Source organism: Nelumbo nucifera, chromosome 1, assembly GCF_055504915.1.
Source record: "Nelumbo nucifera cultivar China Antique chromosome 1, China Antique-T2T, whole genome shotgun sequence".
In the NCBI taxonomy this organism is placed as follows: domain Eukaryota; kingdom Viridiplantae; phylum Streptophyta; class Magnoliopsida; order Proteales; family Nelumbonaceae; genus Nelumbo; species Nelumbo nucifera.
In genome coordinates, this window is record NC_142649.1 from 195,471,687 (window position 1) to 195,543,775 (window position 72,089).

Genomic DNA, 72,089 nt, shown 5'->3' on the forward strand with positions numbered 1-72,089 from the left:
ACAATTCGGTTCTAACCTTTCAGGTTGAGGACAACATCTGCAAGTTCGCGAAGAAGGGTTTGACTCCTTCTCAGATCGGTGTCATTCTTCGTGATTCCCACGGTATTGCTCAAGTCAAGAGCGTAACTGGGAACAAGATCCTGCGTATCCTAAAAGCTCACGGTGAGTCTTACACCCCTCCCCCCATTTGATTCCAGCTTAGAGGCTATGATTCTGGGATTATCATAAACTGATGGTTTAATCATTTTTTGGGAAATGACTAGGGCTTGCCCCTGAAATCCCTGAGGATCTGTACCACCTCATCAAGAAGGCCGTTGCCATCCGGAAGCATCTTGAGAGGAACAGGAAGGATAAGGATTCCAAGTTTAGGTTGATTCTGGTCGAGAGCAGGATCCACCGTCTTGCTCGCTACTACAAGAGGACAAAGAAGCTTCCACCCGTTTGGAAATAGTAAGTTTCTTATATATAACCATCAAGTAGCTGTTCCATTTTTTCTTATCCGTGAATTTCTACTTGGTTGTTGATTCTTTTTCCTTAGTCTGTTTGATAGGTCTAGTGTTCATCTAGCAAGGGTTCCTCCGAATTTTTAACATGTTGTCAAATTGTTTATCTGATGAGCTTCCTTATGCTGCTCTGTAAATGATGTGGGTGTGGTTAATGCACAAATAGGATATCAACAATTGAAGCTTTTTTAAATTTTTATACAAAGAAAATGAGTTTAAAAGTGGAAAGTGGAGATTGCAGATCAATTATCTTTTTGGAGGTTCTTATTTTTTGAGTTCTTACTTCATGGGTTATTGGGAAGGCGTGGGAAGGATGCCCTTCCTAATGGGAACATGTTAATTTTCTGATAATCCCACATTCGAATTGTGTTTTTTCTGTCTTCAATAGAGATTTTACTACTTAATCTTGCCGTATGTAATTGGAGTGATGAGTGCAAATTTGCAGGCTTTAATGTTAGAAAAAAAAATTACAGGCTTTAATGTTTCAATGTACTCTTACGAGCATTTCAATCTTTCAACCTCATATATCTATTACATGTAAACCCGTTTAGGTTTGTATGCAAAAGTGTGTTTGAGTTGTATGCCCGTTTAGGTTTGTATGCAAAGGTGTAAATACTATTTGGGTTGTATGCCTGTGTATGGAACAATGCTGCAAGAATTAGAGAATTATCTTTCTGCCTGTAGGCAAACATGTTTCTGGTGTGACCATCAAAAAACTACTGATGTAAAAATATAGTAATAGAAGAAAAGCATAACAAAGTGGACGTATTACTATAGTTTTGTATTAAATTAATCATTCATATAGAATTCGTAATTATAGAATCTGTTTTTGGCTATACTACTATCAAGTAGATGAGAGATGCAACAAGACATCATGGATTTACAATGTATATTGCATCCCTCGTGGTGATGCTAAATTGTATAAAGAACCAGAATAATGATGTAAGGGCTAAGATGGACTTGAGTCTTTACACTAAAAGATGAAAAAGTATGGACCTGGGAACACGTCTAAAGAAAACATTTACTACCATTAGAACAGTTTATAACTACTCCATATGTTTTTGAGTCTAGCGTCTTGTACATGTGGAAAATGATCTAAAGTTTCACTTTTGTTACTTGATGACATTCTATAAGAATAAATTGTACATTTGGTGTTTGTTCATGTAAATAAGAAGAAAAAGAAAATTGTGAATTAAAAGCTTTCCTCAAAACACCAACCTGAATTGTAATAATGTTTGTTTGTTTCTTTCTTTCATGGTGAAATTTTGGATCCCTGTTTATTTGTCCAGCATTATAATTTTCATGGCTCATGTTAATTCCTACCATCTACAGCTTGTAGTTTCTGTTTCATTGTGATCCGAGATGAGAAACTGATGGCATGCTATTTTTAATGCAGCGAATCAACCACTGCAAGCACTCTTGTGGCGTAGTGGATATTTTTTTTGTGCTGATGGGAATTCTATGGACGCCGTAGACTGCAATCACTTTAATTTAGAAAGTTGATGTGCTGTTGAAACCGAAAGGGTAGTTAGATTAGAAAGTTAGTTGTGGCAACTTCTTTAGGATAAGAAGAAAGATTTTGATTTTTATGAACTAGCTGCTGCTATATGCATTCGTTATTTTTGATCTGCTTTGATAAGGTTCTTTCGAATTTTGAAGTTATTTATTACCCAACGAAGGTTTAAAATTTTGAAGTTATTGTGAAGGGTAATGCTAGGGGAGATTATAAATTATTGTTGCTGTAGTAAGTAACGCATGACACTTGGGAAGGTGGAAGAATCAATGTAAATTCATATATTCGAAGTCCCCTTAGCGTGCCCTGAATGGCGGGCTTTAACAGAATGCAACCCTGACCGACGGTCCTTCAATTGCACACTCTTCGTCTGCCATGTTTGCTGAAGTAGGGGCACACGATGTAACAACTAGGCTAATGAAACGTAGCTTGGGGTGGTAGTTCGATACTATCAATGGATTGGAGAAGTTGCGGATCTGTGCTTTCTATCAACCCTGACTGACGGTCCTTCAATTGCACTCTTCGTCTGCCATGTTTGCTGAAGTAGGGGCACGCGATGTAACAACTTGGCTAATGAAACGTAGCTTGGGGTTGTATCTCGATACTATCAATGGATTGGAGAGGAAGTTGCGGATCTGTGCTTTCTAGTTTAAATTTTTAGGGTAAAATGCAAAAATCTCCCCGGAAGTTTTCCACCATCTGAACAAACCTCTCCTTTAGTTTCACTTTAACAAAAGAGTCCCTTAGATTTTTAAAGAATTTGACACCCTTCTGTCACTGATCCATATGGAAAACGTTAAACCAGTGCAACTTTTTTGAAATGTCTATTTGACCCTTTTATAAGTTGGTTTATATACTTTTATTGAAATACCCCCGTTTGAAAATTGACCAAAAAACTCAGTTCCAAAAAAGAGTAATCCTAAAAAGTTTGTCATTTTATTGGGAAAATCTATGATGCAAAAAAAATATATATATGATATTGGAAGAGTTTTGACCTATCAAAACCCACCCATGAATTTTGATAAATAATACCTTATTTGTATGTTTGTGATTTCAATTTATTGGTCAGTTGTTTTTTCCGATATCATATCTTTTTCATATCATAGTCAAACCGGTAAGGTAAAGAAGCAACATTCGAGGCTTAGAAAAATGGGGTTTCTTTGAACTCCATTGACCTCTCTGACAACTTTCTTCAAGGTGGGTTTTCAAATTTCTTCACAAACATTTCAAGTTTACAAAATATTAAGCTAACAAACAACCAATTGAGGTTGAACATTTCAGAGATTGTATTACTAGATGCACTTTCCTTTATTGATCTCCACTCAAATCAACTCTATGGGCCACTATCAACGCTTTTAGACACTAACAAAATCATATTTCTAGAGCTTGTTGACATCTCAAACAATCAAATCATAGGTGAGATTCCAAAGTTTAATGAAGGTTCGAGATTGAAACTGCTGAACTTGGCACACAACAGAATTTCAGGTCAAATCCCGTATTCAATCTCAAACCTGATTGAACTAGAAAGGTTTGATGTTTCAAGGAACTAGATTAAGGGCACCATCCCTGCAAGCTTAGGCCAATTACCAAAGTTGCAATGGATCAACTTGTTAATCAATGTTCTCAGTGGCAAGATCCCAAATAGCTTTCTAGGCCTACAGAGTCTCAGGCATGCAAGTTTCAGGGCAAACAAACTTTGTGGAGAGATGCCACAAGGGAGGCCATTCAACATATTCCCTGTGGTTGCTTATTCCCACAACCAATGCTTATGTGACAAGCCCATGCCACCTTCCAAGATAAACAACCTACAGGAGTAGGGTCAGTGAAATGTTGACCCAATTGCCAATGGGCATTTTTCATGCCATATCAATATTGTTAGATCAGGTTAAGAGAGGGTTCTATTTCATAATAACTGAAATCCTTTATCTTTTTGACTGAATACAGTATTACACTTATTGTTTGCTTGTTTTTCAAGGGAAGCAATCTGTTGGATTTGATAGTGAATTTAGTTAGCTATGTACTCAATACTATTCAAACTATTCAAGAATAAGAATTACATCATTCCTTGTATTAGTAGTTGGTCGTTCCATTAGAATTGCGAAGACACCAAAGAGCCCATTTATAGGCATGTTCAACTGAATCATACATACATACATACATACATACATACATACATATATATATATATGTGTGTGTGTGTGTATATATATATATGTATGTATATGTGTATATATATATATGTATATATACATACATATATATATATATATATGTATATAGATACACAGATGATAGTCAACCCATACATTAAGGTTACTCAAAATGGCCTCTATGAATATATCTTCCTTATAATCTACTCTTCTACTTCAGCTTCCGCTTCCCTCTCTGAGATTCCTTGTTCCTGGTATAGTAAACATGCATTTACAATAATGTTATTAATATTATGACATCAAAATGAGAAAAATCTGAAGCAAATATTTCAGTGTGTTAATATGGAAAATAAAATAAGTGTGAAAGTACCCAAATTCATATTGATCTTAGAATCAAGGCTACAACTGTGCATATCGATAGGCACTATGGGGACATCCTTATTACATTCTTCACTGCAAATCAACAGAAACCCAACTCCCATCATTAACCAGTAAAAATTAAGAAGCTACCTCAAGTCCAGTACTTGAGTAGTGCTAGTAACAATTTAGAGACATTAGAAACCAAGGTTCAAAGTATCGGGCATATCGTATTGTATCTTTTGTGGTCCGAAACGCCTATTTACAAGTATTTCGGGACCCCACTCTTTTTTAATAAAAATATGTTAAAATATCTACCTAAAAACCAAATTTTGAAAAAAAAAACTAAAAAAAACAATTTCCACTTGTATCTAAGTACCGATACGCCTCTGTTGATACACAGAGGCATATCGATACTTTGAACCATGTTAGAAACAGATCCGCATGGAATCAAAATACTACACAGACTTCCTCCAGAAATCAAGTAACAACATATGAAGATGCATAGAAACAAATCTCAAGGCTTAACAAATAGACATTCTAAAAGCCCAATAATCTCAGACAAACAGAACAACTAAATAATAGATGAACTATTAATTGAAAAGATGAACCTTAGCATTTAGTGGAAGTGCTTCCATCCTTGGCATGTTTTAGAGTACTTTTCTCCACTTTGACCCTCTTTCTTGATAGCGAGTTAGAGAGAGAGAGATTCAATGGTGAAAGAGTCAACAACTGCCTCTTCTTGAGTCGATGGAGTTTGAAGGGACATTAAAAGAGGAGGAAGAAAATGACAATGATTATTCTTTCCTTGAACCGATAGAGTTTGGATGAAAGATTAAAGAACTGCATTCCTCGTACAATTGAGTTCAGGGGTTAGAAAATGATAAAATATAAATAGGTCAAACGGAGTTTTTTGGTCGATTTTCAAATGGGGGTATTTCAGTAAAAGTATATAAACTAACTTATAAAAAGGGTAAAATGGACATTTTGAAAAAATTGATGCACCGGTTTAACATTTTCTATTTGGGTCGATGACAGAAGGGAGGTTTTTGACAATTTTTTTAAAAGTTTAGGGGAGGTTTTTGTTAAAGTGAAACTAAAAGGGAGGTTTTTATGATTGTTAGAAACTTTAGGGATGGTTTTTGTATTTTACCCTAGATTTTAACAAGTATTAGTGTAATAATGGAACTGAGTGGATGGTGTTCAGTTCACATCCCTACCACCGCTAATACAAGGGTTCGAATTTGATCAAGGTTCAAAGTATCGACACAGGCCAACATGTCGGTATCGGTACTTTCTTTTAGGTTGTATTTTTATTTTTTTGAAGTTGGATCAGAGGGGTCGGTTTAAGGCCTGGATACCCTCTGAACCAATGTCTGACCCAATACAACCCCTGGAGGGGCGTATCGAGAAGCCATCGGCATGATACATATCGGCCGGTACGTATCAATACTTTGAACCTTGAATCTGATACAAATAAGACATTGCACTAGGCCAAAAATCCCAATCACAAATGAACACATCAAAGATCTGTAATGGTTACCCAATGCACAAATTCATGTTCTTGATTTGGTTTCATACCCCTATTTGCTATATAGCTTTTTTGTAGGAGATTTTGAGTTGGTTTATAATTGAATTGGTATCACTCTCCCTCTTGAGTAAGGGTTTATTTTTGGGCTCAGTATAGTTGCAGTGCAAATAGGTTGAGAGTATGTTCTGATACACTTTTGCTTTAAGTTTGACTTTGTCTTTATTTATTTGTGAGAAAGAAATAAAGTAGGAAGTAAAATGATGTTGTTCTCACTCATATACAAAGAGGCAAGAGGAGGGTGTAAGTTTTGTATATGTAATCAGAAAAGAGTGCAAATCTTAACCACAATTTACAAACAAACGAATGCAAGAGTGAACCAGGTCCAGGTGCAAAATTTGTATCCGGGTCAAATAATCAGATTTGCATTGCAAATAAAAAGGGTATTAAATACAAGAAACCTATTTTTTAAGCAAATAACAAAAAAAATTCAAAAGTCCTAAAAATTGTTAATGTGAAATAAAACAACCCTTGAAGAATAAACACTAGTTGATTGTTGATTGTGGATTAATAGGTAGAGCTGGTAGATCAACCCAAAGTCCCAAACCAACTGCCGATGAAGTAGATCAAGAAGAATGTCTTTATCATTATTCTCTTCCACCAAATTGTGGACTTGACGTTTGAATCCTCTGCCCATATACTTCTCTTCCTAAGGAATCCATGCTTGACAAGGTAAATTTCCTTGGTACATCTCTGTTTTGCCTTTAATAAACATGAAATCCTTGAATAACAACAAATTAACATCCATCCTCTATATCCTCATCGTTCATCTTCACCCACTTCGCCTCAAAAAAAGCTAAGGCGGTTTGCTTTTGGTACAGTCACAGATTGATAGATGTTGGCTATTTGACTCTAGGGGTGTTCTTTTTTTAGATTTTGAGAGAGGGAAAGTTGGTCAATGGGATTTTGGTTCTTATTGATCAAGAATCCCATATTCTTTTTTCAGATTTATGTAAGGCAGTGGGGGCTAAGGAAAGATTATTTTCCTAGATATCTCCTAAGTGAATAAATAACTTTCTCACCTAAGGGAAAGTTGCCAACATTTGAATGAAACAAAAATGCCCCTTTTAATAATGGATTTTTTAGATAAAATGATCATTGACTTATTTACATGAGAAATAAAAAAATATGGGTAAATACACTTACCCGGATAAATGTTTCCTAGAAAAAATATACCCAAATAACTGCATTTACCCGGATAAGTAATTTATCGAAAAGCGAACAAGGCCGACTTACCGAAAACTGCCGAAGCAGTAATGTATTGATATTCGGATGCTTCTGGGTTAAGGAAGTCGTCTTTCGCTCCTTGAAGTTGAATCTTTTTGGGGTTTATTAATGTTTTGCAATTTTGCAATTATTATTTGGACTCTTCATTTGTCCTGTTTCCTTATTCTGAAGAATTTCATCGAGCTTCTGCATTTTGGGTTCGTAGTTTTGATCATGGAGGCACTAGCTTTTTGCCGTAATTCACACACTTGAAAAGAATATCGGAGATTCCATTTCCGATGATGTCATTTATCTTAGCCTCTTGGTGATCCCCCATCAATAGTTGGGCATCATTCATCGATGGCAGCCTGGGCGATAGGTCACTCATCAAAGGCACAACTCATTGCTTCATCCGACAATGATCAAAATTGTTAGTCCCACATTTGTGGTCCATACCGTTGCTGCGAACGCCATTCACTACAAGAAAAATGATCTAAGCCTGCGGTTTAGACCCGGCGGTCTTAATGACCACCACTATAGTGATATCTGAAGAACTGCTTACATTGGTTTTTCGGGAACAGGCGCGACGGTCTAAAATAAGAGATGCGACGGTTTTAAATTTAAACCAGATTTAAAATTTTCCTGCGCCTCTTCGTCTTCTCTTTTCTCATTTTCCTCTTCTCGCCCTCTTTGTATCTCCCTCCTCTCTAACTTCGCATCCCCAGAACTCTCTCTCTCTCTCGCTCTCATTTTTTTCATTCTCTCTTTTTCTATTTCTTTTTATTCTAAACCTGAAGCATGCGGGAGATTGGATGTGCGCTCCAGCCATGAACTCTCCATTCGATCAAACTACTTACAATCCCTAACCTCATAATCTCTCACTCTCCAGAGCCAAATCCCCTATCAAATCCATTCATCCATCGCATTGCATTTTTTGGATCGATGATTCCTCAGGTATGCCTGCGACCGAACTGCAGTTTGTCTCTCATTTCCTTCCCTAGGATCTCAACGCCACTTATATTTTTATCTTGCTCAAAAACTTGAATTTTTAATCCATTTCACAATGTTTTTGTTTGGTTTGTTTTGTTTAGGGATATACTTGTTTTGAAATCCTTGATTCGTCTAATTCCTAAATCCCCTTCACTTTGAGGTTGACTCGTCCTAATTTAAAACATATAATTTTTTTCTTCTTGCCGCCCATGCCAGAGGAATTCCCTTCTTAATTTTCTTTTCTATTTGGATTTCTGGACATTATCTCTTAAAGCTTTCATGTGCTTAGTTTTAGTTGATATTATGTTTACACAAATGTGTTCTTATGACGCTTACTGCAATAAATATGGTAGTATCATTTTAAGCATTGTTTTATGTTTTCCAATGCCATTCTTTTATTGTTTTGGCTCTTTTATGTTATTATGACAGGTTTACTGCAGTAAATCTGATTGTAAGTACTGATTGCAAATAAAAGAACCATATAAAAAGGACCATGAGGCAGAATGTGGTAAGTTTGAGGAAACAATACCAGAAAAGAGCCAAAGCAATATAGTGAGTAGCCTAGCTGAGAAAGCCATATCAGTTGCTGCTCCTGTGGTACCTACCAAAAGTGACGGTGAAGTGGATCAGGAAAGGTCAGCATCATGGCACTAGCACTTTTTTCTTTGAATTGTCTGTAATAATAATCTTTCTTCAAAATTTTAGAGCACCTCCCAATTTTCTACATGTGAACAGACTGGTAGCAATGCTGACAGAGGGACAGAAGGGTGGAATCTTGAAGCTGCTTAGTAAAATTGCTTTGCTTTTAGTTTGATGAGAGAAACATTACAATTCCAATGAAAACACAAGAATACAATCACCAAATTTATCCAAGATGGAACCTCTCATAATAAGAAGCAGACCATTCTATTGTTCCCTTGTCTTGTTCTTTCATGGATGAAAATAGAAAAATACAGAGCACTGATAAAAAAAATAGAAAAATACAGAGCTTGGATCTGAGGAAAGCAACAAGTGTGAACACGCTGAGAGCACAACATCCAGCCGCATATCGTAACATTCCCATACTTGTGTGTTAAGTTCATGGAGAGATGTCCCAATTGGATGTTGTGCTCTCAGCGTGTTCGCATTTTTCTTTCACCAGATCTGTCTTTAAAATGCAACCATCAAGCATACCTGATGGTGCGCAATCCGACCGGTCCTAGCTGTCAACGACCTTGCCTCTGACTGGAGCAATAGGGGGGCCTGAAACGGAGAAGAAAGTGGGGAATCTCCGGGGAGGAGCCCGGTGAGATGAGATCACTCCGAAGCTCAAGTTAGTATTCTCTCAAAGGCAAGATAAAACTAGATGGCGCAGAGTTCACATACCTTGTTCTTGGGGGGTAGAGAGCCTTTTATAACCACTTCGCGCACTCACTCCTAGGCTTCTACCAGTTCGGGTGTCATCACCTCTGTTGGGACAGAACTGCCATTGCTCTTTGTCGGAGCCGTCTCTGTAACTGGAGATGGCGGTGGCAGGTGGCCGTTGGAGTGCGACTGTCAAGCGCCAGATCCCAAGTCAGTCAGGTGCGCCGCCCCTGGATACGGACTCCTTCGGTGTCCGGTACGGTGTGGTTTGTTTAGTTCGGTGTCCTGGAGGCGAAGTGCTGGAGTGGTGTGCGAGGTTAAGTCTTGAGTTCGGATAGAGGTGTGGCTCGAACTGCCATGGGGCAGGCCAGTTCGAGTTGTTGCCCTTTGTGTTCGTAAGGCTCGGGGCCTAAGGGAGGGCTCAGGCCCCTTACGGGGAGTTCGGGCCCTTTGCAGGGAGTTCGGACCGCTGGTTCCTCCTGTCGGAGCTCGCGCCTTGGCGAGCTGTTGTCTTTGCCACGTGTTGAGTGGTTACGAGGTTGGGCCAAATCTTCCTTCATCAATACCCAAGATGGAAGCTCTCATAGTAAGAGGCATGCCATTCTATTGTTCCCTTATCTAATTCTTTCACTCCATATTAAGCCGTAGTTGGTTTTTAGTATTTTTTTTAATCTGATTTTCCTGAAGGCTCCAGAATATCCTTTGGTAATTATGTAGAAGAAGCCTTCATATGGGTATAGGGCCTATAGGCCCGCACTCTCTAATAAAAGATGGTGCACAATGTGCATCTGTTTCTATTCTAACTTACCCAACGAAGTTCCTACCATTTTGATTACACAATGTGCCCTCACTCTCTGGTAATTATGTAGAAGAAGCCTTCATATGGGTATAGGGCCTATAGGCCCTCACTCTCTGATAAAAGATGGTGCACAATGTGCATCTGTTTCTATTGTAACTTACCCAACGAAGTTCCTACCATTACCCAACCAGTTCCATCCCCATGTTCATTTTCCTTCGAATTTATTTGATCTTTTAGTTATGTATGGTAATAATGGAAGCATTGCGTACTTGTGAGAAATAGACAATGTAAACAGTGTAATGGCTTCACAAAAACAGATAAAATCATGGAAAAATCAGAACTGCTAGCATGAATAGTAGTTTAAAAATCAAAAGAACATATTGGATCTTCAAGAGTTTGGATTTGTAATTGTATCACATCTTAGAAGAGTTTGGACTTGAGTGGAAATTTAATAATCTTTGATTTTTTTTTTTGGTTTTATGGATATTTTCCATTACTTCTTTTAGTTATCTTTATCCATTTTTTGATAGGCAAGTTTTAGTTTATGGGTATTTTCCATTACTTATATTTAAAAAAATGCAAGTTCTAGTTTCTATATGGATTCTATAGGATTCATTTGTTTTTTTCTTTGGATTTGTATTTGATAGTGGGATAATGGCATAGGATGGTACTATTATAGTGTATGTGGTGGGTAAATAAACAAACCAAATCTTATATAGAGGGAAATAGGAGAATATAAGGATTTCAGATTTGAAATATAGAACTATTAAGAAATGTTTAGAATAAATGGTTTACAGATAAAAAGGACTAAGAATATATGTACTTCGATTATAGCAACAATCAGGGTGGAAAAGCAAATATAAGATAAAATCAATTGCCGAGAGATGCCTTAAGCAATTATTTATGCTGCCTTGGTTTGATAATCTTATAGTGAGGGAGAAATTGAAGAGAATGTTGCTTACATAATCAGAGCATGGTGGATGAAGTAGAGAGGTGCTTCTGGAATCTTGTCCCTTTGACAAACCAATAAAATTGAAAAATATTTTATAGGAAATAGACAAGTTCCTTATTTTGAACCTTGATACCTGCTTGTGTTCTAATATATCCCCCCCCCCAAACAAATTTCCTACTTTGGTTTGCAGAATTCTTTGGTTTATCTGCATGGTGCTTGTTCTGTCACCAGTGGTTATTCCTCTCTTTCCAACACTAGTGCAAGACTGGGCAGCACAAAATTCTTCTGGAATTGCTAAATATGCTTGCATCTTAGGCCTTTAAACTGCTATTATGATCCTTATTTACAAAGACGTTCAATTAGCTCATGACTAGGTATATCTATTAAACCATTATTTTCCTTTTGAACACAATTTATATATTGAATAGGGTTATGGTGGGTTTTCAAAGTAATTGAATAAGATTTTACATTGAAACCTGTTCTTTATTTAATTTTCATTGTAAAAAGAAAATTTGGGTGAAGTGTAATTTGTAACATTCTATTGCAGAAACTTATCTGTGAGAAAAACTTGGTGATAGATAAGAGTATTCAAACAAGATATGTCCAAGCAATCAAATCTGCCCAGCACTTTATATATATTGAAAATCAATATGTTCTTGGATCATCATATGGATGGCCATCTTACAAAATGCAGTTTCGTAGAAACTTCTTCTATATGGATTACACAGTTCATGTACTTTGACGTATCATCACTTACACGAAAGGCTCTCTTCCACTGAACTTATATTGTAATGGTGCATCTTATGCCCCAATCCATGCTAACAATCTTTGTTTTTTTTTCTTATTAAATTCTATAGCTTGATTGGTTCAGCAAATATTGTAATGCAGTCCAATCAAAAGGACTAAAGGTTTATGCTCCAAATATAATCTTATGATTCTTTTTGCATGAGCTACAAGTATGCCCACTCAAGCAGACCCAATTCTTTGAGAGAGAATGGTGTTGGACATGCTTGCATGTGTTGGGCACCAAAAAGGATCCTTTCTCAAAGATATTTCTCAATTTTCTTGGATTTTGTATTTTCATTTTAAGGTTGCTTATGTTGCAAACTAGTAAGTTTATAAAATAAATAATACCTAGGTATGAGTACAGGAGAGTTTGTTCAGATCTGTAGAACAAATTGAAGCTATTCAAAGCATGTAGATAATGCACACAAAGCCATCTCTTCATGAATTAACCTTGGTAGGGACATCACTTTAATCATATGTTTATTTATTGTTTGGTATTGGGTACCCCAAGAGGATATTCTTGACTTAATAGCCAAATGGAAATTGGATCTTCTAGCAACAGGTGTAGTTTCACTCTGGGTTCTCTCACCTTGTATTCACCTGGCTTAATCTTTAGAGCTGCATTTCTGTGGTAGAAGGATGTATGATGGTTGTTGCATCACTGGTTCCCAACTACTTGATGGGTGCCATAGTTGGGATTGGAATTATTGTAAGGAAACTACTTCCAGAAACACCTGTATATTCTCTTATGTTATCACCTTCACAAGCATTATCGTTTTCGTATGTAGGTAGTTATAATGCTGAGCTTTGGATTCTTCTGTATCCTACCTGATCTTCCCATACCATTCTGGCAATACCCAAACCATTATGAGCTCTTGCATCAATCACTTTAACTCATAGCATCATTTTCAAATACTGATGACATAACTTATCAAATATGGTAATATATTATGTAGGGCCAATTCAAGACCGGTCTAATTGGGCTCAAGTTTGATCCTATGGAATAAGGTGATCCAAAGCTCATAGGAGTTCAATTTCTCAAGACGATTTATGGGATTTCACTGAATCATTTCAAATTGTGGGACTTGGCTGCTACAGTAGTCCTCATATCCTACAGGCTTATCTTCTTCATCATACTCAAGTTCAAGGAGAGAGTATTACCATAGCTCCACTCATTTTATGCCAAGAGAACACTTGCACTCCTTAAGAGGAGGCCTTCATTCACAATGAAGCCGCCTATGGTCAAGAAGCAGCGCCAACCTTCTCTCCCATTATCTTACCAAGAGGATCTCAACTCTCCACTCCCCTAAAGTAGTAATTCTTGCACATAACAAAGTTCTATGGCTGCTGATAAGTGTGGAATGCATGACTGAATTGTTTTAGGGTTTTTGAAATCTCAATTAGTGTCAAAGTTAGAGTTTATGAGTTCTGAATTTGGGTTCAGGGAAAAGGGATCAATTGCTGTAAATCAATTGAGGCCCAAGGGATCTTCAGAAAAGGGATCAATTGTTTGTCAGGTTGTCTAGGAATTTAGTGGATTAATTACATAGATGATTGAGAAAATTGAACAAGTCATACTGTGAACTCAAAGATAACTTGCAAAATCAGATTGAGTATGCATTTCACTTGTTAAATTTGGAAAGCTATAAAAATTTCATTGACATAACTATGTATGTCAATGGTAGTGGTTTTGAATTTGGACTTTGGAATGAGTTGCATTAGGTGACTTGTGTTGTGGAGTCGATAACAGCTCTATATCTAGTCGTTGGGTCTTTTACTTTTTCCATTTCATTTTATATTTTATCCCTTTTTGTGACATTATTAGCTTGATGTATATAAAATAAATGAAGGTATGTTTACATACATGCATGCAGGTGCAAGGATCTGTGCAGGATAACAGAACTAGAAACAAGGTGGCAATGTTGGTTGGAAAATGGGATGAGCAATGTATTATGTGTTGGGAGATCCTACTATAAAGCCAAAGGGGTATGATCCCGTGTCAGAAGCTATGTTGTTATGGAAATGAGACAAGTCAGTCACTCAAACATGATACAACTTGACACCTGACCTACTGGAGAAGTTGCCTCCAACTGATTCAAGATTCAGGCTAGATCAGAAGCTTTTGGAGAATGGGGAATATGAACTAGCAAATGTAGAGAAGCTTAGACTTGAACAGCTACAGAGACAGGTAACTTGTACATCTTCTTCAGACAATTGAGAGCACAACATTGGTGGTGGAAAATCATGATACTCTCTTTTGGCATGAGTGACCTTGAGAATAATTTAATGGTAAAAAGAATAACAAAACCTTAAAATTCTGCTTAAGCTGTGTATGTAAAAATTGGACAATCAAAACCTTAAAGAAGTGTAGTTGAACATATTGATGTGACCACATGTAACAAGAAATCGAGGAATCATCAAAATGTTGGTGTAATTAAACATTGAAGATGCTTTCTCTTTCTTTAGAGGAATGCTGGAATAGGTAATAGTTCAAATGAAAGGGTGTGTTAATAGTGTCTTCTTGTTATTTTACTTGACATGTGTAGCTTCATGTCATTAGTTAGATAGCCAAGAAAATATTAGTTTTTAAATATTGCACTTAAATTAGTTTATTTTTCTTTTCTTTTTGTGTTACTTTTCTTTACAGGTTGTAGAGGAAGAAGGTTGCTTTGTAAGAAGGCCCTTATGGATGCTCAAATACCAAACCATGTTTTACAGTTCATGCTCAAATTCCAATTATAAGTGATGCAGTGCTAATATGCAGTGCTATAGAATATTTTGAACTACTATTGATATTCCAATTAATTGCTTAGAATTCAGCCCATGTAGATTTTAGTTACTATTCCTATCTTTATAGTTAAGTTCTTGTACTATTTATATGTCAACTGGATATTGTATTTGAACAATGTCTTTTGGATATTTTAATATATAATCTTTGAATTAATAGATTTCATTTTAAATTGATTTTTATCAAATGGTTTTTCTATATTAAATAGGTACGAAAATGCTAAATCAATAAAAAATTCAAATACCACAAAAATATTGTGGGTATATGCATTTTTTTGAAAAAAAATAGGTATATACCGACGGTCATGTCCACCAGCTTAGCTATCAACATGACCAAAAAATGTTAGAATAAGTAAAAAATGAAAAAAAAATATCAAAATCGGCGGTCATTAAACCGCCGATTTAGCCACAAACAACACAAGGCTGCGGTCATTTAGCATATAAGCCGGTGGTTCGGACCGCCACCTAAAAACACAAGGGAGTTTGACAGAAATCTAAGGCAGCAGTCTTTTGGTATCTAAGCCGGCAGTCTAAACCGCCGCCTAATTAATGCTAAGCCAATGGCTTGGTGCGACCGCTGCTTCAAAGCGATTTGGACTGGCCACCTAAGGTGGTGGTCTTTTTGCACCTAAGCCGACAGAGGTTTAGGGGGTGGACTAAAGACCGCCGCCTTAGATCAAAGCCGGCAGTCGACCGCCGGCTTAGGCTGATTTTCTTGTAGTGATTGTCGTGGTTGTAGTTGTTATTGTCATTGAGGTTGATGGAGGATGTTTAAGGATACACATCATGGCTGCCAACAACCAAGTCAGATCTCGTTGTCACGGAAGGCGGATGTCGAGATATGTCAAGCATATCCTTTAACTGAGAGGAAGTCACTGCTTAGCTCCTCTCGAAGACGGTAGAGACACATCAAAAGAGATGCATGAAGCTAGATCAAACAATATATCATTCCAAAGAACGAAACCACCACGAGTCAGAGGTTTTCAACCGATTCAGTCTCAAGTAGAAGATAATAAGCATTAAATTGTACATGTCATCACGTGATCAAATAGCTGACAATCAAGGGACCAATTTGACACTTTTTGAAAGTTTGGGCATTACAATGACATATTTGAAAGTTCGAGTACTAATTTTACCCAAAGTTCAGATACATAAAGTAGAATCTAATATATATATATATATATACCACTTTAACTCTTTTTGAGGAGTGGACCGACTTCTCTTTGAAAATAGAGGAACTCGCTTCTGATATACTATTTATTGAAAATTTAAAAAGCTACATGTTGATATATATATATATACCACTTTATTTATGTATGTATGTATGTATGTATGTATGTATGTATGTATGTATGTATGTATAGATAGATAGATAGATAGATAAATATAAACGTGTACTTGCATTTTGCATCGTATCTCTAAGACAAAACTATTTACAATTTGTGGGCAGTTTTTGAAGTGAGAGTAAAGGATATATATGCCCGCCGTGTGCTTAGACAAGAGGGGTAGAATAAGTGAATGACCCCGTACTATGGGAATGAGTAATGTTAAATTTATATTATGGAATCAATAATATTAATTTTATATTTATTAATATTTTAAATAATTATTAAAATTTCAAGAAATATTTATTTAAAAAAATAGCTTTTTAATAATTATTAGAATATGGATTGAAAATGGTGGTAGTGGGTTGTGGGCTTTAGTAGCAACTTCTTAAAAAGTGCCACATGTCTAGCTTTCCAGAAAAATGAGAAGGCCATGTGTCTAAATGGTGTGAAACTGTAGTTTGATAGTAGATTGTGGACTTTAGCAGGAATTTCTGAGAAATTGCCATATCTAACTTTCTAGAAAATGAGGTCACTTGTCTAAATGCTGGTAATGGGCTTTAACCTAAAAGCCTTCCTTTAACATCTATATATATATATATATATATCAACATGTGGCTTTTTAAATTTTCAATAAATAGTATATCAGAAGTGAGTTCCTCTATTTTCAAAGAGAAGTCGATCCACTCCCCAAAAAGAGTTAAAGTGGTTAGTATCTCAGAACGTGAGAGTGGGTAGTAAGCCATGTGGCATCTAATAGGGGCAGCATTCAAAAAGTAGATACTCTTTGGTTTAGACACGTTTCAACCCACAAACCCATGTCCATTTATAATTGAATTTTTATATTTTCCCTCTTTTCTGCTCATTCTCACGAAAACGAACATTCCCTCTTTTCAATCTTAATCATTAAGGCTGTGTTTGATTTGAAGGAAAAAATAGGGAAAGAAAAGGGAAAGGTTCAAACCAAACATAAGGATCTGCTCAGGAATCCATTCCAATTTACATTGAATCCAATCCATCTTGCTGTCTTGCTGTCAAAAGATTTGCTTAAGGAAGAAACATACACTTTTACTTTCGTGCTTTGAAAAGGTATTCACATTTTTTCTTTCTTCTTTTCATTGGGCTGCATACATAAAGTGAGAACTCAAAATTTGCTTCTTTGAAAAAGGATTGTTTTGGAATTCATTCAAAACATTGTTTCTTAAGAGAAAATATAAAATGTAGTACCAGTTCAATCTTTTGAATGAATTCCGAAATTGATTGTTTCTTTAGAAAAGAATTGTAAGAAAGCATAAAAATTTTGGATTACAATAAAATAGTTCACTCTTTTCAATGAAGTCAACTCAGAAACTGAAATAATGTAATGGCCCTACTTCTCCTATAGAGAATATCAAAAAGAGGAGAAAACCAGAAATTCAACCTCAGATCTCCGCCATTTAAATCTATAGCTCCACGTTTTACTTGGATGTCTTTGGTTGATGTCCAAAAGAACCGGAAAGGTAAGCATTAGACAGATTTAAACTTGACTACAGCACTGAATTCAATCCCACAAGTTTCTGCATTTTGCCTTTGAGGTTGATTTTGGTGAGAGAGTCCAACTCAGAAACTATAGAATTTCAGGCAATCAACCAAGCTTTTTGGCATGCTTCTTTTGGAATTGTGATTCCATCATTTGAACATGAGGCGTGTGATATCTTAAATGGTATAGATTTTTAGCAAAAAGATCCCAGAAGTGAATTTTGTGACCGTAAAACCTCATGGGTAGATTCTCTAAAAATTAAAAGAGGGTTTTGGAATGTAGATTATGGAGGTCATCTTTGTCTTGGCTCAAACACATTTGCCTTTGAGAAACCTATTTTTTTTTTCTTTGATGGATTTGTTTCAGACTTTGGTTTTTCTTTAATTGTTTCTGAACATTGATTTTGTTGTCTAGGTAACTAGGTTTTGATGTGAAATGCATTATTTTATTTATAATATAGTGATATTCAAATAAAATAATATTACTATAAAAAACAGAAAAAGTGAAAACCAAAACAATACATACGTGTGATTACTCTGTATTTAGTACATGGTCATTTCCTAGATAAAATCATCAAATAAAAAATTAACTTAAAATTTTTAATATAAATGATTTAGTACAGGGGTCATGCCTAGTTTTTCCTTACATTTACAATCAAAATTACAGAAAATTAGAAAATGTACATTTGGCTCGACTCTTGGGCAGTTGGGCCTCGCCAACATGTCCTATGAGATCAGGAGCCAGTCCAAAGTACTTAACTACTTAGCTTAACAAATGAATCCAGGGCCTCGGCCCAAGCCCAAGGGATCTTCTACATTTGGGCCTGCCAGTTTATCGAAACGAACGACGAATGTTAACAACAGAGATCCGAACTAGTGCAACTGTAATGTTAGCAACCGCAAGCAACCATGGGCTTCGTTTTCTGCGCTTCTGTGCTTCACTCTCTCCCGTTGCTGCTGCAACTGCGCCTGTAACCCCATCGCTTGTAACTAGTTTTGGCGCCTTAACCCTAATGGAGGCCAGCAACACCAAGAGCCCTTCTTTCTCCGCTTCTGCCCTTCCCAGAAGAAGGTGCTGCTCCTCTTCCTCCTACTAAGATAGAATTCTCCGGAAACCCTAATCCTTTATTATTTTCTCTTATGTTTCTTCCATCCAGCTCTTCTTCTATGTTAGAACGTTGATAATGACTGTAAGGACTAATATTCTTTTGTTTCTTATCTTTTCCGTCACTAGTGGTGGTAAAGGTAGGAGTTCGGAGATGAGAGAAGATCGGCAGCGACCGGCAGGCGGAAGGGGACCCGCCAAAGATAAAATTGACGCTCTTGGGAGACTCTTGTAAGAATAACCTAACTATATTTTGGATTCGATGAATTAGCTCATTCTGTTTTCTCTAATGTAGATGCCTCAGCTAAAGTAGTCGAACTTCGTGTCTCTTTGTTTAACCTTCGTTGACATATGATTTTATTCCATTTGAATTTCTGCTCTTGTTCCTTTCTTTTTTTTTTTCTTTTGAGAATTCGGAAAAGTGTAATAAAATTTGCAAATAATTTGATTTTAGTTGATTGCGTCTCTTCGAGAGGGAGCGCGAGGGTGAGGGAAACAATCATGTTATCCTTTATGGTAGTTTGGTTCTGGTGTGTATCTAAGTGGGTATAATTTAGTTAAAGCAATTCTGTTTTTCTGTAATTTTTTCTCAGAACACGCATATTGCGCCATATGGCTACTGAATTGAACTTGGATATCCGGAATGATGGGTATGTCAAGGTGAATGATCTCCTGAAGATGAATATGAAAACATATGCTAATATCCCATTAAGATCACACACGGTTGACGAAGTTAGGGAGGTTAGTTCTATAAGCTTTTTTTTTTTTAATTCTTATTTCATCCTATTTTCGTTCTTTTTTCAATTTCTTCAAATTTTATACTTTTAGTTACAGGTTTAAGGGGTAAATGGGCTATGATGTATCTCTTGATTCATCTTCAGTTAATACAATACAGTTCATAATTTACTTTTCAAAAGACATAAAACTAAAAGAGCATACCATACGGATTGGGAGGGGAAAATACCACATTTTACTACCAAAATATGGTATCACTTGTGATGCTTGTATCTGATTTTGTGCTCATATACTGATATCTACATATTCTTCTTGTTCTTCATTCAACCTATATATTTAACAAAGAATGCCTCTTGCAAGTTTCTTTGCCCCTTTCTGACAATTGACATAGATCTCCTAAACAGAACTACTTTGATTATTAATGTATAAAATTTTCAGGCAGTCAGAAAGGATAATAAACAGCGATTTAGCCTCTTGGAGGAAAATGGGGAACTGTTGATTCGTGCAAACCAAGGGCATACAATAGAGGTGATGTTCCCTTTAGTAGTGCAACTGTTTTCTGCATCAGGCGTTCCAACTTCATACTTCATTTCACCCAACAAAGCAGGAAAAAAAAAAGAACAAGAATAAAAAATGTGAACATTTATGAAGTTTGATTGAGGTATTTGTATTAAAAAATTTGTTCTCTTTTTTATCAAATGCACATTTGTGCTCTTTTTTATTATTACACTACTATTATTAATATTATTTGTCAAGGATTCTAGTAATCCTAAGTCCTAACAAATGCACAAATACAAATATAGGTTGTTTATTGTTTTCTACATGGATGGATGTTACTGTTCCATTGTCTGTTCTGTTCGCTGGTGGGAATGGATAGCTCAGGGAAAATCCAGGTTGGGTCTGAAAGTGTCTGATCTGAATCTGGACAATGTTGGACCAGACCCTGTGTTACCTTTGATGGGACAGTTTGGATTGTATGTGGGGAAACATTGACTGATTATTTTGTTCTATCTAGTCAATGCAATAACTAGTTAATGCTAATGACATGACACAAGGCGTTCCGCGTTCCAAACTTCCACTACCTAGAAGCGTGAGGTGTAGTTCAGAACATAAGAGGCGTAAGTCTCCTGAGCACAAGGAGGTATAAGCCTCCTTAAGAGGAGGGGGATGAGGAGGAAGAAGTGGAAGGAGGATGTTATCTTGGTTTTTTTTTTTTTTGATAAGTAGGTTCTTATCTTGTTTGGGCATGGGTATATTGCCAAATAATATTTAAGACTTTGACTGCAAAGATTTGCATCCTTCACCACCAAGGGCTATTATAATAAAATTATGTTCATGTAAGTTCATTAGATGTTATGTTGAATTTGGATTTACAGGCACCAACTGGTGGATCTTCTTGGTCAATATCTTATATGAAGTTGTTCCAAAAAATCAACCTTAAATGCTTTATATATCTTCATTTTTTTTCGCACCAAGACCAAGATAAAGTAATAATTGAAGTCTCTGCAAAACAAACAGTAACACAGATTTAATGATTCAAGAATGTTATGTGAAGTTCTTTCAACATTCATGCACTATGTTCATGGTTGGATTCTTCTCCCTTACCCAATTTCCTGTCTAGGACTATTAATATTAAACTAACCTATTAGGATTTTTGCACGTTCCTTTGCAGATCATTGAATCTGAAAGTTTATTAAAGCCCATTCTTTCAGCTGAGGAAGCTCCAGGTTAAATTACTTTCTAATGAATTTATATCATACTCTCAAGTCTCTAGTTGCAATATTGCATATCTTTGAACCATGATTTAAATTCTTGACTTTCTCACATCTAGTTCCTTCCTTGATATTCAGTCTGTGTACATGGAACCTATAAGAGGAATCTGGAATCAATTCTGCAGTCTGGTCTGAAACGTATGAAAAGGTTGCATGTTCATTTTTCAAGCGGTGTGCCAACAGATGGGAGTGTAATTAGTGGTAAGCCAAGCTAATTGATTTTTTTCATGTATTAAATTGTGAACAGTAGATAAAAAAGAGAAGGGAAAAGGGAAAAAAACAAAAGAGAATAATTTTGGTAGTGCATATGATAGGATAATCCTTATGTTTCCTTCAATGAACTTAGGGAACCAGGTTTAGATTGTATTCTTTGATTTTGACTTTGTTCCACTACTTTTACTCCACGTCTTACATGCTCATGCTCATCAAGCTAGAGCACTAAAAATATCAGGTAGCCTCGATGGGCCAGTAGTCCAAAGTTCTGATCCTGAAACCCTCTAATCATTCTCTAGCTTTCACTCAAGCACAATATTCACATATGTTGGTTGTTCCTGATTGAAGGCTCAAGAATAATAAAGAATGTTGAGGTCAATATCTGTGCTTGGGTTCACTTGTTGACAAAAAAAGGACAACCATCAACGGTAATGGAGAGATCTTGCTTGGATCTGGTGGTTATTAAAGAGGAGGGAGTTTTCACCACAATGAAGGTTTAGTGACTTAGTCAGTCTACGATCCTGAGTTTGAGTTTTGGATCTATGAGGCAAAGGAGAACCAAAGGGTAGGAAAAGATTAACAAACTCCTTTTTTCATCACAATTGAAAAGACAAAAACTAAATACAGGATCTCTTAATATCTATGTTTATCTCGTTGTAAATAATTTCGAGCAAAATGTTAGAGCATCTTTTTGAGAAAATATTCAGACCATTCATGATTACCCTTTATACTTGCCGGGTCATTCATTGCCATTAATCGGGTGTGGGGAAATTTTTGACTTAAATGTGTGTACATACACATTATCTTCCTCTGCTGCTATACCAATTGCCATGATAGACACAAACTATGAAGAATACCACATTTAAACACCAAAATCTGGTAAAATAAGCTTTTTTTTTTTGTGATAAGCACCAAAATCTGGTAAAATAAGCATAAATGATTTGCAATTCTTTTCTTCGTGGAGAAACAGATATAATCTTCAAGACATTCAATGCATGAATTTTAAACATCTTTGGTGTTTTAATTTTCTCCTTGTACAGATATGCTAGCTTTGGTTACCATTAGACGACTTGCCCATTTTTGCAGGTATGCGACGGGATGTTAATGTGTTAATTTTCTTAGATGTCAGAAGGGCCCTCGAAGGTAAGAGTTTTTTGCAGTACGTTAAAAAGAGTTGAGTTGGAAACCTTTAGACAACATGGATGATACTAATGCATTAGTTATTGTTCCAGATGGAATGAAGCTGTACATTTCAGACAACAAGGTAATCTTGACTGAAGGCTTCGACGGTGTTGTGCCTGTCAAATATTTTGAAAGAATAGAAACGTGGCCAGATAGACAACCGGTTTCTTTTTAAGCCAAGTGGTCAGGTGCTAGGATGGTGAGACATGATTATCATGCTCGGTCAAATGCTTTGAGAAGAGAGAATCAATGACCAAATAGGCAGCTCCTTTCCTTTTTCTTTTGAAACTGTCAGTGATAACTATGTAATAACTAATCTGAATATTCCATATTGTTGGAATGAAAGAACGCTGCGCAATGGATGGAATACCTAAGCCATGTTTCCATTCTTCTAAACATTGTATTTTGTAGTTCCGATAAAATGAAAAAGGTTGTTTCATGTCTCAGTATATTCTTTTTTTTTTTTTGGGCAAATGAAAAAGGCTTCATCATCATCCATTGATTGAGAATTGTACATGATTATTTGTCTACAAAATAGAACTTAGGATCTGAACCAAGAGAATCAGCTCGATCAAGGAGATGGGCGTGGAGATAATTAAAGCATATAATGATTGAAAACACCATTGAAAATGAAACAAGGATACAACTACACAAAAGCTTGGATTAAAAGATTCGGGTAGGGGCCGCGCGAACGCGTACCCCCACTACCACAAATTATGACGTACACTCTCCCACTTGGGGAGATGTTAGGCAGGCACCCCTCCTAAGTGCAATGGAGGTCGCCAACCTAGGCCATGAGCCTTCTTGATCACCCATTGACCCCGTCCAGGTAAGTATGTTAATCCATTCTTCTACCCTTCTATTTATAATCGCCTCTTCCCTTCCCTTCTTTCTTACCTAGCCGATGTGGGACTAATTATTATATTACTTATCGCGTCCGACTGAATCCAATATGCTGAAATTCCCAATGACGAGTCGACATCTGTGTACCACCCTTAACTCATGCGGTATCTCAAACGAAAAAAAGTTCAAAAAATAACAAATGATCTATTTTCTTATTGTTTCCAAATTTGAAAGTTGAAACCCTTTGTTCGTCCCTCGCCTCTCCTTTCCACCTCCCCCTTTCCTCTCCACTGCTGCAATTAGGCCTTCTCTCTGCCAACTGCCGACTGCCGACACCTAACGGAGAAACCAACCTGGCGACGGTGGTGGATCCTTAGGAGTTAGGAGAGGCTATGTGTCGGTGGGGCGGATTCGGCGAGAGTCCGGCTTCAGTCAGGGTAAAGCCCGTTCCAACAGCCTTTACAGTTGTGTTGGGCAAAGCCGAGCTCCTTCGGCGAGAGAGTATGGATTCTACAGGTGGAGTGAGAATTTGCGGCATCTAGGGCCGTTGGCTCACCCCGTCTGGTGCTAGTTCCGCAGGTTGGGTTGAAGAAAAACCTTTTTACCATTTTCATCATTCAATTGAGTTGAGACGAGACCCTTCGGAATGAATTCATGGCTTCTCAGTAAGTCTTAACTAAATCAATACTAAAGGCAGTACCACAACAGTAAAAGATTAGAAGACTGATTTGGTAGAGGTGCGCCAGGCCCGTGCAGTAGTGCAAAGAAAGAGAGACGCGCGAAGACCCCAGTAGCCAGCTACTGTTAAGGGCCCACCCCCAAGAAAAATTAATTTAATATCCTGTGAACCGATGGCCCACGTATCAGATATTAAACTGATAAGAACAGATACTACACTTGATCTTAGCCAAAAGGCCGAGAAAGGTATAACTGGTTAGGAGCCCCGGTTTGTCTTTTATACCATTGCTTCACCTATGACTCTTTACTCGTTAACGATGTGGGATTCGGAACAGGATGCGACCAAATGTACCAAATCTGCTTTCCAACGTGATACGACAAGCGCTTCTGTATCTGATATTTCTTTCGGAACTTCAATGAACTTTTTTGCTTTTCTTTCTCTTGAGAAAGTCTGGAGTTTCTGATATTTCAGACCAAAACCTCAATTAAAACGTAACCTTTTCATCCCTCAACACTCTAAACTCTTCCCACGCCCTGCACCATCTATATAATACCCAACCAAATCCCTTAATTTTTCAAAAAAAAAAAAAAAAAAACAGCAAGCTACCCAACTGAATTTTCAAATTGGAATCCCACTATAACACTACTCACTTTGTATATGCTGATAATAGAACATCTAACTTGGTGACTTGGAAATTTTTCATGTGGTAAAGTGGAGAGATCAAAGGCTATTTTAAATGTCTTCATCAAATCTCATCCAGGTAATCTACAACTAATAATAACAAAAACAAAAAACAAAAAAAAAACTTGAACTCAGGAGTAAAATGCAGTTGACTTTTACTCAATAAAGAGTTTCTGAGGAAAAAATGCTCAATAAGGGATAAAGACAGAGTCAAAGATTAAAGTTCCATTCAGTATGATTGTCATTTGACCATTCCATGCAACAGCATAGCACATCACTTGGGTATCTAAATGGTCACTTGGAATGAAATTGGGGTTTTGTTCTTGTCTTGTTAAGTAACATTTTCCATGTTCTTCCGACCTTCAGTAATTAGAAATATGATTTGCTAACTCCTCTTTGGTAAAGTGAAGTTGATCTTCGGTATTTCAGCTATGTTGTAGAGTTGATCTATTTGCAGATAGGTCAAACTTACATCAAAATTGAAGCATAAAGAAGATAAAATAGTAGAGCAATTTACATTCTGATTCCAAGTACTGAAGTTGGGAATTGTTTTGTGTCTTCACTCTTGGATGTATACTTGTTGGAGGTATCAATGCCAATAAGTAATATAATCATACTTACTGATCCAGATTCTAAGCTTTCATTATACTGAAATAGAGTCAATGAATTTCCAATCCAAGGAGAATATTCACGAGACAAGCTGATACTTCAAAGAATCAAGTCTTACAATAGTGTAAGTGCAGAATCGGATTATTTTATGAGTGCCACATTTCTCTTTTCAATCAATAATCCCAACTATTCTTCACATATTTCAGCTAGTATGATGATTCTTTTCTATGTTTTGTTCAAAAAAATCAGTTTTTTGTTGTTCCATGTGAAATTCTGACTACAGCAGACAAATACAAAGACATGTTTTAGAAATGTGTGTTTATGTTGGTAAAAGAAGATACACCAACAAATAATTAGGGGTGTTTACGGGTCGGGTTGGGTCGGTTTGAGTCATTTTTTTCAACCGATTCGACTTAGTTGGTTTACTCATTAATTAAACCGAAACCGACTAACCCTAAAGCAAAATCAATCCAAACATGAAGGGTCGGTTTATTGGTTTAGTCGGTTTTTATATATATTTTAAACTGAAATATCTATATCTAAATATCTATTTATATTTAAGTTTATTTCTTTTTAGTTTTTATGCAAAACCAAAATATATATTTAATTTGATTATTATTTTTATGAAAAACTGATTTTTTTGTCAATATATATTTAAATTTATACAAAACTGAATTAAATATTGTACCATTTTATTATATTTGTATTGGTTTTATGTTTTTAGCTTTTATCACAAATAACCAATTTTTTTAAAGTTCAATCAAAACACAAATAAAATATATCAACATTTAACATATAGGGTAGGGACTAATTAATAATTACTTAAAAATATAGAATCGGTTTGGTTGGTTTGACATTTAATGTGAACATCCCTACAAATAACAATTGCTTACCAAAGAAAAAGGAGATAGAGACACTATTAAATGAATACACCATATTTCTTAAACAGCTGCCCCAGCTAGTTACTCTGTTTTTACTGTAATTCTTAATCTAATTCCAACCATGCCTATGTTAATCTTTTGCCTACTCAAGCTTTTCTAGAAGGATGACAATTGATGTAGGGGTATCTAGCTGACCTACGGATCTTGACACATGGCGTTGGCCAGATGCACCCCGGCCGTCCCATGGATTCTGACATGTGGCATCAGCCGAATGCATCCTGACCATCCACCATCAACCACTTCCAATTGCCGCCACCTACTCCTAACTACCCCTCTTCTAAGGCAACTCTGACTATAAAAGGGGCTCCCACATTGAGGTAAGGATACAAAGACTTAAGCTCTAAGTTTCCTCTCTTGCTTGGTTCGATCCTTCACAGCTCTCGGCTAACTTGATTGTTAGAGTCTTTACCCCTAGGATAACTCCCGGGGTTTCTAACGTCTTCTTTCTCTTAGAAAATTGGATTGTTGTTCTCAGACACCAGAAATTATGTTGTTGCCCTCGACTCCTTATTTGGTAGCAAAAATTGGCGCCATCTGTGGGAACGTCTTCCAAACTTTCCCTAAGGAAAACAAATTTGAATTAATCAACTAGTGTCTCCGAAATGGATGACAAACAAGACCCCACTCCTAACATTCAGAACTTAGTCACGATCGACTAGATCGAGCTGGTCCTAAACAGGCTAGACAACCTGGCCCAGTGTCTGGACAATATAGGGTGTCCAACAGGAGAATGGTCGCCCCGTCGGAACCAACGAACAACATGGCAAGCAATCCACCCATACCCCGTTGAGCCAACGCTTAGGGGCCGAAAGGGGACCCTTCGGAGTTCGATAGCAGCAGTCAATGGCTTGCAAGCTCCGTTCCAAGACCCCTCGGCTCCCCAACCAAGGGGGTGAACCCGTAAGATCCCACACTGAGTGCAAGAACCATGGTCAACAACACTGTTGTGTTGTAACCAACCGGGACGACAGTGGGCGCTCATGCTACTACAGTCCCCCTCAGGGGCGAGAGGTCAACGCCATGCCTCTCCCTACTGGTTTTCGACCTCCACGACCTCATCAACGATCGCCATGCCCACAAGGCTCAGGATGTGTTGGCGTCCGAGCACTCCATAAATAGGGCCAGCCCATCCTGTGTGAGAGAGAATCACGACTAAACCGAAGTGTCGATGCCTTACATTGACTAGTGCCTTAGAGATATTCAAGTGCAGATTGGCACCATTCAATATCAACTTCAGCAGGTAAAGGACAACCGAGGTGACGTCTTTGCCAGTTGCCATGCCTCATTCACTTGGATGGAGGCCTTTGTGGATTCCATCATCTCCGAGCCCCTCTTGTCGAATTTCAAGGCCCCGACACTAGAGATCTATGATGAGAGTACAGACCTTGAGGACCACATGGAAAGCTTTAGGGCCCTCATGCTCATGCACGAATACTCCGGCGCCCTCATGTGCCGAGCCTTTCAGGCCACATTAAAGGGAGCAACACGCCGATGGTTCTCGACACTACTTCCACACTCTATCGATTCGTTGGAGCAATTCACAGATCTCTTCCTAGGTCACTTTGTGAGCAGTCGATGGTGTCAAAAAATCGTCATCTCCCTAATGTCCATCAAGCAAAAGTGTGGGGAGAGCCTTCGGGACTATATGAAAAGGTTCAATGAAGAAGAGCTCAAGGTCAAGGACCTCGACCCCTCGGTCTCCATGCACACAGCCATCAGTGGCCTCCGACCTGGACCCTTCATCTGGTCCTTCTCCAAGATTCAATCAAGTTCTTGAAGAAGGTCTAGAAGTACATCGCCGCCAAGGAAGCCGAAGCCAACAAACACCTCCAGGATCTGGAAGCAAGGCCTAGTGACAAGAAGAGGAAGGAAAGGGATGGCCGCGGTGACTTCCCCACTAACAAGGGCGGTGAGAAGAAGCCATTGACCCCTTCCTTCAGCAAGTACGCACCACTAAACTCCTCCTGAACACACATACTGATGCGAGTAGTGAAGGAGGAATTCACGAATTGGCCAACCAAGTTGAAGCGAAACCCGAGAAGGGGGAACCCCTAATAAGTATTGCAAGTACCACCGCAGCACCGACCATGACACCGAGGACTGTTACAAGCTCAAAAATGAAATCGAGTCCCTCATTTGCTGTGGGCACCTAAAAGACTATGTTGAAGGCAATGCCCCAGTGTCGTCCTCGCAACAGCCACAAGCCGAGCTCCACACCCATCGCCCCCTGGTCGGAGTCATTGTAGTCATAGCCAGGGGCTCGGCTTCAGGGGGAGCCTTCGATTCATCTCAAAAGGCATACGCTAGGTAGTATAATATTCAGAGCCCAACACCAAAGAAGCCGAGGCTGGAGGACCTCATCTCCTTCTCGGATGATGACCTACATGGGGTTTCTGTGCCCCACGACAACATGTTGGTGGTGTCAATGATCATTGCCAACTACATGTTGAAAAGGATCCTCATAGACAACAGCTCATCGGCCAACATCCTATTCTATGAGACATTCGAGCATATGCAACTGACACCATACTAATTATAGCCCATTGATGTGCCACTCATTGGGTTTTCTAGAACAACTGTCAGACCTGAGGGAAAGATAATCCTACCAGTCACTATAGGGATCGAACCTTGGCACATCTCTCGGATGACTGAATTCTTGGTCGTGAAGATAGGCTCACCTTACAGCACTATCATAGGGAGGCCAACCCTCAACACTCAAGGCGGTCATCTCGTCTTACCACCTCACCATAAAGTTTCCTATAGAGCATGGCGTAGGGGTAGTTAGGGGAAACCAGCAAGTTGCTAGACAGTGCTACGTTACGACGCTAAAAGGCAAGAACAAGGAAGACCTACCACTGGAGGGACTCGACCTTAGGGACGAACCGTTAGGCCAAGGCTAGCTAGTCGAGGACCTCATCTCGGTTCCCCTAGATGAGGCCAATCTTGAGAAAACAGTACGAGTCGGGTCTCGCCTTCCTCAGGGCACACTTTCTGAACTGATAAGATTCCTCAAAGCCAATACCAATGTGTTTGCCAAGAATTGACTCCTCGATCATTACTTACAAGCTAAGCGTAAATCCGAGCTATAGGCCGATTTGGAAAAAGAAGAACTTTGCATCGGAGCGCTAAAAAGCCATCGAAGAGAATGTGGACAAACTACTCGACACCGACTTCATAAGAAAGGTACACTACCCTAAATGGCTAACTAATGTGGTCGTGGTTAAGAAAGCTAATGAGAATTGGCACATATGCATTGGCTTCACAAACCTCAAAAAGGCCTATCCCGAAGACAACTTTTCTTTCCGAAGATTGATCAACTCGTCAATGCCACCACGGGGTATGAGCTACTAAACTTCATGGATGCCTTCTTTGGCTACAACCAGATAAAAATGTACCTGACCGATGAGGAAAAGACTTAATTCATCATCAAGCACGACACCTACTGCTACAAGGTGATGCCTTTTGGATTGAAGAACGCTAGGGCCACTTACTAAAGAATAGAGAATAAGATTTTCAAAGAGCAGATGGGGAGGAATGTCAAGTTCTACGTCGACGACATGGTTGTGAAGAGTCTTAGGGCTAGACAGCACACCTCGGACCTCGATGAGACATTTGGAGTACTAAGACAATACAAAATGAAGTTGAACCCCACTAAATGCATCTTTGGGATCACCTCGGGAAAATTCTTGGGTTTTGTAGTCATCCAATGAGGCATATAGGCCAACCTGAGAATATACAAGCTATATTGGTCATGGAGCCCCCTCGGTTAATTAAAGAAACATAGAGGCTCACCGGCTGGGTCGCAACCCTCAGCTGATTCATGTCCAAGTCAGTCAACCGGTGCATACCCTTCTTCTGGGCCATCAAGAAGTTGAAGGATTTCCAATGGACAAACATTGTTAGAAATCCTTCGAAGAGTTAAAATCCTACCTCGCGTCACCATCTTTGCTCACACAACCTATCTTGGAAGAAACCCTGTTCTTGTACCTCTCAGATGGGGATGAGGCAGTCAGCTCGATGCTGGTTCAGGAAGACAAGGGAATTCAGAGGTCGATATATTATGTCAACAAGGTCCTCTATGAGGTCGAGACCAGATACCCTGAAGTAGAGAAAATAGCCTTTGCGTTGGTGGTATCAACTAAGCTAAGACCTTACTTTCAAGCCCAAAGCATCTCAGTGTTAACCAACCAACCCCTCAAGTCGGTGCTCTTGAAGCCTGAGACCTCGCGTCGGCTAACCAAGTGGGCTATCGAGATGTCAGAGTTTGAATTACACTACCACCCAAGGCCTACAATAAAGGCGCAAGCATTGGCTTGAATGCACCTTCAGCCACGGCCACAGCCAAGCCCCTGAGAGTGAGGATGAGCTGCGGCCGTCCTAGACCTTGTTTGCAAATGGATCCTTTAATGTCAAAGGAAGCGAAGCCAGCCTCATACTTCTTACCTCAAATGATAATGAGCTAGAGTATGCACTGCGGTTTGGTTTCCCTGCCTCCAACAATGAAGCTGAGTATGAGGCCTTGATTTTAAGACTCCAGCTTGCAAAAGACTTCGGAGCCAAGCACATTGAAGTCTTCAACGATTCACAATTAGTTGTTAACTAGGTAAGTGGGGGATATGAGGCCATGGAGCCAAATATGACCAAATACTTAGGCAGAGTCTAATAGTTAACTACTCAGTTCTAGCACTTCGCTTTGCACATGTCCCACGGGCCGAGAATGCACGAGCCGACACCCTGTCAAAACTTGCAAGCACATTGAAGTTTTCGACACTTGGGCCTTGTAGTTATCAAAGCCCTATAGGTAAGACTGGGAAGCAAAGGAGGTCAAGTCCGCCTTATACTTCTTGACTGCCTTCACGGCCGCCTCCATCTGTTGCTCTACCAACGCTAAGGAAAACTTCAGCTCCTTCATGAGCTCCCTCCTAGTTGCTACATCAGCATTGACCTTCTCGATGTTCGTGCTCATCGGGGGTCCGCCTTGTCGCAGAGATCGACCAAGCAGGAGAGAATCTGCATAGTAAAAGGAAAAATCGTCAATCGCATTCCACCAAGAAGGCCTCGACCACATAACAGACTCAGAGAAGTATGTGCATACCTCGACGGCCTTGTCTAGAAGAGTATCCCAAACCAAATCCAAAGTGTGTTGCGTCTAGGACTGGTAGTTTCCGGGAAGGACCATGCCAACCACTAGTTGCCAACTGACGCTAGCCATCGATAGGGAGTCCCCCTTCTGCACACTTCACTACGGTTGGAAGATTAAACGAGCATTGAGCAGCTCGTTCTCTCGGGGGTCGAACAATCGAGGCTTCCCTTGGTGTGATCTACTTGAGGTCCCCTCGGTCTGGCGCTACTCACACAGCTAAATCTTGTTTGGCCAAGGGTCTCGGGCCAATTCTATAGGGCTCTTTTGTGCCAACATCTTCTTATAGCAACCTTGGCCTTGGCCTATTGTTTGGCAGTCGCCTCCTTTAGCGGATGCCAAGGCGTGCTTCTGGCAGCTCCCTTCGCGGAGGCTCTTTTGGATGCCATGACCTCCAGCAACTTTGCCTTTCTATTATCATCCATTTCTTCCAACAAGAAAAAGAAACAAGTTAAAAATCGACAACGAAAATCCAAGTAATATTGCAACTAGCAAATAGCGGGAATGTCCATAGCAAGGGAGACAGGACTAAGGCCATTCATCACCAACACCTCCTCCTTCACTAAGGGTCCAACATGAATCGTCCCACCCAGCTGAAGCCGATTAATCATGGCCTTCTCCTCATCGTTGTTGCGGGGTGTGATCCTTTTGACCAGAGTATCTAGGTTCCCCCAACCGGACCAAAAGGACCATACTTGGGGCAACTAATAAGGAAGAATTTCTTCTTCCAATTATGGATAAACAACAGGTTGTCCACCACCTTTCCCCCATCGGCCTCAGAAATACCATAAGCCTTCCCCGTCGGGGTTAGGGATGACAATTTTACCCACAAAATCGGGTCCCCGATTTGACTCGCCCAGGGCTGATTTTCCCCGATAAAATATGGGGACGGGTTAAGTTCGGGAATTTTTCTTTTGCTCCAACTCGAGGATGGGGCAAGGATGGGGTCTGCATATAAATCTCCAAACCCGCCCCGAACCCAATCATAAATTACACCAATACCCTTATATATATATAGATTTTGTGAGTTAGGTTTTGGTTTTGGCATTTTACACTCTTGTTCTCTTCTCTCTTCCAGTTTGTCAGTTCATCTTCACCTCTTCTTCTTCTTTACTTCAGTCTTTGCAGATCATAGTTCGCCCACCGATCGTCAGGGGCGGTTTTATTCTTTTGGCTTCGTTCTCCCTCTCTTAATTTGCCTGCCAACCGTCTGGTGCCATAGCAACAGTGAGACTGGTGGCTCCATTCTCTATTTTTCCCTCTCTAAGTCTTTCATTTCTCTGCTATAACTATGTTTCTTCCTCTACTCGGCTACTCCAGAATCATTCTTTATAGTGGTATGTATTTAAGGCTTTAAACATTACAAAGTTTTGAGATCTATTGATTTGAATCATTTTATCATTTACAAGTTTTGAAATCTATTTATTTGGTGTCATAGATATTGATAAATGATTAAACCTAGTTTAATCCACAATACAAAATCATAATGTTTTGAACGGCTCCCAGTTTTGGTTCTTTTGAATGATTCCCCGAGCAAATCTTTGTCTTCATTTTGAGTTTGATCTCCGATTAGTCAGTAGACTCAGTACTACTCAATAGTCAGTCGTTATCCTCTATTGTATTCTTTTTTCTTTTTTTTATTGAAAGATGTGGTAGGTTGAATTTCAATCCCTTCGCGACAAGACCTATTGTATCTCTAAGCTGAATATATTGGTTCCGGGGTGGGTACATGTTGGGGATTCCCTATATCCCACTGGGCTGGGGATGGGGGTTTAATCTTTACCCCGATATCGAGGATGGGGCAGGAATGGGTTAGGGGATTTTAGCAACGAGGTGGGGATGGAAAAGGGATGCCCCACCCCATTGCCATTCCTAGTCGGGGTGCTTCCTCAATGTAAACAAACTCTGAAATATGTTTAGAGTCACAAACACACTTCAAAGATGGGCCATCACCAACATAGCCACTATCGTCCTAATGACATTGGGAGCGAGTTGGCTGAGGGTGAGGTTGTAGTGGTTCAAGATCTCAGGGATCAAAGGGTATAGGGGAAAATGCAAACCAAAGTGAAGGAAATACTCGTGAACACACACCTCCCATTTGGGGGCAAGCTACGGCCGATCACCAACACAAGGGACTTTAATCCTATATCCCTCCTATAATGTAGTACTTCTCGACCAAAAACCTAACTTTCTCCTTGCCAAGAATACTATCCAAGGGGTGTTCTGTAGTGTGGATGAGAAATTGGTGGGTGTGGACTGGTCCACACTACACCCTGTAGCAAAGACCAATCCATACCACACCACAGTCCACAACTGTTCTGAATTGTTGATAGATTGTGTGGACTGGACAAGTCCACACCCACGGTGGCATTTTGTAGGTGAGTCCACACCACACTCTTTGATTCCACGTATCTCATATACATTTTATGGGAGATCTATATAGTCGATCATAAATGTCTAATATTTGCATTTTATATGGTAAATAAATTGAAAATATATTTTAAATATTTTATATGGCATTAATATGTAGAGAACAATTCCATTTATTAAATAATTAAAAGAATATTATTTTTAAATATTAAAAATAAAAAATTAATATTTTAAATATTATTTTATTAATAAAATATTAAAAATTAATATTTAAATAATGAAAAAAGAGTTGAGAAGGAGAACCGTCGGACTTGTGCTAGAATTAACATTAACAATTATTATTTTATTAATAAAATGTAAAAAATTTAAAATTTAAAAATTATGAAAAGATTAAATAAAATGAGAGTAATTGGACCAATGTAACACAAGTGTGTTACACTGAAACCTTTCCACAAATTATCCATACCATAGTGTGGACCATCCGTGAAAAAGTACTATGGATGATAAATTGGGGCGTGGCCCATCCCTATCCATGCTATTTTGTGGACGACGACTGTCCACACATAGCATAACACCATATCTTACTATGGACAAGACCAAAACGACCTCGTCCACGATATTTACACACTACCAAACACCACCTAGGTCAAAGCAGGGATAACGCCCCAGCATTACCACTTGGCGCTCAACCTCGACCTACTCCTTGACCATGGATCCCTCGATCTCTTCCACATCTACCACATAAGGAAACACTAGAGCATTCCCCGTAGCATCGGCCCTCGGCTGTGTGGAACCAGTACTCTCATTTGTAGAGTCTCTACTGGTTGTGCTCGACCCTACGAGATGTGACCCTCTCCCTCAACACTTGAATGTTGGACGTCCAAGAGGAGCTCTTGGAGTCAGTATTATCGCTCTCATCGTTATTGGAAGTACTACTGGGAGCACTCCAATTGGGAGGTTTGTAACCTTTGGGACCAGAATTTGAGGCCGACATGTCGAGGGCAGAGGTTCTTTACCTAAGAGTTGTTTGCAAAAAGAGGTCTAAGGAACTTGTTATGGAAAGCTAAGGTGTCCTCACTAGCTACAAGATTGAAGGTTTTGAGCAAATAGTGAAGTCTCACTCAACCAACTTCCCTATTTAAAGGAAAATGTTTGACCCATATTCAATTGATCCAATGACCACAAACCAACCAACCTAACAGCTTGAATTGACAGGCTTTATGTAGCATCGACCTCGGGAGAAGAAATGACACCAAGAGACAAAGCCGGTTCGCCTGTCAACTCTGGCTCATAGACACGTCAAACCGGACCCCTGTGCCATCTCGTGCAAGACCTCAATTAGTCAACCACGGTGCCCGTCCTGTGTACGGACCCTGCGGCATCTGTACGGGGTACAGTCAATGCACACGGGTAGCCTGCGCACGTATGGGCCATGGCCACACACTCTCGGCCTAGAGTGATCCTTTATTGACACGAAGGATGAATGGAGGAGCAGGTGCCATAGAGTCGCTAAGAAGGGTTTGGTAGCCAAGGTCTGCGCCTCTATGCGAATCTATTGTACTTTATTCGGCCAAAGCCAAGCCCTCAACACAACCCGCTAACCGACCTCGGTTGCTATGGCCTCGAGAGTGGGGGGCAAGTGGTGTATGGGGTATTTGGCTGACCTACGAATCTTGATACGTGGCATCAATCGGATGCATCCCGACCATCCCGTGGATCCTGACATGTGGCATCGGCCGGATGCATCTTGACCATCCACCATCAACCACTGCCAACCGTCACCACTTGCTCCCAACTACTCCTCTTCTAAGGCAACTCTAGCTATAAAAGGGGCACCCACATTGAGGTAAGGACACAAAGACTTAAGCTCTAAGTTTCCTCTCTTGCTTGGTCTGACTCCTCACAGCTTTTGGCTAACTTGACCGTCGGAGTCTTCGCCCCTGCCTAGGGCCTCTAACGTCTTCTTTCTCTTAGCAGGTTGGACTCATCGGCCTTAGACACTAGAAATTACATTGTTGCCCTTGGCTCCTTATTTGGTAGCAATAACAACTATTCCTTATTTATACAATTGGAACTCCAAGTCATCCCACTGCTTGGATTTTTTTTTGTTGGACACAGGTTGTTCATTTCAAGCAATCAAGGAAGAGATTGATGCTTGAATCTTGGAGCTTCTTCAATTCTACAGCCTGCTTTGACATTACTGATATGTTGTGCCTCGTCTTAAGAATGGGAGGAAGGAATAAAAAATGGTTTACATATTAATACATGTAAACTATATGAGTTTGATCAAAGTCAATATTTCTAAATGCATAATGAATAAAAAATGGTTTTCGCTATTGGTTTCAGTTTTTGATGGTTATATCACTTATATGTAGGCCAGGCTACAACTTTGGCCATGTTAGCCCAAACTTAACCCCCAAAAAAAGGGTTAGGTTGAAGTTTGGGTTCAGATTAGGGCTGAAAAGTATGAAAACCGATTTAACTTTGGGTTGGATTAGGGTTGAGGCCTTGCCCAACCCGACCCAGCCCAAACCTGTAGACTTAATAACTTCATATTATATGTATAAATATCATATAAATATGTATTTATGTATGTGTATACTCACTATTCATGCAAGTATGCTATGTAACCATATATTCATAAACTAGTGGGGACCCATGTGATGCACCAGAAAATCTAAAAGATTGAATAATTTTGTTTACTATTAATTAATTGATAAATTAATAATCAAAATTTGTTGTTAATTAACTAAAAATATTCAAATTTATTATTAATATTTACTTTTTTAATAATTATATTTTTCATTTAATGTTGATTTATAGAAAATTATTATTATTAACTTAATATAAACAAATATTTTTAATAAATTTAATTTTATTAATCATTTATAGTAATTTTAATAATTGTTATTATTTTAATTTTTTTAAATGAATTTTTTATTAACTTTAAATAAATAAAAATAATTACAAAAGCTAACATTTTTATTAATTTCACTAATAATTAACAATTATATAGGAATGGCAACGAGGTGAGTTTAGGGCAAGTCACCCATCCCTGTCCCTACCCCATAGTCAAGACACTCTACCCCATTCCTACCTTGTCCCCAATGTCAAATAGGTTTAGGGCAAGGCACCCACTCCCTGTTAGGGATGAGGAATCTAGAATTTCCTCGCTTCGTCCTCAATGTCGGACGAGTTTAGGGCAAGGAACCCACTCCTCATCAAGGATGGGGAATCCTTGAATTTTCCCTACCTTGTCCCCAATGTCGGGCAGGTTCAACGCAAGGCACCCACTCCCCACCAACCCAATATTCAATTTGATGATGAAAGTGATCAAAAGGATATACTGAGTATCAACCACATGGTAAATTTCTAAAAGTACACTAAATTGTCTTTAATTTTCAAAAATGTAATTTTATGAAAATTTTGGAAAAATTATTACATTTGTGTAATTTTGAAAATTTATTTAAATTAATTTTTAAATTGCTATTAAATAATTTATTTTTAAATGGTTTACTTACAGAATTACACTAATTTGTCTTATATTTTCTAATATAAACTAATAAATAATTTCCTTTTTCTAATATTATACTAATTTATCTTAATAATTTGTGTAACTATTGGTCCAAATTAAGTTTTCCCTTTCCCATACTCATTTATCTTTAATAATTTTCAATAATTTACATTGAAAATTACATAATTTTTCAATGGTACTTTTCCAAAATCTAACAAATGTAATAAATATTGTTCCTAAAATTTCCCAAAATATTCCAATAATTTTCAATAATTATTTAATACATTTCAAATAAACTTTAAATTTTTTTCCAAAAGTACAATATTATATCTTTTAATTTCCAAAATGTTATTTTACAAAAATGTAGTTTTATGAAATTTTTTGAAAAAATTATTACATTTGTGTAATTATGAATATTTATTGAAAATTATTTTAAATTTTTATTAAACATTTGTTTTAATTAAGTACTTTAGTAACAAAAATACACTAATTTATCTTTTCTTTTCCAATATATATTAAGTCATAATTTCATTTCCCAACTTTATAGTATTTTATTCCCCCATCTAAATTCGACTATTAACTATAATAATAGCAATGACTAAAATTTTATACTTTTTGATAATTGTTAAATATAATTCTTAATTTTATAGGAATTAGTTAAAGAGTTTTTGATTTCTATAAAACGTTGTTAATTAACATGAATATAGCAGTATTTACCCAAAATACTTTGAAAAGTCATGATGAGTTCATTAATAACAATATTTATTAATTTTTGGTAATTTACTAACCGTACTAATAAGAATATTTAATTTTTGGTAATTTACTAACCTATTTATTAACTTTTGGTAATAGCACTATTTAATACTCATTGAATATAGGTTGAATTAAATATTAGTTGTATTTAATTATTTATTAATTATTATGAATATTTTAAATGAGAGAGAGTGGATATAGACTGGTGGAGAGATTTTAGGAATTGATCGAGAAGTAGGGTAACATGATACATTCCTAATGACTTAGAGGAGACATCTTAGGGAAGAGATTCTAGGAATATTTTAGGTAGTTGGGTTGGGAATGGTGACATGACTTAATGGGAGTGGTGGGTAGGGGTGTCAACGGTATTCAAAAATCTAATTTCGAATCCGAGATTCGACATAATCGAACCAGATTCAGATAATATTCGAATTTGATCAATTATTTAATTTTTATATATAATATATAAAATATTTAAATGTCTAATATAATTTACATATAATAATTAAATTATATGAATAATTTATATATTTATATACTTTATATAAATAAAATATTTATTTTATATATTTATTAATTACCTAATTAATCGAATTCAAATTCAGATGTTAATTTTCAAGATCCGTCAGATATCGAATCGAATTCATATATCGAAATTTCTAACCGGATTCGAATTCGGATATTGCTTGATCTGATTCGAATTTGATCCATTTACACCCCTAGTAGTGGGAAGGGGAGAGGAGAAAGAGTCAATGAGAATGAAGAGTGGGGGTAATGGAGCAAGGAGAGGCATGCTGATGTGGACCATCTTGCTATATATATAGATAGAGAGAGAGAGAGAGATTTGGTTAAATTATATTTATTTAAATTCCAAGCCTCAATTAATTCTAAAAAGTTTTAATACTAAAAAACAACGTTTTAAAAAACAAATCGTTCTGGCCATTGGTTTCTAGGTCAACAGTCCGACCACCTTGTTCGAATGGACGACCCATTCTGATAGCAAAATTAAAAATAATTAAAAATAAATAAAAAATTAAAAAGCGGTCAAAACCGTTGAACGGGTCGACGGGTTGACCACCCGAGTCAACGGTTTGTTGACATTTTCAATGGTTTTTTACCAGATTTCGGGTTTTGGGTAAAACGGAACCGATTGCCTAGACGGTTCCTAGGTCGAACAGTTTGACCATCTGGGTCAACGACGGTTCTAAAACATTGCTAAAAAATGTTAATTTCTAAACGCCCAATGATATGATACATATTCAAATCCAACTTGATAAACTCCCATCCATTTGCAACTGCATAATCCCTATAAAAATATAAGATTCCTAAAAATCGGGTAAACTATAGATTACCACAATACTTTGGAGGTAATGATACATAGGCCCTAAATTTTTATATGTGACAAAGATTATAAAGTTTTGCCCCCATTTGTTAGCCTTTGGGTAGTTAACTTTGAAAAAGACTTTCATGTGATTTTTTGTGCTTGTTAAACTGTTTAAAATCTCTAAATATCCTTAATTTGTGAGACCATTGATCCTTTTCTCTTACATATTTTAGGGTTTAGAAGCAAAGTAAGCAAAATAGAGATATATCATTTTTTCTTCTCGTTATTATTATTATTATTATTATTATTATTATTATTGAAATTATTTACTTGCCCTTTACCAATCTTGAAATGCTTTTAGGACATTCTTTCATCAATCTAATTAGGATGTATTTGATTTGAAAGAAAAAAGTAGGAAAAGGAAGAGAAAGGTAAGGAAACCTATACAAGGTTTGTTAAGGTTTTTTCTGCTTTTATCATTCCTTTCCATACTTCTATTATTTCAAACCAAAACACAATGCTAGGGGCGTCAACGGTATTTGAAAATCCAATTTTGAAATCGAGGTTTGACATAATCGAATCGAATATAGATAATTCGAATATTTAATCGATCGAATTTGGATATCCTATTTGGTGGAGAGTAAATCATTGACTTCCCTACTAGAGGACAGCTCAGACAAACAATAGATGAGGTTGGCGGACCGATCGACAAGACACGAGAGATTAGAGTACTCAGGGGTTTGGACCTGGGTTGAGCACTCCAATGCTTAAGTTAGTTGAGGTAGAAAGCAAGAAAGATGGGGAATTCAGAAGGCAAGAGAGCTGGTTTTTTCACTTAATTGTGTGTGCCTTGTGAAGGCATGAAGGTACCTTTTTATAGGCCTTGGGGTCCAAGAGCCTTATCGACTTGTTACATTCGGGGCACGTTGCACCGACATTGGCGATGATCCTCATTCAATTTCTCCAAAGCATGTGGGGATCGGGGTCATCCCTATTAGGTGGACGGTGTGTTGTCATATGTTTCAAAACTGATAGGCATGCTAACCAAATAAGGACAACCCACCATGTAGGTTAGTACCTTGGAGGTCGATTGGCTACTAAGTAGGGGTGTTAACGGTATTCAAAAATTTGATTTCAAATTCGAGATTCGACATAATCGAATCGAATTCGGATAACTTGAATATCTAATAGGTCAAATTCGGATATGACCTGATTTGATTCGATAAATATCTGAATTCAACCGATTATTTAATTCTTATATATAATATATAAAATTTCTAAATGTTTTATATAATTTATATATAATTAAATTATATAAATAATTTATATATTTATATAAATAAAATATTTATTTTATACATTTATTAATTACCTAAAATAATTAATTAGTCAAATTCGAATTGAATCGAATTTAAATTCGAATATTAATTTTTGATATCTATCGGATATCGAATCAAATTCAGATATTGCCTGATCCGATTTGAATTTGTTTCGTTTACACCCCTACTACTCAAGTTGTTAGCTGCCCAGGTCGAAGAGGTAAAGATGACACCTGAAGTCATCGACTTATTCTTTTGAAGTGATGTTCTCTTCTCTTTCGTGGAGCGACCTGCTAGTCTTCCATCGGTCAAGATGTAGGTTGGGTTGGTTGGCTTGGACCAATTTGGTTGAGTGTGGCTTGCCTCCATGTGGTGCCGAGGTGTCATTTAATGGTTTGGGCTTGCCACGTGGCTCTTCATAATTGGTCGCCAGATCACCTCTCATCACTATTCGTGCTAATTAGCTAATCAGATTTAAATTCGGATATATGACTTGATTCGATTCGATAAATATCCAAATTTAATCGATTATTTAATTCTTATATAATATATAAAATATTATTATTTTTTATATAATAATTAAATTATATAAATAATTTATATATTTATATAGTTTATATAAATAAAATATTTATTTATATATTTTTAATTACCTAAAATAATTAATTGGTCAAATTTGATAAAATCAAATATTCAAATATTAAATTAAATTTAAATTCAAATTCAAATATTAATTTTCAATATCAATCGAATATTGCTTGATTCGATGCGTTTAGACCCCTACACAATGCTAATGAAGAATTGAAGAGGGAGCAAGGTGTTAAAATCTTAAAAACGAAGGAAGGGACTTTTGCAAGTGAAAGTTCGGGCGGCTACCCTAAAGTGCAGATTTAACCCGTGCAGGGTGATAATCTGTAAATAACCATAAAAAAACTAGGGTATTAGTGGGCCATCGGCTTAATTTAACCGATGGGCTCCAACTTCCAAGTCGAATTTAGCCATCCAATTTAGGGTCAACTATACAGGCCTAATCTGTTATGGCCCAGCCCATTTAGAACGCTAAGCAAAACCCTAGTCGACTAGTTCCATCATTCCATGTATATAATCTTTTCCCTCAGCAGTTGAACTCCATTCGTCCGCCTGCTTTTACAAAGAGAAAATAGCAGAGGCACCGCCGGTCGCTCGCTCCCCCCTCGTTTCGGTTAGTTCAGATATTCCTTCCCCCTCCCCGGGTCCCTAGAACAGATAAAGATCAACCTTTCATTTTTTTTGTTGTCAATTCAACATTAGTTTTTGGAACGAGTGGATGACTTATTACTGTATGCGCAGAGAAGCAGCAAGGAACGAATTAAATCATGGCATACGCGGCGATGAAGCCTACAAAGCCAGGTTTGGAGGAACCCCAGGAGCAGGTTCACCGCATCAGGATAACACTCTCCTCTAAGAATGTGAAGAATCTCGAGAAAGGTCTTCTCACTTCCGTCTATGCAGAACCCACTTAGAATTAACTGTTTTTATTTATTATAACGATTGGGTTTTGATCTATCACGGGATATGATTGAGATTTACAGTATGCGCGGATCTGGTCCGTGGTGCCAAGGACAAGCGGCTAAGGGTAAAAGGACCGGTGAGAATGCCCACCAAAGTTCTTCACATCACTACTAGGAAGTCTCCCTGTGGTGAAGGTAGCTCATCGCTCCTAACTAATGCTTTTCAAACTCCTCAACTTTTGTTTTTTTTGTCATCTTGTTACATTTGGTGTTATTCATAAGTTTCTACGTTCTGGTATTGAAATGTATATTGCTATTGACTTCAGATTGAACTTCAAATTACCTCTAGCTTTATATGAACTGTAGGTTATGCTTTCATTTATTGTTAAAATAGATAGGATCTTAATTTCCTTATATGAGAAAAATGTGTGTTTTGGGTTAGGGATTCTGACATGTTCATATTCCCTTAGGCTGCGTTTGGTTGCATTGGCATAAATGCGTGATAGTGCAAATAGGCTGAATGTAAATTATGGGTTACTTTTGCTTCATATTTGACTTTGTCTTGTATGTCTGTAAAAATTAAAATAGAAAGTAAAATGGCGTGGTCACACCTTGTATGCAAGAGAATGGAGGTAGGGGGACCGGAGGAGGGTTATTGTTTGGGAGTGGGGTAGGAAGCAAGATGATGAAGTCTCCACTTGTTATGGAGAGGGACTTAAGGCTCCGTTGGGAAAGAGTGCAAAACCCGGTTTGGTGCATAAATGCACTCTGGGCCACTTTTCCTTCTGTTTGGTAAAGGTGTGAAAGAACCCCGAAAGTCAAGGGAAATATGCAATGTTGTCAGTACTTCCCTTGATTTTGAGGCGTAATTGTACATTGAAATTTTAGAAACAAACCTGGGTTCTCATTTTCCATTGACGGAAATAGAACACTGACTTGCTCTCTCCATTGCCCCTTGTCTCCGAGGAACTCCATGATTAAGCATCATTAACGGTTACCTTAATGCATCTCTTTCATCAAAGCGGCTGTTGCTTCTGTTGAGAAGAAAACCATAAACCCTCTCACAAACGCCTCTCTCGCTGTTGTCTGACAACACAAATTCGTCATAACACCTGTGATTATCACCTCCTTAATCCCCCTATCCACCAAATACTCCTCCAACCCCGTCCCTTGAAACACAGTGTAAGTGTTCTTTTTGACCACCTTGTTGCTGCCCTTCCATCCCAACTCAGGCTTTGGCTCTGCCTCCACCATCCCATCGATGATCAGATTGTTGTTCCACCACTCCCCCGACATGTGGCAGTGGTGGGTGAGGATTACTGGCACTGAAACACTTCGATAGAGATCAACAATCATGTTGATGGTGGGTAGAAGCTTCCCATTTGATCTGGGTTTCTCTTCCTGTTCTTGAATTTCTTGTTAAGAAGAGTACAAATCCCCTATCTGCCGAGACAAACAATAGTTCTCCAACCTTTGAAGGCTCTGATCACAGTTCACAGACCGAGGTTAGCTCACTTGTTCAGGTTTCTACGTTCTAAGTTTTCTATACAAGTGGGAAAAACCCAAATTACACATTTATCCCTGTCTTTCTAACAAATTACTAGAACTTGTTTGTGACCAACACGTATACGAAGATGGAACCATTAGATTGGAATCATAATAGATCATCCCTTACAATGTCAAAATGTTCTAGAACAGGCTGGAGGGCTGTGTGATTCTCTTCTATCCAATTAAATTGAAAAGTAGAGAGCAAGCAGATTGTAATGTAAAAAATTTCCCAAACACCTGCAAATGTGTGGCGCTGGTTTCCGCTCTTCCCTGCGAAACTGGCCTAAACTTTGCATTTATCTGAACTAATAGAAATTGCATTTGCACTTTTCCCAAATGAAGGGTAAGGTAAGAGGAAGGTTGTTACGATCCATTTGTCCCAAGTTGGTAGTTTGGGATACTAATGTGAGGTATCCCACATCGGTAGTATGGGATGCTGTTGTGGGGTATAATGTGCTTGGGTTCCCTCTAACAGCTAGCTTTTAGGGGTGAGTTCTCCTAAGGCACCTAACATGGATGCTGTTGTGGGGTATATATGTGCTTGGGTTCCCTCCCTATAACATCTAGCTTTTAGGGGTGAGTTCTCCTACATATATATATATATCAGAGCCTACACTATGCCTCCCAGTTGCAATCGTGTGGTGCAAGTGGTGATGTCAGTATTGCGGTGTTTGACCGGGACTAGGTGGGCTAGTGCAAAGCCAGCCTGTGTGGGCACTGGGATTGCAGAGCGTGGTGGAATGTTACGATCCATTTGCCCCATGTTGGTAGTATGGGATGCTAATGTGAGGTATCCCACATTGGTAGTATGGGATGCTGTTGTGGGGTATATATGTGGTTGGGTTCCCTCCCTCTAACAGCTAGCTTTTAGGGGTGAGTTCTCATAAGGCACATAACAAAGGTGGTGCAAATTGTGCATTAGTTTTTAAGGCTTGATTTGGAAGGAGTACAAATACAAATATGTAGAGTGCAAAACCTTGTATTTTATATTATTTTGTATATATTTGTAGTGTACATATTTGTATTTGTTCTCTTTCCAAACTAAGCCTAAGATGCAAAATTTACACTGCTAATAAGTGCAAATGAAACAAAAGGCATAAATTTGAATCAGGTAGAAGTGCAAATCATAGTTACATACAAGCAGATGCAAAACTGAACCAGGTGCAAGATTTGTACCTGGATCAGATTTGCACTGCAAACAAATGCAGCCTTAACTGTTCTATTGCAAATACACATTATACATGTCTTTCCAAGATTTTACCACTACATCAAGCCATAGCCCCTTTCTTCTGAATATCATTAAGGTTCTTTAGTAAAGGTTAATATGGCATCAAATAAACCTTCTATATTCTGCTATGTTTCAAGCGTATGAAGTTTTTTTCTTCTATCAGCTATTTCCTCACTTTCAGGATGTTGCTGAATTTTATAACTAAGGAGCTTTTGTTGTACCTGTTTCTTTCTATGCTGCACATTCCTTTGTTACTTTTTATTGAATTGTTTCCATTTTCATTTGTTTTACAATATTTTATGTATTCTTGCCTCCACAAGAAGACATATATTCCTCCATTTGATCTCCGTACAGATTGTCTTCCTTGTGCTTTCATTATATATAAATAAATGGGGGGGGGAGGTTCAAGACATTTATTATTTATATTTCTTTAATATTTTATTATTGCCGATTAAAATGAGTTACAACTATACAAGTAATGGAGGGAAAAATTTTTAAACAGGGTTATGTTTATGCTCTCCTAAGGAATGTTTTCCTATGCAATTTCAAGATATTGAGTTTCTTTTATAAGGCTCACTTGATGAGTGAGTTCTTTTATAAGGCAGTTGCTATCAAGCAAAGAGCTGTTATAACATCAACATGATAGTGAAAAGTGAAATGAAATTGCATTTCGAACCCAGTTCTTTGAAATTCAAATGCCATCTCCATGAATTCTAAAATCATCCAAAACAAAGAGCTGGTTAAAATCTACTGGTTTCCCAAGGTGGTTTTTGCTAGCATGGTTGGTTGTCATGGCACAATTTGGAGGAATATGGACTTCACAATGATTTGGTTTTCAATTTTTTTTCAAAAATATCTTAAATGATTGGATTTAAAAAACCTCACAACTAAACATGAATGGTGAACATATTTTGTTGATAATAAATGATTTCAATTTTCAAATTTGGAAAAGAAATGAATAAAACAAAACCAACCATGTTGGTGAAAACCTCGTACATCTGCTTTGCCACGAAGGTGATCCAAAATGGTAGAATTCCAAAACTTGATGAAATGGTAATTATAAAAAAAACTTAATGAAATTGTCTCCTTGAATTTTGTGCATAATTCTTTTTCACAATTCACAACCTAAGTTCAATAATTAGGGGATTAGAGATTGATGTTCATGGTCTTTGACAGAAATATTCTCTCTACTATTTTGAAAACGAGGTGAAAGAGGTAATCAAATTGATTATAAGACAAACTAGTAATCAAGTTACGTTTTTATGAGGAGACAGGAAAAGGGTTAAAAAAATGTAAAATTGAGCATTGTCTTTTGCAGGTTGCATTAATAGTAGTCTGCAACCAGATTTCAATTTATTTAAATATCCTATTATCTAAAACATTATGTATTCAGCCATTCATATTTGAATCTGTTTGCTGGTTTACTGTTGAAGTATCTCATGCTGTAACTATTCAATTAAACAATCTGAATATAATAGATGTTGGTAATGACAGGAAAGTTTTCTCTTCTATAGGTACAAACACTTGGGATAGATTTGAGCTCCGTGTACACAAGCGGGTGATTGACCTTGTTAGTTCCTCTGAAGTGGTGAAGCAAATCACTTCCATTACAATTGAACCGGGTGTTGAGGTCGAGGTTACAATTGCTGACCCATGATTGCGTTATTGTCTTTTTTTTTAGCTCTTCCTTTTGTTTCCCAGGTTCTGCCCCATAGTTGTAGAGATTTTTTGCTTGTTTCCGACAGGAAGCTGTAAATAGCTTCCAGTCTTTTAACATATTCAGAGGAATTGATCTTATTTAATCCTTTTTATATATATATATATATATATATATATATATGACGGGTTGTGATTGCAATGATATAACTGATATAGTGAAAAATTAAGATGCTCTAACCAGCTTGATTTTTACCACGTGGAGAGGGATTTGGCCCTATCATGCGCAAGACTGGTTGGTTGTAATGATGAGTAGTTGCAGTATAAGATTGTTTATCTATTGCTGTGCTGCATGCCCTAGCAACATTATTGGTAGGTAGAGCCGTAGAGTGCAATTAGCAAAATCCAGCAATTTCAAGGTACGCTGGAAGCAAGGTTATGGAAAAAAAACATGGTATAAAAAATTCAGCAAAACAAATACAACAGGAAAAAGGGAATTTGTTGTGTAATAGGTTGACGGGTTCAAATTTATTACAAGTTATTGATAGTTAGGTCAGATGCCATTTGGTTTATGTTGCAAGAATCAGAGGCTCTAATTCTAGTCAAATCCCACCCTATTGGTTTGATATTGATCTTTATACAATAATTTCAAAAGCAGGATCTATCAGATGCTGGTCCGGAATGTCTAATCAACACCTTTAGTTGGGGGGGGGCATGTATAAGATCAAGCCATTTGGGGTCATTTACTTAACTTTACCTAATGTATTTACTTAATGGGTCATATCTACATCCACAAAAGTACAAAGACGTCCCCTGTGCTTTGTCGTATCTTACCTTAAACACTCCCTGTAATTTAAGGTTACACCCGTTTTACACTTTTACTTATTGTTCTCTGTCAAAAGGCGTTCTGCGTTTGTATTTTCACTTGGAAAAGGTCACGTGACTGTCAAAACACAAAAAGTGCATGGGACCACGATTTTTTTATCCCAAAAATGTCCCTAGCAACTAGCAATTCCCATACGATACGATACGATGGTTGTATATGGTTGAGGAAACCGCATTGGCGAAGAGGTGGCGCCATTGACATTGAAGCGTTTTTTCACGAGGTCACACCTTTGAAGCTTGGGGAAGCCACACACACGATTGGGGTCAATGTGTCTTTTCATTTTCCTTGTTTTTTCTTCTCTGCCCAAATAAATCTCCATTTGGTCTCCATTACCTGGCTTCTTTTCATTTTTACTCTTTATTCTTCCTCTCTTGCAAATAATGTTGGAAGTAAGGTTCAAAGTATTGACATGTATCGGTTCATATCGGCCGATATGTATTGTTTTGGAACTCCTTCAATATGCCCCTATAGTGGATGTATCGGGGTTTCACTGATTCAGGGGGTGGAGGAACTCTAAACTGCCCCCCTTGAATTGGTATACGCCCCCACCGGTGTATCGGACATATCAATATTTTGAACCTTGATTGAAAGTAACAACAATAACATAGGTGTGGTTTTCAAGCCATTTAATTAGCTTTGGATTTTCTCACAAAGAAGCAATACAAAGAATATAGGCGGTAGAAAGTCTAACCCATGATTCAAAGCATATTTGTGAGTGGCACTCCTCAATGATGAAAGTTGTAGCGGTAGAAAGTCTCTGAAAATGTGGGAGGATTGGACGTTTAGTCTCTACATCACAGATAAAGAGTGGCACTCCTCAATGATGAACTTTATGCTTCACGGTTTTGATCTCTGAGGCAGTGTCAGTCACTGACTTTGATTCCCATCTTGACCTGAAAGTTGTAGCCATATCATGAGCTTCAACAGCAGCCCAAGCCTTGCAACACTGACCTACACCCAGATCTCCCCCCTTCTTCTTTCTCACAATACATCAACTGCTGCCAAACCATCACTTTTCCCTGATGGATCCAAACATTACCTTAACAAAGAAATCATGAGGAACAGACTATCGCACCCACATGCACTGGGTTCTCTTTTCCTTTTTGTTGGGTCTTATGACCTCAATAAATTCGTTTAAATATATCATCCCTAGCCTTGTTGTACAAGATAGCAGGGAGAAAGAATGGTATTCTTAAACACTGTTACTGTATTCATTTACTTGCCTCTTTTGCCAATGGATGATCGATTTGGATCGGATGGGGTCTTACAGACCTTGATGCTTGCTTTTTTTTTTTTTCAGAAAACATACTACTAGAACAAAAGATAGAAACCACCACAAAGAAAGACCAGATACCACCACCACAGGCCGAATAGACTCAAGCCAGGACTACTAACTAAAACACAATGGACACCAATAAACAGAATTCCAATTCTCCAAGCACCTCAGAAACAGAAAAAGGTACAGCAACTAACTTCCTAGACTCAACAATAACACTATGACCACCCAAATCAACAACACCACCTTTCAAATTTGGAAGGGAAAAGCATTATCATAACAGAGAAAGGACCTGAAAAATCCTTCTTTGCTAACTCATGGTCAGTAGCATTCCTTGACCTATCAAAAAGACAACTTCTCAAATGCTCACTAATTCTTCCCAACTTCCTACCGTTCCATTTCGGTAGTTCCCACCTCCATACATGTTTCAAAATTCTTCTAAAATTATCCCTCCATCCCTTCGATTAAAAGATGACCCATCTTTTTCCTTTCCTCTGTTTCTCTTTATCCTTTTTAAATTGATTTATTTATTACTCCTTCCTATCATTCCTTCAATTATTTCATCATATAACGTTTCCCTATCCATTGACTCCACCTACAGTGACAAAAAAATGATAAAACAGATAATTTTCAAACGGGATGTAGAACGAACACAATTGACACAGGCCAACAACATTCACCTTTCACAAGTTCCAAAACCCAGATCATCACCCAATGTTCTTCAAAAACAAGAGCAATTGTCGTCAGTTATCGTGCCTTTTCCTCTACTTCCAAGTTCGAACAACGTTTCCTTACTGAGTGCCGCCAACTGGTTGCAAACTATAGGGATGTTTTAATAAAACACAAACTACAGGATAGGTTTTAGTAAATACATGGGCTGTTTTAGTAAATGATCCAACCATTTGCCTTTGCAAATTTGCAATACCGTTGGAAATGAGAAATCTATGTTTTCTAACCCGGTTTTAAGGTCTACGGTTTTACTCTATTAGGGGTATATTGATCCTATAATGATATTGTGACATGTGGCATTGTAGAACAATAGAGTGACATCTCAGCACTATATAAGCAGACCCCAGGAGCACTTTGGACATTTAACAACTGTTTTGACGACCTCAGCACCACTTTGGTAGGCCGAACTGCGAACAGCCAGACTGGACCTCAGGTTGGTGTACGAGGCGACCTGCTTCCACCGATTTGACCTGACTCCCGATAGCTACTTGCCTTACATGTCGAGCGACCTTCCCCACAAGCAGGCTATCGCCTCTGAATTCCTTGAGATCATGATGCCATGCTAGAAGAGCCGGTTATCGCCCTACCTGCTTTGGGTGGGATTGGATAAACGTTGCTCGCTTATGCGGAATCCACTTACAAGCATGAAACCACCTTCGAACCAGACAGGCCGGAGATCTCAAATGCGTTTCATGAGGCTCATGACAACTCACCTATATAAGGGCCTCTCCTTCAACCTCACAAGGTAAGTGCGATTTAGCTCTCACAAATCTCTAGCTCTTTCGCTTTCTTGCAAACAACTACCATCTCGCTAACTTAAGCATCGGAGTGCCCACCCTGGGTCAAGCTACCCAGACACTCTAATAATCACTTTCTTGTAGCTCGACTAGGTGAGAAAAAAACCAAAAAATCGGTTAATTGAACCGATTGGTTTTCTATTCTAGACAAAATCCAGTGCAACCCACAACAATTTTGAGGGTCCTGTTGGTTTTCTATTCTAAAGAAAAGAGAGGGAGAAAAAGAAAACTTTCATTAAAGTCCAGTGCCTTTGCCGTCTCATCGCGAGACATCGGATCTACCCTAGTGGGCTTGTAGGTCCAATTAGCTCGACTGACTATGATCTAAATTCAGAATTCCAATGGGACCCACATGGGTTGACAATATGTGTTGAAGAAAAAAAGAAAAAAAATAACAGTAAAATAAAATGCAAACAAAAAAATAAATAATTAAATGAAAAAACAAAAAAAAGTTTTTATATATACAATAATAAGTTATAAAACAAATAAATAAATAAATATAAGTAAAAAAAGTAAAAAAAATCAATCAAAATTGAGAGAAAAAGAAAAGGGTAAGGGTACAAAGAGAGGAAATAATGAATAAGAGAATAAGAGAACATCAATAATTTTCAAACAAGTTCTAATAAATATCAAGAGAAAACCTCATATATTGCTTCAAGAAATAAAAAAAAAACAAAAAGAAAGTAAAAAAATGTAAAATATAACTAATAAAAAATATAACAATAAAAATAAAAAAACAGAAAATAACAAAGAAAAATAATGTAAATGGGGCATGGCAAGTAAAATAACAAAATATTCTTTTGTATGCTTTGATGAAAACATGTGTGCTAGTTGCTAATGATTGACTATATTCTTTCTTAGAGTGAAAATTGAAAAAGAATAGTTGAAGTTTTTGTTCCAAACTCGTAGTAACCCAAATAAGATACTTAATACAAGTGTTTAGATTTGAATCAAGGTTTTTCCTCAGTTTTAGTGTGTTTTGAAAATGTTTTCTCAATTTCTTGTTTTCATGATAGAGGTCCACTTCGTTTGCATCTTACTACATTTTTCATTTCCTTAAGCCTAGTTAGCTATAGAGGCAGTGAGGCACCAACAACTTTTCCAGCCACAGAGTAATCTTGGGCCATTGTCATAAACTGCTTTTTCTTACCATCCCTATTTTGCTCATTCCCGTTCTAATGCAAATGAAGCCTTCTAAACCAACATCCATCATGTTCAACTCCTTAACACCCGCCTTTCCATTAATACCCTTGGACTCATTGGTTAGACAACCATCTCATAGCAACCTACTCTCTTCATAGGTGGTTGACCCACTTCCAACTTCATGCATATTTCTTTATATGCCTAGGTGTTCACCCCATCTGGTTCTGAACTAGGGACATGCCGGTTTTACTGTTGTTTTCTTGTTGTTTTGTTGTCATTGCAATTTTTTTTCGCATCCATTTAGCATTTTGCATATCCTGCCTTAGTGGCCTTAGGTAAAATCTCCCACTACGTAGCCCTTAGTAGTTTTCTCATTCCCTTTAGTTGTCCAATTTTTAATAAAAACCAAAAAAGAAAAATAAATAAATAAGAAAGAAGAAAATTGCCAATCACATTTCTGAATCAAAGAGTTTCTTTAGGACCATTACATTACATCTAGTTCAAAAAGAGTTTAGACATTGATTCAAAGAATATCATGTCATCAGGATCAAATAACCCTAGAGAATTGCAAATCTGCATCGTCCAAGTCCTTTTCAAATCCGCTTCCTTAAAAGTTCAGATCAAGTATATTTGTGATTATCATTAAATGCGTGGACATCCTATTGTTCGGTGTGTCCCTCTCCGGATTGCAATACAGTCTTATTGATAGTAGAATTTTTCAGCCTTAGCGGCATACCACAAGTTTTGATCATTTGATTTTTGTGTTCCTTTGTTCTCTTGTTTTTCATTGATGTTATAAATAGCCCGAACTACGCTCGATCCGATTCCTCACGAGGGGTACATAGGCAACCCGGGTAGTGGCGCTTAGATTCGACCAGGATAATAAAATAAAAATAAGGTCTCTTAATCAAGTGAAATAATCATCTTTCATTGATCTTACCTTTCAATTCTATACTTCGTCACACCTACTGAACAACCTTAGGTTGCCTCCCTAATAGGTTCCGTCCCACCTTGGCTACACATTCATTGCATTGTTCTCTCACATTTCATTCATGCCATCAATGGCACACACATGCATGTATATTTTTCAGTTTTTCCATTATTCTATCGCATGCATACTTTATCCATTATTCGAAGTCCGAGGCTCCAAAGAGGGGAGAGGAAATGTCAAAGAAATAAGAACAAGATAAAGCTAATCCAAAGGTTTTGGACATGTTGTCATTGCTCTATAATAATGAAAATGAATAAGTTTTCTTTTTTAATCTAATAAAGGTCTTGATTCGTCTTTGCATCATCTCATTTTGCAATTTGCATAATAAGTTCAATTTCTTTGGTTAGATGCTTTGAATGTTGCTTAGATGTTATTTTTTTGTCATTTTGATATTAAAGTAATAAGTTTTAACAAGAAAGGGGATTGTCCAAACTTGGAAGGAGACAAAGTGCCACTTCCTTCGAGAGGATTTGCATGAGATCATTTTTCTTTAATCATGAAATTAAAATAAGCCTCAACGACATAGCATTGTAAAATAATGATTGTTAATCAAGGGTCCATCGATGGGAATGTCTAAGGAAGGGGGGAGGGGTAATCCTATTAGTTAAAAGTAGCAATATCCATTCTTAACCATATTCACAAATAAATTCATCATTGATAACTCAAACTGGGGCAGCCATAAGGTTAAAGTCATTGCGATGGGGTATGCACTCCTTTTGATCTGTTTCCTAAGCTAGCATAGAATGCAAGTGTCGTAGTTACTTAGTGCTTTGCTAATGAATCTTGGAAAGGACTAGAGGCCATTATCAACCGTTTATTCCCCAGATGTCCAAATCATTGATAACATTGCTAGTTAGCCTGTTAAGTTGATTTATTGGACCTTCCTATTTGTTAAACCAAGAAAATTTCCCAAGATGCTTCTTTCCTAAGGGTTAAAAAAATTTAGTAAAAAGAGAATATAAAAAAGAGAAAAAAAGGAAGAAAGAAGAAAAAAGAAGGGAAAAAGAATCACTTTCATTCGAGTAAGCTTAGAACATTCAAGTCTTGAAGATGTCAAATAACATAACAACCCCTGAGTTAGCGGAACTCAAATTGTGCTCGACATGTAGTTGTTACCTATTGGTTGTGCATTTGATGGAGAAATGATGGGAGGCCCTCTTTTGGCCGATTCCTTTATTCCTCTTCGTCAAACCCTCTTTATTATTCATTTCGTTAGTTATCCATTTGAGCCTTTGTAGGGACCATTCTTTCAAATAAACCCTCCTAGGAGGCAGCTATTATATGTTTAATTGTGTGGTAATTTTAACAAGTTTTTGAAAAGAGAAAAAAAAGAAAAAGAAGAAAATTTGGGGCAAGTGTTAAAAAAAAATGAGGCATCAAAGAAGGAAGCAACCAATTGTTACAAAGAATTAGAAGAAAAACAAACAAGAAAAAAACTAGGGCAGATGTGATGATCAAATTGATGTTATTGTTCCGTAGAGGCATCCGTTCTCAGCTTTTGTTTTAACCTTACCCATTTACATTTCGTCATATAATAAAGTCCTCTTTGATCACTCGAGTGCATAACCCATAATGTTGAAAGACATGAAGAAACATAATCTTGAATAAATCCCTAAATATGGATTCAAGTATCAGATGCCCATTGTAGCTTATATTTCTTGAGCTTTTTATCATTTGTTTCAAACCCTTGTCCTAAGCCACGTTTCGTCCTAATCGGAAGTCCTCCTCGATCCTTGAGAAGTTGGTAATTGGCACTAGACAAACCTACGTGGGTTGGCAAAAAAAAAAAGAGAAAAAGAAGAAAAAAAAAAGAAGAGAAAAAGACGAGTTTGGTGATACTCTTAAACTAGGGGCAAAATAGTCCAAAAAAATATCTTTCTTAAAAAGTTGAATACCAAAGAAGGTGAAGTAATCGATCATTTGAAGTGCAATAAGAGTATGAATCAATCCAGTTTGAGCAAATTTAGTTTCATCCCTCTTTGTAAAGTTGCAATCGACACCCACTATGATGAGCCATAATCTTCTTTGTGCAAAATTGAATAGTTATCTCATTTGTGAATTATTCTTCTTAATTGGTCCAAACTGGGGCAACCTCCCTTCTGATGTGTATTTCTTGATGTGAATCTTTGATCAACAATCATTGAATATCCAATGTTTATGTCTATCAAATTTGAAATATGTTGATCATTCTGTTATGAGGAAATGACTATTTTTGTCTCTTACCTAAGTTTGGCAAGAATCCCCAAGGGAACTCTATCTTTGAGTGTCCATTATTTTGAAACATATTAAGCACACATCATTTTTGTTTGCAAGAAAAAAAATGCATTGTGTTTTCTTGATTAATTGACTAGTTAAAATTTTCATTTGAAAGTTATTTATTATGTCATGAATCTTGTTCTCAATTAATCATGGCATGCTTTTTAAGATCATCTAGCTTCCAGATAGTCATATCATTTCCCACTCTATGACATAAAAATCAATGTTTGATCATCAAATCTGTTTCAAAGTCCCTCACGGCATTAAAGTCTCATATGGCATCAAGGTTCGTTACAGTGCTAAAGTCCCTCACAACATCAAATTTCCTTGTGGCATCAAAGTCCGTTATGGCACTGAAGTCCTTCATGGTAGTCCCTTACGACGCTAAAGTCCTTCATGGAATTAAAGTCCCTCGCGGCATCAAAGTTCCTTGTGGCATCAAAGTCCGTTATGATGCTAAAGTCCCTCGTGACATCAAAGTCCGTTACGACGCTAAAGTCCCTTGTGGCATCAAAGTCTATCATGGCATCAAAGTCCGTTATGACATTAAAGTTTTTATGACTTTTCTTTACGGTAAGTTTACCTTGATTCCGTAAGGTTTTTACCTAGGAGGGGTAGTTTTCTAAAAGAATTGTAGTTTTTGCCAATCCACCCTGATTCTGTATGGATTTTACCTAGGAGGTAAGGTTTTTACCTAGAAGGGGCAGTTTTCTAAAAGAATTGTAGTTTTTGCCAATCTACCCTGATCCATAAGGTTTTTACCTAGGAGGGGGCATTTTTCTAAAAGAATCATAATTTTCTCAAGTTTACCCTGATTTTGTAAGGTTTTTGCCTAGGAGGGGCAGTTTTCTAAAAGAATTGTAATTTTTGCCAATTTACCCTGATTCCATAAGGCTTTTACCTAAGAGGGTCAGTTTTCCAAAACAATTGCAATTTTCACCAATTTACCCTGATTCCGTAAGGTTTTTACCTAAGAGGGGCAGTTTGCTAAAAGAATCGTAGTTTTCTCGAGTTTATCTTGATTTTGTAAGGTTTTTACCTAGGAGGGGCAGTTTTCTAAAAGAATTTCAAGTTTCGCCAATTTACCCTGATTTCGTAAGGCTTTACCCAGGAGGGGCAGTTTTTGAAAAGAATCATAGTTTTCGTAAGTTTACCCTAATTCTGTAAGGTTTTTACCTAGGAGGGGCAGTTTTCAAAAAGAATCACAATTTTCTCTAGTTTACCCTGATTCTGTAAGGTTTTTACCTAGGAGGGCAGTTTCTTAAAAGAATCCCAGTTTTTGCTAATTTACCTTGATTCTGTAAGGTTTTTACCTAGGAGGGGTGGTCTTTTCAAAAGATTCGTAGTTTTACTAGTTTACCCTAATTCCGTAAGGTTTTACCTAGGAGGGGCAGTTTTCAAAAAGAATCACAGTTTTCCCAAGTTTACCCTGATTCCGTAAGGTTTTACCTAGGAATGGCAGTTTTCTAAAAGAATCATAGTTTTCGCTAGTTTACCTTGATTCTGTAAAGTTTTTACCTAGGAGGGGCAGTTTTTCAAAAGAATCATAGTTTTCACTAGTTTACCCTAATTTCGTAATGTTTTTACCTAGGAGGGGTAGTTTTTTTCAAAAGAATTTCAGTTTTCGCTAGTTTACCCTGATTCTGTAAGGTTTTTTACCTAGGAGGGGCAATTTTCCAAAAGAACCATAGTTTTCGCTAGTTTACCCTGATTCGGTAAGGTTTTTACCTAGGAGGGGTAGTTTTTCAAAAGAATTGCAATTTCCACTAGTTTACCCTGATTCCGTAAGGTTTTTACCTAGGAGGGGCAGTCTTTTCAAAAGAATCACAGTTTTCAAAATTACCCTAATTCCGTAAGGTTTTTACTCAAGAGGGGTCATTTTCTCAAAAAAGAAAAAGAAAAGGGTAAATAATTTTCACATTATGAGTTGCTTTTAATATGGTTTTTGATACCTTGATTCCATAAGGTTTTTGATACTTAGGAAGGGTCACTTTAAGATAAAAAATGATGATTATGGAAGCTTGATGGTAGGTCCACTTTCAGGCGTATGACAACATGTCCATCAATCTCACAATGTTCGATGATTTTGTTATTGTGTTGAAATTACCCATCATTCAGCAAGGAGCGCAAAGGAAAAAAATAAGAGGATATCATATTAATCATGCATCGACATCTGTCACACACCTGAAAACACAACACTCTACATTATCGTTTGATTTATCGAGTGTTTCATCGAAGTTTTCATGTGTAGACTGCTCTTACATGGAAGGATGTCTCTCGCCTCTCAGAGGAGTAGTTACGCTGTATTAACCAAAGGACCTTTGTCAAGTTTCAGAAATGTTTTGTCAAAGATTTTAAATGCTCTCTAAAGAATATATGTGTTTATGTTGTGATTGCGCTTTAATCTTATGTATTTTGTTCTTGAGTTACTTTCAATGTTGTGTTTTTCTTGGCTTTTAATGCATTCCTCTACAACAGATATACCTTGATTCTATAAGGTTTCTGATACCTAGGAAGGGTCTTTTTTTTTCCAAAATGAATAGTTTTCATATTGTCAATTGTTTTTATTGTTTTCTTTTACGGCAAATGTACCCTAATTCTAAAGGTTCTTCATACCTAGGAGAGGTCACTTTGCTAAAAATAAAATGTCCTGAACATAATGAAACGATGTTGCACGGGTACTTATTTTCTTCTTTTTCTTTCCTCACCATAATCCTCCCTCATCGTCTCGCCCCTTTTTCAAGACTGCCCTTCGCAAAAATCTTTGTATACTTCTTTTTTGTCTTTGTTGTTTCATAGTTTCCTACCTCACAACAAAGAGGGGCAACTGTTAGCACCCGATTTTTGCTCGGTCCATCGCCTAAATCTCCAATTTACCCTAAACACCTGATCAGACCCTTCCAGTCCATTCGAAACACCCAAAAACCCAAAAAACCCAAATTTCACCCCGAGAAACCTCAAATCCACCGTTAAACCCGCCCAATACTTATATGATGGCCCTGATCAACCCCCGTCTATGCTTTGACCCTCAAATCAAACACATCAAAACACCTTTCCATATTGTTTTAACCCTATATTCCCTTATTTGCCCTTCTATCAAACCAAGACTTCATTCCGAAGCATCCCGTTGACCCAAATTCCTACAATTTTGACTCCCCAAGACTGATCAAACCTCGTCATCATATCCCACACACCCCCAAATACCCACCTATGAAATCTCAACCCAAAACACCTCCGTTCACCTTTCAATCACATCAAGGTTCTATTTCAAGGTCCTAGATTAACCAAATTCCAAGTCCTAACGATCTAGGCCCATTTGACTCAATTTGACCTTACCAATCACCTTAAACTACCTAGAAACCTACCCTATGAAATTTCATCCAAAACGGACCTCATTTGCCCATCGATCACACAAAGATTCCATTTCAAGCCTTTAGATTAATCGAATCGAGCCCTTTCCCGATGTGCCCAATCCGAGTTCAGTTGGGCCAATCCAACCCTACCAATCAACTCAGATTGTTCGAAAACCATACCCTGCCAAATTTCAACAAAAAATACCTTTACTCACCCCTCCATCCAAATAGATTCCATTTCGGCCAATTTCGTTGGCCCGCATTCGCAAAACCCCTCACTCCGTAGTCAAACCCATCTCAACCCTCCATTTTGGCCCAAAAATCTCCCACCATTGAATTAGAAGACCCGGTTTGACCTTCCTAGACCCGCTTTGACCTAAACGTCCCCAAATTATCGAAATGCCCCCATACTTCACTAGATTTACCAAAATGCCCCTGGCGTTCTTTAAAAGGAGTCAAATGCCTCATGTTAACCCTAAGCAGAGAGAGATGGTTTTACCTAGACCTGTTCATGGGCCGGGCCGGGCTCGGGCCGGGCTTTTAGTGTTCATTAACAGAAAGATAATAGGCCCGAGCCTGAGCCCGGCCCGACCAACGGGCCTAGGACTTGGGCCCGAGCCCGGCCCTGATAAAAAGCCCGAAGCCCGGCCTAATAAAAGAAAATCAAAATTTTCCCTATTCAAATAGACATCATCTATTTTAATTCAGATGTTTTTTCCCCTATTTAAATGAACAATGGGCCTACAAGTGAATCAACAACCTTCTCAAATCAAAAAATTTATTCAAATGGACATCACATAGGGTTTTTACTTAGGTTTAACTATAGGTCGGGCCGGGCCGGGCTCGGGCCGGGCTATTTGGCAAAGCCCGAGCCCGACTCGAATTTTATGCAGGCCGGGCTTTTTAGCCCGAGATTAAGCCCGCGGGCCAAAAAGCCTGTTCAAGCCTATCCGGGAGTCGGGCCGGGCCGGGCCGGCCCGTCGGGCCACCCGGCCCATGAACAGGTCTAGTTTTACCGTAGACCGTCTTCCTCCCTTGGTCACTAAATAGCAGCGGCGGCGAACCTAAAGCCGATCTCCCATTTTCGACCACTCTCTCTCTCTTTCAATCCCTTTAACTTTTTCTTCCTCACCTCCTTTTTATTCCCCCATCAAATCAGCCAAAGTCATCGAAATCGACCATTGACTCCCTTCCTCCCTTAGACACACGACGGAAGAGCAGAGTAGCGGTAGCAGTGATCTCAATGATCTTCATCCGAATTCCGGCAGTTCGCTATCATCTTCCAGGGTGCATAATACTCTAAAACTCCTCATCATTCTTCCTCGTCAGTGTTGATTCCTTAAACGTAGTGGTACCCCCTATTCTTCACTGACACGATGCGGTTATTGGCAGAGGTGGTTTGACTTTTCCTCGTGATACCAAACTACTCTCCCGATCCAGATCAATCCTTCTACGATTCTCTCATCCTGTTTCTAGAGTTAGTTGTTATTTGAAAACAAACGGTAGAGACAGAGTTAGCCGAGTTGTCATTTGTAGAATCAACCGAGTTCAGGTCGGTATCTAGTCCAAAGCCACTATCAAGTTAATTCCAACAAAATATTGGACATCCTTTCAATTCTATATAGCTCATCTTCGTGTTGTGCGCGCATTGCTTTGTTGTCTTCTCTGTAGCTTCCTGTTTCCTGTAACAACCTATCCATAGATATGAAATCGGTCTCTCCTTAGTTTACTGATAATTTTATTTTCTCATTGAAAATATGCTATGAACTGGTGATGTTATTGTTGGTTTCATTGTTGAAATTCTAAGTATGTTCAAATTGAAGAGAAAGTGTTCTCAGTCCTAGTCTTTCGGTTGCTCTAGCGGCTAGTGTCTGTCATCTTGCCATGTTTAAGGTGTATGCATTATATGCTTTGTTCTTTTCATCATTGATGATTAGTTTCGGTATTTGTTTTTATTCTGAAGATAGGATTGAATGGTTGTCGGGTTATCCCTCTTAAGATTAAAATGAGGAAAGCAATTATTTGTTATCTAGTGAGAGAGAAATATGTAGGTTAGAGTGCAAGAGAAAATGGATGGTAGGGAATGAAGTGTTAATAGAATAGAGTAAGAGAGTAATTGGTCGGGAGCACAAATTAACTTAATAAAAAGGGAAAACAAAAAATAAAGATTAGAAAAATATAATAACATTAAATAAACTAGGGAAATGAAAGGGGAGTATGTCCATTACAGAAAATGAAATCCCTGAGGAGGAAAAAATAAAAAGAAACGAAGAAAAATATAAAAAAAAGTTAGAAGGTTTGCAATAATGGTTGATCAATAAATCTCGTTTTTAGCTTGAGAAGTAGGATATTTTTATAGGGAGATTAAGATACAAAAAAGGGAAAGTTCTCTTTGTTTTGTATTGTTCTTGTGGCTTGCTTTCTTTATTGTTGATTTGTTAAAGTAGTAGTCGTTTATCTTGTGTTTATGCTTAATTTTGGAATCCCATGAAGGCCCCACCTATTGGACTCAGGAGAGGGGTGCCTAACCCCTTCCCTCTCCCATCCGAGTCTTACCCGGACTAGTTAGCCGGTGCATCGGGTTTTGGAGTCACTAATGAACAAAAAAAAAAAACTTTTCGACTTTAATCTCGGAGGTCCCATCACCTCCATTTCCGTAACTGATGGGTGGTGACTCCATTTCGAGCCCAAGTGAGCCATTTTTCGATGCTCACACTCGCCGTCACGACAACCAGAATCATGTTCCCCCTATGGAATCAACTCAAGTCGTGACATCTGAGGCCACCAACTCTACTAAAGGGTCCCAAAGGAGGCGTTGCAGATGCGCACGCCGCAACACATGAAGGAGCCACCTTGCTCCTAGTGACAACGAGGAGGTAGGAAAGAAAGAGGAAGAAAAGGAGGTGAGCCAAATTGGTACCTCGTTTGCGTAGCTGGTGACTTGAACATCACAACTGGCCATGGAAATCATCATGGCCCCATGGCCTAAGGATTTCAAGGCCCCTATCCTGGAGTCCTATGATGGGACCATTGACCCGGTCGACCACCTTAATAGCTTCTAGGCCTTGATGCAACTACACAAGGCTAACGACGCGAACCTCTACATGGCCTTCCCAACCACCTTCCAGGGTACATCTAGAATGCGGTACTCGGGGCTGGCTGTGGGCTCCATTAAGCATTGGAGTCAGTCTGCCGACCTCTTTATCACACACTTTGCAACAAGTAAGCAGTGCCCAAAGTCGGTGACCTCCTTATTGAATGTCGTTCAGCAATCCGATGAGAAGCTCTGGGAACTACATCAAGCAGTTCAACCTGGAGCGGCTTCAGATCCCAAATCTCGACCTAATTGTGTAGCTCACTGTGATAGTCAATGGCGTCCGACATCTGGGCTTGCACTGGGAGGTTGAGTTGAACCCTCCGGCCTCTATGGAGGAGTTCCTTAACTAGGTCGCCAAGTTCACGAAGGCCATAGAAGTACTCAGGTCTTGGTTAGAGCTGAGCGGCAAGCATAAGAGATCGGAAGGTGAGTCTGGAAGCAGCAAGAAGCGGCAGAAGAGCAAGTCACCAAGATGCAGCAGGTCCTTAGGCCAGTGTTCTCTCACCCCTCTCGTCTAGAACCACAACTACACAACACTGAACACGAAGAGGGAAGAAATTCTGATGCAAATAAAGATGGCTGAGTATGTCAGGTGGCCACCTAGGATGAGAGGAGACCCAACCAACCAGAACCCGAATAAGTATTGCTACTTCCATCGGGACACCGGCCATGATATAGAGAACTGTCATAATCTCAAGAATGAAATCGAGGAGCTGATCCACTGAGGTTAACTGAAGTAATTCATTAAGCATGGGGACCACCACCAACCTACTGACCATTCCAGAGAAGCGCTGCAATCAGGTAGGGATTAGAACAGGGACTAGCTTCCCCGAGACCCACCACCAGCGGAGCGGCCCATCCGTGGTGTGATCAACATGATCATGGGTGAGACCATTGTGGCAAAATGTAGCACCTCAGTGGGAAAGAACTTAGTCCGGGAGTTCTTGCATGAGGACGAGAACCTACCCAAGCGCCCTTGCATGCAGTAATATACTTCACTGAGGATGATGCTTGCAGGATATAGTGTCCACATGATGATGCCCTCGTGGTCAAGTTAGTGATAAATGACTTCGAGGTAAAGTAGATTTTAGTCAACTTTGGCAGCTCGATGGACATCATCTTCCTGGAGGTGTTTGAGCAGATGGAGTTAGAGAGGAAGGACCTGCAACCGACCGACATTCCCTTGGTTAGCTTCAGTGGAGAAGTGGTGTGGCCTCTAGGCCGCATAAGAGTGCCAGTGACAACGGGCTTGCCACCAAACCAGGTGCACTTTGACCACAACTTCTTAGTGGTAGTGACTCCCTCACCTTACAACGCCATCTTAAGCCGATCTGTCCTACACGCCCTTAGAGTCGTGGTGTCGACCTATCACTTATCGATGAAATTCTTGATGGATGATGAGAATAAAAATTATCATATTTTTATCTCCAAATATTCGGTCTTTTATACTTAATTAGTACTTAATTGGACTCATTATTCTTGTATTTCGATTCAGGGCATGAAAGAAGGCGTCAGGAGAAAAACAAGGCTAATCAGGTAATTTTACCCAGTTTCGGCACCACGAGATGATTTGGGCATAACTCTCCCATCCGGACTCCGATTGAGAAAATTAAAGATGTATTGGAAAGATAAGGAAAAACTCTACAACTTTCATGTTTTGAGTTTTGATATATTCGGACTACATCGAGGGAAAAATCGGGCCCCAAAATCTAACCAAATTCGTAGAGAAGCCCAGTTCGCAATTGAAACCCAGTTCGCAGAGAAGGCTTGCAGCCGCGCAATTCGTTAAAGAAGCCCAATACAAATGCAAGAATAAAGAGTCCAATCAGATTTAATTTCTTGATGTAATTCTAGAAAGATAAAGGAGACTGAGATTACTAGATAAGAGATAAGGATATGATTAGACTAGGACTTTCTATTTTTGAGGAAGAACTCCAAGAAGGAGTTGGAAACAACCCCTCCTCCTAAAGCTATATAAAGGGGGGGAGGGGGGTGGGAGGCGGACTAGCACTAGGGCATCAAGCATTCAAGCCTTCTCTGAAGCAATCAAGGAGACATCATCCAAGAAAGCTTCAAGAAGGAGGTCAACTCCAAGAAGGAGAAAAGGAGGAAGTCGGCGGCAAGGAGAAGACAAGATCTCAACTTCAAGGGCGACATCATGAGTTCTTTCTTACCCCTTGTTTGTTTTATTTCTTTTATCATGAATTAATTTATTTGTAGCTAGGGTTGTGGGAACCCTAACCACGATAATGAAATGATTTTTATTCTGATTTATCCAAGAATGTTATTTTCATATTGTCTATGAGTTATTATGCATAATGCGATTAAGAGCTTGACCACCTCTTAATTGATTTAGTTTATGTGAATGAATCGAGAGAGGAATTCACATAATCGACTGAATAATTCATAGTGTGAATTAATGATATATAGATGTTAGACAGTTTTGTATGCCCTTAGCTTCAATCATAATGATGTACTTTATGAGTTTATTGTAAATGAATAAAAATGCATATTTGATTCATGTTCACTTGGTATGTTTCCGTGTAATACCCTTAAACTGGACACTTAATGAGACTCGTGTTAGTTTAGAATGTTCACAGCCAGTGGGTCGGTCTGGGGAGACTTATCCTGATAAGGCTGACACTGTGGTGCCACCAAGTCGATTGGGGTGGCTTGTCTCAGCTGCCAGGGTGAGACCCTAGGCACATACAGTGTAGGATTAATTGAATCTTTGAACTAGACTAGATTTCCAGTATTGCCCTGGACCTTAGAGATTAATGGGCAAAACTGGAAAGTTACACCCGACCCCTATACTCAATTATGATACTGCAGTAGGTGTCGGATTGGGCTGTCTTTGATGTACCAATTAGTGAGATCCTTAGCGGGGGTCAAAACCTAGGTGTGTTGGGACAGTCTGAGGATTCATCTGAGTGGGTGATCATAGTGACAGGATCAGCCCCTTTGTCGGACAAAGGTAATGATCGGGGATGCACTCTCATTGATGGAAACCAAGACTGCCGGAAGCCAATTTCAAACGTTGAGATTTGTTTCGCAAAATATATTTTATATGAGATATGAAAGTATATATATTATGGTTTCTAAAATGTTTGCAAAAAGGTTTTAATTCCCGGGATCCATATAAGTAGAGAGTGCAACATTGTTCCTTGCAGCCGAGGGAGAGGTCTTCTCTTGTCGGGTAGTGTTTAATCAATATGGGTTGAGAGGTTAAGTGTAAGACCATTGAGGGTAATACCTGATAGGCTAATCTTGCGTCTGCTCACAGTCCTTGGATGTTACAAGGTGGCTTGGCCCAGGGACCACTTAGGGTAAGTGTTGGGCCCATAGAGCCCATTTGATGTGTTTCAGGGGGTGCACTGTCCATAGCAGTGTATTCGGCCAGGCCTTGTGACAAAGGCTGGGCTGAACCCATGTGGCTGATGTGTAGATCAATGCTTGGGTCTCACGCCATACAAGGAAGCCCAACTGGGCAGCAGTTAGGAAGGTTAAGTGAGCACATAAGCTTAATGGGCCTAAAGCCCATTTCGAGCTGGACTTATTTAATAAGTCAAATATGGGCGAATTCAGGGATGGATCAAGCAGATAGGATAGGGCCTTAACCCTATCCACTCAGAGAGTCCATATCTAAATGTGATTTGGATATGGAAACCTCCTAATAAGATTAGGAGAATGTTGATCCAATCTGCAGATAAGATAAGGGTTTATCCTTATCACCTAAAGAGATGTTTTGATCCAAATAAGATTTGGATCAGCAACTCCTAATTGGATTAGGAGCTGATCCTTTGGGGTTACAAGTAAGGAAGGGGGCGGCAGCCTTTAGGGAAGATATACTCACATCCTCTTCAGAGCTGAAATCACAGAAGAAAGATTTTTGCAATCTCTGCAAAGATCTTTCTGGCCACCTCCATCCTGCAGCCGCCAGACATCCAGTTCGATCTCCAGTGGTGGAAGAAGTCAAGATTCGATCTTGACATCAGTTCTTTGAGAAAGAATTGATAGGAAGCTGTGCTCACGTGCCATCCTGCTGTTTCTTGCGAAGGACAAAATTCTTGGAGAAGAATACTGCTGATTCTGCTCCATCCTGCACTACGCCATCGTTAGTGGGAGTAGTCTTTGGATCCTTCCTTGGGTGTGAACACCTCCGTTGGAAGATATTGTTTCTCCATATCAGGTATAACCCTCTCCTACTCTTTTTGGTTCAGATCTGGTTCAGTTTGTGGTTCAAGATTGATCCTTGAAAATATAATTTTCTAAATAGGGAATGTGATTCCCAATTGAAGGGAGAGAAAAATTTTTGAAATTCGCCCCTTTATTCCGCAAGATTTGGGCGTCCATAGGATGGATCTCTCATCCCTTTAGTGGTATCAAAGCCATGGTTCAAATCTTGAACCAATTTGTTTTAGATATGAACCTGCACAAATGGGCAGAAGGCGTTCTACCCAATTTGCGCAGATATGGGTTTTGGGAAATTTGTTTCCAAAATTATGGGCGAATAATCTAAAATTAAATTTTATATAAATCTGATTATTATTTAGAACTGTTCTTTGTGATTTTCTTGATTTATGGGCTATTCGTACAAGAGGAGATCGAAATCTTGATTTGCGCAGGGAACCTGCGTTTTTGCAGATTATGGATTATTTTATTACTTTTGGTCTATAAAATAATTTTTTTTTTATTTTTAGACTGAATGTATAGGTATTCGATCTGATGTAATTATTAATAGAAATTAGGATTTCTATTTATTTTATTTTGGATCGAAGATGGTGGCGCAAGGAAGGAGATTTCACAGATGGGAGAATCACAATCTGCGATTTGCAGTTTATGAAACTGTAAACTGTGATCTAACCTCTGTTTTGCGGGATGGATTGTGCGAACAACCCTGTTTGATTGATTATTGTTTTTCTATTATCAGTATTTAATTTCAGATTATTTTCTTGAATTAAAGATTTGATTAAAGATCAAGCCTAGACCCATTCGAACCAAGATTGGTTCAAATTGTTTGGACCAAATCTAGGGTTCGATCAAGGTTGAAAGTCAGCCCTAATTTTCCCACTAATGGGCCTGAGGATTGATATTTAATTAAATGGTTAATTCGGCCCAACCTGTAAAGGCTCAGTTTTAATTGGTTAAAACTGCTAAAAGCCCACTCTACGGATAAAGCTATATGGGCCGAACCCATCAACCCTAATTCGGCCCATATACCTAGATAATATTAAATGGTTAATATTATGGATTTAAAATGGGCTTCAAATGGGCTTTATAGATAATTAATTGATTTGATCAATTTATCCTTGCATGTGATGTATGGATGTGTGATGTGCTACGTACATGGGCCATAAGTACTTGGTCCATGCTCAATCGACAGTGGCTCTTGCGCACACCATGGCTGAATGCACATCATTGCCATGGTGCCCCTTTTGGTCATTGGATGACCTCTCTCAGTGGTGGGCCCCACACCACATCAAGAGGTTACATGCGGAACCCTAGCTGATTTAGGCCCACCAAAATCAGGCTTTATGAAAGTCAGTGGGAGCCACTTTGGTTGACCTAAATCAAACTAGGGCGTAATTAACTGTTCCCTCCAGCTAATATGAGTGCATGTGATAGGGAGATTCATATGATGAACTCTCTAAAGGCCTTCCATCATTAGCATGAGGATGGGTCATTCAGTAATGAGGAAACGCACCAGAAAATGGGCTATCCATTTGCTGTTGGGCTTGTCTAAGTGTTTCATAAGATGATAGGGGCGTCATAGACCGATGTGGGAGGGGCTTCACCAGAAAATGGGAACTCTCTCATGGTACCTTGGCGTTCACGAATATGATGGGTAAGCACTCACTGGACATAAAGGTTTACCTGAAAACGGCTCTGAACCTTGTCTGACAGAGGCCAAAGGGAAAACTCATATGATGGGTGGATATGATCCTTCACAGAAAGGTGGTGGGGTTATGCAGCTAAAACATTTGGCTCCATGCACCCTATGTGATTTCCCACATTTCCAGAGACAACCCGTAGTCTCCGTCACTAAGAAAGGAGGGAAATCTCAGAGATGAATAAATGGAAATGGAACGTAGATTAAAATCCATATCTATGTAATGAACATGAATCAAATTAGGTTGTGGACTAATGTTTGCTCTTTTATCAGAAAATGGCAAACGCACAATTTGCAAAGTTGCTTGATGACAACAAGTTGAAGGGCCCAAACTATGCCGACTGGTACAAGAACCTTATATTGGTCTTAACCTCTGAGAACATGGATAAGGTAGCCAAGAATCCTGCTCCAGATCGTCCGGGAGATAGGGCTTCTGAGGCCCGAAGAAGAGAATACCAAGAATGGGAGGAGAAAAACTCCCTTGCCTGCTACTATATCATTGCCTCCTTGGACAACCCAATTCAGAGGCAGTTCGATCAGATCGAACTTGCTAAGGACGTATTGGATAGTCTCAAGACAATGTACGAAGAGCAGAATCGTTCTACTCGGCAGAAGGTCTTGAAACAATTCATGACCGCACAGATGTCCAAGGGCCAACAGGTTCACGACCATTGTCTCCGAATGATGGGCTATATCAACGAACTGGAGGCTCTTGGATTCGGGCTGGATCTGTTACACAGATCGATGCTATTCTCAACTCTCTGCCACCATCCTTTAATCCATTCATCATGAATTACAGCATGAACAAGCTGAACGTCAGCTTGCAGAAACTCAGGAATATGTTGCAGAGGGCCGGAGAATTGATTAAAAATGATGAGCCCATTGCCATGCTTGTTGAAACTGGAAAATCGGGCAAGAAAAGGAAGGCAAAGAGAAAGCCGTAGAAGAAGGCTGCCAAACCCAAGAAATAGAGAAAGGACAAGGCATCAGATGCCTGTCATTTTTGCAAGAAGACCGGCCACTGGAAAAGGAACTGTCCTGCCTATCTAGAATCTAAGAAAGGTAATTTCAAAACTTGTGTTATAGAAACCAATTTATTGGTAGCTTCTGCGTCCTGGTAATTTCGAAGGAAAAGTCACACTCTACTTGGGGACTACTGCAACTGTTGCAGCCGCGGCCATAGGAACCGTGGAGTTACTTTTTAGAGAAGGAACAATTGTACTGAAAGATTGTCTTTATGTACAAAATTTAAGGAGAAATTTGATTTCTGTCTCAAAACTGTGTGCAGATGGTTATTCTGCTTCTTTAGTAATACGATTACTATTAAAAGAAATAACAGATTCATCGCATACGGGGAACTAGAGAACGGTCTCTATGTTCTACATCCTTCTCTAGAAACTAACATAACCGAAATTACGTCGGCTGAAATCCATAAGAAGAGAGCCCGTGATACAGTTAATCCCACGTGTCTGTGGCATTACCGACTTGGCCACATCGGTGTTGACCGAATCACAAGGTTGGTAAAGGATGGTTCTTTGGATTTTCTAACCGTAGAAGATCTTTCCACCTGTGAGCCTTGCCTACAAAGCAAGATGACGAAACAACCATTTAACGGTAAGCCTGAAAGATGTACAGGCACACTTGACCTAATACATACTGATGTATGTGGTCCTCTGAGTGTTAGGACACGGAATCAACACGTGTATTTCATCACCTTCATAGATGATTTTTTACGATATGGTTATGTGTACCTAATGAGACACAAGTCTGAATCTTTTGAAAAGTTCAAAGAGTTCAGACAAGAGGTCGAGAAACAGTTAGGGAGAGAAATTAAAGCCCTTCGATCAGATCGAGGTGGCGGGTATCTCTCTGACGAATTCAGGGACTACCTAAAGGACAATGAGATAATATCACAATTAGCTCCTCCTGCTACACCACAACTTAACGGTGTCTCAGAGAGGAGGAATAGGACCTTATTGGATATGGTCCGGTCACTTCTCATTCACTCAGAGTTACCCACATCCTTTTGGGGTTACGCATTAGAGACTGCGATTTACGTGCTGAATCGGGTTCCAACCAAATCGGTTCTGAATACTCCATATGAACTTTGGACCGGAAAGAAACCAAGTGTCAGACACTTGAAGATTTGGGGTTGTCCAGCACATGTTAAAAGAACAAGTACAGACAAGTTGGAATCCAAGACCAGCCGTTGCCTATTTGTAGGCTACCCGAAAGGCTCTATAGGTTACCTATTCTATGACCCAAGTGAGCAGAAAGTGTTTTGCAGTCGAAATGCACAATTCTTGGAAACCGATTACATCCTGGACACCCATCGTCAGGAAGTTGTTCTTGATGAGGAGAGCTCAGGAGCAATGGGAGATGTCCCACAAGTTCTAGGTAGTGACCAACCTAGAAGATCCACTCGAGTATCCAGGCCACCAGTCCGTTATGGTTATGACCAGGATAGTTACCTGGTGGAAACCTTGACTAGTGAGGAGGATCCCGTGACTTACGCGGAAGCTATGTTGGACATAGATTCCCAGAAGTGGGTGGAAGCCATGAGAGCAGAGATGAACTCAATGGAGACCAATGGAGTCTGGACTTTAGTAAATCCGCCCTCTAGGAAGCAATCGGTTGCAAGTGGATTTACAAGAGGAAGAAGGGCCCCGATGGTCGGGTTGAGACCTTCAAAGCCCGTCTAGTGGCGAAAGGGTACACTCAGAAAGAGGGCATTGATTATGAGGAAACCTTTTCGCCTGTGGCCATGCTTAAATCCATTAGGATCCTGCTAGCTGTAGCAGCATACCATGATTATGAGATTTGGCAGATGGATGTCAAAACTGCATTCCTGAATGAAGATCTTACTGAAGAAATCTATATGCAGCAGCCGCAAGGCTTCATTGCTGCAAGTCAGGAAAACATGGTATGTAAACTTAATAGATCCATTTATGGACTTAAGCAAGCTTCTAGAAGTTGGAACATCCGTTTTGACTCTGCTGTCAAATCGTTTGACTTCAAGCAGAATTCGGATGAACCCTGTGTCTACAAGAAGTACAGTGGAGATAAGGTTACCTTCTTGGTTCTGTATGTAGATGACATTCTAATCATTGGAAATGATGTAGGAATGTTAACCACGGTGAAAGTATGGCTTTCACAGCAATTCTCCATGAAAGATCTTGGAGAAGCCTCCTATATACTGGTCTTCGACTCTATAGAGATAGATCGAAGCGGATAATAGGATTATCCCAATCTGCTTACATTGACACAATAGTCAAAAGATACAGCATGGAAAACTCCAAGAATGAAAATGTTCCTTTCAGGCATGGAGTCACTCTATCCAAGAAGATGTCTCCCAAGACTTCTGAGGAGATTGATGGCATGAAAGACATTCCCTATGCCTCTGCCGTAGGGAGCATCATGTATGCCATGCTGTGCACTCATCCTGACATCGCTCAGGCAGTGAGTGTAGTAAGCAGATTTCAGGCCAACCCAGGGCAGGAGCACTGGACTACTGTGAAAAACATACTTAAGTACCTTTGAAGGACAAAAGAGTTTTGTCTAGTATTCGAAGGTAGCTCACTACAGATCCAAGGGTATACAGATGCTGATTTCCAGTCGGATCCAGATAACAGAAAGTCTACATCTGGATATGTTTTCACGATAGGACCGTGTGCTGTTTGCTGGAAAAGCAGCAAATAGGGGTCCATTGCAGACTCCACGACCGAGGCCGTGGATGAAGAAGTTCGTTCACGAGTTGGGAGTAGTTCCGTCCAGCACATCACCCATCCCGTTGTTGTGTGACAACAATGGAGCCATTGCTCAGGCTAAGGAGCCACGAGCCCACTCGAAGTCGAAGCACATCAAGAAGAAGTATCACGTACTGCAGAAGATTGTTGGTAGAGGGGACGTCCTGATTCAGAAGGTAGCGTCAGCAGAAAATGTAGCAGACTCATTGACAAAGCCACTATCATAGAAAGTGTTTGAGAAACACGTGGAATGCATGAGACTCCAGCTTGTACCTGATTGGACCTAAGTGCAAGTGGTAAATGTTAGACAGTTTTGTATGCCCTTAGCTTCAATCATAATGTACTTTATGAGTTTATTGTAAATGAATAAAAGTGCATATTTGATTCATGTTCCCTTGGTATGTTTCCGTGTAATACCCTTAAACTGGACACTTAATGAGACTCGTGTTAGTTTAGAATGTTCACAGCCAGTGGGTCGGTCTGGGGAGACCTATCCTGATAAGGCTGACACTGTGGTGCCATCAAGTCGGTTGGGGTGGCCTGTCTCAGCTGGCAAGGTGAGACCCTAGGCACATACAGTGTAGGATTAATTGAATCTTTGAATCGGACCAGATTTTCAGTATTGCCCTGGACCTTAGAGATTAATGGGAAAAACTGGAAAGTTACACCCGGCCCCTAGACTCGATTATGATACTGCACTAGGTGTCGGATTGGGCCGTCTTTGATGTACCAATCAGTGAGATCCTTAGCGGGGGTCAAAACCTGTGTGTGTTGGGACAGTCTGAGGATTCATCTGAGTGGGTGATCATAGTGACAGGATCAACCCCTTCGTCGGACAAAGGTAATGATCGGGGATGCACTGTCACTGATGGAAACCAAGACTGCCGACAGCCAATTTCAAACGTTGAGATTTGTTTTGCAAAATATATTTTATATGAGATATGAAAGTATATATATTATGGTTTCTAAAATGTTTGCAAAAAGGTTTTAATTCCCGGGATCCAT

The 72,089-nt window shown here is 38.7% G+C and overlaps 3 protein-coding genes, 1 long non-coding RNA gene and 2 other non-coding genes across 7 annotated transcripts in view; 4 read left to right on the forward strand and 2 right to left on the reverse strand.

Moving 5' to 3' along the window:
• The window catches only part of LOC104602244 (small ribosomal subunit protein uS15-like), a 2,598-nt gene extending 397 nt beyond the window's left edge, over positions 1 to 2,201 (forward strand). Inside the window, exons 3-5 of the mRNA XM_010265859.3 lie at positions 24 to 162; positions 264 to 450; positions 1,900 to 2,201. Of these exons, the coding sequence (XP_010264161.1) occupies positions 24 to 162; positions 264 to 450; positions 1,900 to 1,933 (360 nt within the window). The 3' untranslated portion in view covers positions 1,934 to 2,201. The remainder of the gene's footprint in view (positions 1 to 23; positions 163 to 263; positions 451 to 1,899) is intronic.
• A 5,663-nt stretch (positions 2,202 to 7,864) lies between these two features.
• On the forward strand, positions 7,865 to 15,228 carry LOC104602245 (uncharacterized). Its single transcript, XR_016080863.1, has 4 exons — positions 7,865 to 8,271; positions 8,737 to 8,942; positions 14,063 to 14,376; positions 14,836 to 15,228. It is a non-coding gene; the product is annotated as an uncharacterized LOC104602245 (long non-coding RNA).
• A 3,426-nt stretch (positions 15,229 to 18,654) lies between these two features.
• On the forward strand, positions 18,655 to 23,271 carry LOC104602246 (uncharacterized). 2 transcript variants are annotated; one of them, XM_010265860.3, is made up of 8 exons: positions 18,662 to 18,890; positions 19,053 to 19,154; positions 19,517 to 19,664; positions 20,097 to 20,186; positions 21,331 to 21,385; positions 21,509 to 21,631; positions 22,730 to 22,786; positions 22,876 to 23,271. In XM_010265860.3, exons 1-8 carry the CDS (start codon positions 18,670 to 18,672, stop codon positions 22,998 to 23,000), a joined length of 921 nt encoding a protein of 306 aa, XP_010264162.1. In that variant the 5' UTR covers positions 18,662 to 18,669; the 3' UTR covers positions 23,001 to 23,271. The 2 variants fall into 2 exon arrangements, with proteins under 2 accessions (XP_088751865.1, XP_010264162.1); XM_088895739.1 differs by lacking the exon at positions 20,097 to 20,186 and having other exon boundaries at positions 18,655 to 18,890.
• A 230-nt stretch (positions 23,272 to 23,501) lies between these two features.
• On the reverse strand, positions 23,502 to 23,662 carry LOC148804319 (U1 spliceosomal RNA). Its single transcript, XR_016081493.1, has one exon. It is a non-coding gene; the product is annotated as a U1 spliceosomal RNA (small nuclear RNA).
• A 738-nt stretch (positions 23,663 to 24,400) lies between these two features.
• LOC148804320 (U2 spliceosomal RNA) lies at positions 24,401 to 24,596 on the reverse strand. Its single transcript, XR_016081500.1, has one exon. It is a non-coding gene; the product is annotated as a U2 spliceosomal RNA (small nuclear RNA).
• Positions 24,597 to 42,041: 17,445 nt separating this feature from the next.
• On the forward strand, positions 42,042 to 47,101 carry LOC104602247 (small ribosomal subunit protein uS10y). The gene is made up of 4 exons (XM_010265861.3): positions 42,042 to 42,199; positions 42,328 to 42,465; positions 42,570 to 42,683; positions 46,779 to 47,101. Exons 2-4 carry the CDS (start codon positions 42,354 to 42,356, stop codon positions 46,919 to 46,921), a joined length of 369 nt encoding a protein of 122 aa, XP_010264163.1. The 5' UTR covers positions 42,042 to 42,199; positions 42,328 to 42,353; the 3' UTR covers positions 46,922 to 47,101.
• The last annotated feature ends 24,988 nt before the right edge of the window (positions 47,102 to 72,089 follow it).

Bases quoted from the DNA above. Each gene is read 5' to 3' on its own strand.
- LOC104602247 (XM_010265861.3), top strand. From the start codon at position 42,354: ATGGCATACGCGGCGATGAAGCCTACAAAGCCAGGTTTGGAGGAACCC. The intron at 42,466-42,569 runs GTCTTCTCACTT...TGAGATTTACAG, and splicing joins TGTGAAGAATCTCGAGAAAG to TATGCGCGGATCTGGTCCGT. The intron at 42,684-46,778 runs GTAGCTCATCGC...TCTCTTCTATAG, and splicing joins GAAGTCTCCCTGTGGTGAAG to GTACAAACACTTGGGATAGA.
- LOC104602246 (XM_010265860.3), top strand. From the start codon at position 18,670: ATGTTAACAACAGAGATCCGAACTAGTGCAACTGTAATGTTAGCAACC. The intron at 18,891-19,052 runs GTGCTGCTCCTC...TTCCGTCACTAG, and splicing joins TCTGCCCTTCCCAGAAGAAG to TGGTGGTAAAGGTAGGAGTT. The intron at 20,187-21,330 runs GTGATGTTCCCT...GTTCCTTTGCAG, and splicing joins ACCAAGGGCATACAATAGAG to ATCATTGAATCTGAAAGTTT.